We start from the raw sequence: 72,089 nt of genomic DNA, 5'->3' as shown, positions 1-72,089 counted from the left end.
ATGTTTTGGGGTTTTTTGTACGTACCCGAATGGAGGGTGTGTACGTCCCTCGGGAGACAGATCTGCAATGCAACACTCGAGCGACCGGATCACCTGCAAAACAACAGACCCCGGGGGGGGGGGGCCGGAGGTCCGCCTCCGACGATCAAGTCAGTGACCGAAATAATGTATTTTAGAGAAAGTAGAGAGAAGGGAGAGTAAATGTGGGGGGCATTGCCCTTGGAGAGAGAATTGGATCCCCTGAAACTGATGTAATGATCAGTATTTATAGAGTATTGGGATATGTGCCTCTTAGGTTATTTAACCTAAGTAGATTGGCTTCCCACCATTTTACGGTTTCTAGGGTTGTGGGCTTAAAGCCCATTTTCACCCTTCTATCATTGAGTGACACGTGTCATGCTCTAATTGGCTCATTGAGCGTTGAGCTTGCGGACACGTGTCGGGGTGGCATTGGTCCACATATAGGGGGTATTTTTTACCCCCAAACAAACACCAAAACCATATTTTGAATCTCTTGGAAAAACTTGGGTAATCTCGTTTGGGTTTTCCTTTCCAATTTCTCAATAGCGATGAATTGAGTTTGGAGGCAAAGTACAATATCGAATAGCAGAACTTAGGTAGGTGGCTGCGGCGACTGAGCAGCAGGTGAGCCTCTATAGCTAGGGTGAGCCGATTATGAAAGTTTGCGGAGTTGGTTGCAACGACTGAGCAACGTACAACTAGGGTTAACCAATTATAAAGAATTGCAGAGCTGGTTTCAAACTTAAAATTAAAACCTTTAATGGTCGGCTACAATGAAGATGTTGAAGATGAGAATGAACAAATCCCTAGCCTTTGGAGTTATCCATACCCTTTATTTCACCCTTTATTCTTAGGTTTTCGTTAATTTCATTAAATTGCAGACCAAACGGGATTCAAAACAACCGTTAACCCTTCACTAACTATAACATCCAGTTAAATGACACATCACCTACAAAAGAAAAAAAATTAAAATAATACAAACCCCCTCTCATATTTGCCAAAATGTCTCATATTTGCCAAAATGTAACCATATTAACAAACATATTGACCGGGCTTCCGCACCGCTCCAAGATACTTGTACTAATGTATAATATGAAATATGTATGCTGGTTGTAACCGCGCTCATAAACCCGCTAAACCCTAAAGCTTGAGCTGAAGCAACAATGGCGGAAATTCCAACTGAGATTATCGCCGAAATACTCTCACGATTACCAGTCAAATCACTTCTCCGATATCAAATCGTCTGTAAATCCTGGAATTCCTTAATCAAATCCCCCAATTTTATCCAAATTCACCTCAATCAAACCCTAATTTCCAAATTCGATCGTCATCTCCTCCTCTCCTACAAGACTCTTCAATGGTCCGAGCTTGACCTCAACCTCCGCCATAACCACCTCTCTTTCTCGGAGCTCAATCACCCCTTCAAACCCCACAAAGGGCTCCAATCGATTGATTCTTGCAACGACGTCGTTTGCATCTCCATTATCTCTAAAACCGAGGTCTTCTTGTACAATCCTCTTACAAATTCTCATCGTAAGCTTCCCTCCAATCCAATTCCAGTTCCTGATCTTACTACAATGGTGTTAGGGTTTGGATACGATAGTAAGAACAACAATTATAAGGTTTTGAGAATTAATCAGGGGCTTAGATTACTTGATTCCAAAAATAAAGCTCAAGTCTATAGTTTCAATGATAATTCTTGGAGATGTATTGAAGGAATGCCATACTATCTTTTCTATGGGCATTATAATGGTGTTCTTGTTAATGAGGCTTTACATTATGTAGTTACTCAGGAGTCGCATTCTCAGTGTCTGTTTATTGCTAGATTTGATCTTCCCACTGAGAGTTTCTCGCTTATGGAATGCCCTAATTATGATAAGCTTAAGAGTATGTTTAGTTCGACGTTTTTATTGATAGAGTTAGGTGGGTGTTTATGTATGTTAATTAATTCATATCCATCTACTACCTCCGTTAATTGTTTTGTGCAGCTTTGATTGAGTTTACGGTTGCCAATGCAAAAAATGGAGAGCATTGATTAAGGTGTAGTTAGATGGAATTAATTAAATTTGGAGGAGAGAGAAAAAATGGTCCCCCCATGTGCTTTAGTGGGAAAATCTGATTCCCTTGGTAGGAAATCAGATTCCCTCTCTTTTTTTGTCAAAATTTAGAACATTTTGAAATTTTGGGAGGGTTTAAAATTCCCTCCACCTTTTAAAAAAAACAAGCATTCAATTCTTGACATCAACATAAATAGAGCATCAATCAGCATTTAAGAGGCTTATAAAAGGAAGCCCCCATTGTCATCCAAGCTTTGATAATTCAAAGCATTAAATACAGCCATCATCAATTTTTAAACATTACAACCAAATGTTTATCCCAAAAGTTAGACCCTAAATTCAGAAATTAGCCCCCCATTAACCCAAAAAATTACAGCATAGGCTACATTAGTACTGCACAGAGGAATCCACCATAATCAAGAGTGTTGTTGCTCGTTCTCTATGTACACAAAAATGTAGGGCAGCTTCATCTTGCCAAAAAACTTCATCTGCCACCCCTACAACATCATCAACAACCTGAAAAAGGAAGGGACCCAAAAAAAAAATGGCAGATTTCGATGAATCTCAGCAGTTTGATATCGATGAATTACTGACAGAGCAACTCATGGCAGAAATTTATTTTGAAGAGGAAGAACAAATTCAAGATGAAGACATAGAGTTCTATGATTCTGACAATGAAAACATGCAACATGAAGAAGAGTCTACAGAAGGGACTCAGGAAACAAATGAGCAAGGTCAGCAAGAGACCATCCATCAAGATCAAGATCAACAACAAGGACAGAATCATGCAGCAACTACAAGCAACAGAAAACAACTCACCATGTATCAGAGAAGAGAGATTGTTGATGCAATGTTGGTGAAGATGCAAGATGGAGCTTTGCCAAGAGGATACAAAATGCAACTTTCCACACAATTCAGAGTGCATAAATCAACAATCACAAGAATATTCACAGACATAAAAAAAACAGATGGCAGAAGGGAATATGATTGATGTCAAGACAAAAAAAGTATGGCAAAACAGGTCCAAAGCCAAGGGAATTCACAGATGAATTCTTACAATCAGTTCCTCTTTATTTAAGGCAGACAGAGAGGTCATATGCAGCAGCACTCAACATTTCACATGTGACTTTGCACTACTTGAAGAAAAAGGGAAGGTTGAGAACACACACAACAAGTTGCAAACCAGCACTCACAGCAGATCACAAGATAGCTAGAATGAAGTGGGTTTTAAGTCATATAAACCTTGTGGAAGGAAATCAGGACCCCAGTTTTGAAGACATGAGTTATGCCATTCACATAGATGAGAAATGGTTCTACTTGAACCCTGACAAAAGGAGGTTTTACCTACTACCAAGTAAAGAGGATCCATACATGGCACAACAGTCAAGAAGATTCAAGTTAAAGGCAATGTTCATGGCCATTATTGGTAAGCCATTGTATGGCATAAATGGTGAACTACTACATGATGGAAAGTATGGGATATTCCCATTCACAATCCAAGATAGAGCAAAGAAATCAAGCAAGAACAGAGCAGCAGGAACAATGGTGACAAGGGCCCTTCAGAATGTAAACAGGGAGGTCATAAGGGACATGTTACTCAACAAAGTAATTCCAGCAATCAAGGAAAAATGGCCTGAAAGTCTGCCCAAGAATATTGTCATACAATGGGACAATGTAAGGCCACATCAAATACCAAGAGATGAGGAGTTTGTTGCAGCAACAACATCCAATGGGTTTAATATTCAATTTGTGTTCCAACCAGCTCAATCCCCTGATCTAAATGTGTTGGATTTAGGTCTTTTCAGGTCTATCCAGTCCTTATAATATCAATCTTTCCCTAAAAATGTTGATGAGCTAGTTGAGAAGGTGATTGAGTCATACAACACATTCAAGCCAGAAGTCAGTAAGTACATATGGGTCACTCTACAGAGATGCATGATCAAAATACTCAAGGCAGAAGGAGGGAATAGATACAAAATTCCACACATGAACAAAAAAAAAACTTGAAAATCTAGGTATTCTGCCAAATCAAGTGTTTGTTCACAAAGAGATAGTGCTAGAGGCTGTAGAGTACTTGAACACAATGTTCAGACCAGCACCAGAAGAGACTCATGCAACAGCACAGGAAATGGAGGTGGATGCAGATTAGACAAGGGTACTCATCAAATCAGGACAACAGCATATACTGCCACACATAACCATCAGAAGTTTGTTTTTTTTTATTTATTGTTTTGCAATCTAAATGAATAGGTGGTTAGGTGTATTTTGTGTGTTAGAGTGTCATATACCACTAAGGTAGTGATGTGAAAGTCCAAGTACTCATGTAATAGGCTTTTTGAAGCCACATTTTGAATGGAATGAAAATGGTTATAATGTGAAGTCAAAAAAACCATCATAAGTTCATAAGTTTGATGAATACAACAACTCAAACAAGGTTACCTCAACATCACTCACAAAATTGTGAATGATGGAGCTATATACTTGTTCAAATTGAAATTCAATGGAGTCCCTTCATCATTTGGATTACACAATAACAACATACTTATAATAAGAAAGGGACTCCACACTGAGTACTACAAAAGCAACAATGAGGGACTCAAATACAGGGTGTTCTCTTCCACAAAAGGTCATTGAGAACATTATATGCAACAAACAAGCCAAAATAACCTCATCATTCATCAACCATATTCCCTTATAGGCCAACACTACTTCTAACATGGTGTTCACAAAAAAAAAAAAAAAAAAAAATACAATTAGGGCCAGTAACACATATCAGAGGCAACATTCTGTCCATAACCCATCAGACACCAACAATCAATAATCAACCAGAAACCACAACAACAATAAATCCAACAATTACACAACAAATTAACCAACAATACTCCATCAAGGATTATTCAGTCACCCATCAACACCCACAACCAGATCCAAGGCCAAAAATAACCATATTCAACAAATAATCCACACTCCATCAACAAACAACAAACAGCAACATTTAACACCATAAATCAATCATTAATTTGGGACTTCATCAACCACAATATAACCAGCACACAATCAAACAGATCCATCAATAAATAGGGACTCAAATAAATTAAAGAATAAATTAGGGTTAAGAATCGTTACGAGAGCAGTCACTCAGAGGGTTGAACCCTAGGGTTCATCCGCCTCACGAAGCATTGCACAACAGGGACAGAGGAAGAGGCAGCCTCAGGTTTCTTGGATGGTGGTTCCTCATCAGCCTCCTCATTAGATGACAAAATGATGTACTCGTTGTCAGGGAGCCCACGCATCCTACGCAAAGCCACACGCGTCGCCTTCCTCGAAGAACGTACCTTTGGTGGTGGCCGTTCCCTCTTAGATCTGGGCTTAGTTGGGGCCACAGCACTCCCCTCTGCACTCTCAGCCACCAGATCTAGAGGAGCCTCAGAGAAATCAATAGATTTCCGACGGGACTCACCCTGTCCTTCCTCCCTCTTCTGCCTTTCTTCCTCATCTATGCTTTTAAGGACTTGACCTAGAGCTCTGTAGGTATATAAGGTACAGTAGGGACCCATTTCACTTGACTCATAGAACTCACGAGGGAAGGAAGATCCAGTCTCGAAGCAGTGGATGAGATGGAGGATCAGATTCTCCTCTCCTTTGTCGTTGGTTGCCATGTGCGCATCCTTCAAAGGATCCAGGTTGGGCATTTTTGAGGAGGGAGTAGTGTTTCAGAAAGATCGAAGGAGAGAGGAAGTGGGAAATCAAAGAAAAGAGGAGAGAGGAAGTGCAGATCTGGAGAGAGGAAGTGGGAAATCGAAGAACACAGGAGAGAGAAAACCCCAGATGATGAACTAGGGTTCATCTGGAGAAATCTCCAGAAGAAATAGAGAAGCTCAACAATCATCATTAATTGAAGGTGGTTGGGAATGTGAGTAAATGAGAGAGTTGGGGGGAATTGGGGGTAATAAATGGAGGGAGTCATTAGATTTAGGTGATCTGATTAGATTAGGTGAATATGATTAGATTAGAGTAAAGGCAAAGATTAAAAAAAAATGTGAGTTAAGTAAGGGTAAAAAGGTCATTTCACAACTTTTTCCTTACTTAAAATAGGAATAAATTTGAAAGTTGCACATAATAGAAAACATCCCGAAATGGCAAAAGTTGCACATAACATTTAACGGAGGTAGTATTTTATTTTTATAAGTGTGGGCAATCCCGATCATGCGGTCTATCACTCACTTGGCATTTATGTTTCTCAGGCACGGTACCGAGCACTCGATAAAAGACGCAATCTGAGACGTGTTCATATCAAAGACATGTTCATGTCAATGACATTGGAACACTTGCCCTTTTGTACCCTTTTATTTATTTTTTCTATTGCTTTTTATTTATTTTGATCTTTTGAAGTCACTCAAGATTTTTTAAAATTGCATAAGTGGTACACCATCCCATCCCAAAGTTAGGTAGATATAGATTGAAAAATGAAAGGTCTATTGTTAGACGAGGCTCAAAGTGGTTTATGAAGAAAGGATTGTAAATTAGAAAGGTGAAAGGCAATATGATGTGGCTACAAGGGGTGCCTCAAATCATTGGTATACCTTGTGCTTAGCTTGACAATGATTTTTTTTTATTTTGTTTTTATTTTTTTTAATTATTTTTTTAATGCAATGTAATGAAATGATCATATGCAAGGAAATAAATACTCATTTTATTAAAAGGGAAAAAGAAAGATTCTACAAAATTCATCTAAGGGAAAAGAAAGGTGCCTATGCTAGACTTATTTGGGGAAATGGTGAATAAAAAAAGAAATAGAAAAAAAAGAGGTCATGAAATCTCGTAGTTGAAGCTCGCCTCTATCTTGTGTCGTTTGCTTCATCATCACCCAGTCTTCTCGTTAGCTAGAGGCAATGGGATCTTATTTGCTTCTATGAGATCTTGAATGAGATTTGAAACCTGTAGCATTAATCAGTAGTATGACCGCGTCCTCGATGGTACTTGCAGTAAGAGTTGGGATTCCATCTCAAAGATCGATTTTCTAGCGTTGGATCCTCGGTAGGGCCAATATGTTTGATTAACCCTCGATCATAGAGACGGTCGAAAGCAGCATCGTAGGTCATTCCAATGGGTGTGAACTCTCTCCTAGGTTTCCTTTTAGATCCTTGATTGTCCATGGCTAAGACACCATTATGGTCAAAGGTACTAACATTATTACTAGAGTGGGCGTTTTCGGAAGAAGAAGGATTGTCGTTCTTCTTTCCTTTCCAGCCACTGTGGTTACTATTGTTAGTAGCTTTTTGTTTTGCGAGGTCATCTTCGATTTCAATTCCGATGTCATAAACGGCCTTGAAAGTATTCAGATTGTGTTGATATTTTAAATGCTTCGAATACTTCTCTTGAAGATTCTTGATAAACATCCTTACAGATTCTTTTTCGGTGGGCACCTCAATCATCTTAGCGGAAGTTTCCCTCCACTTATTGAAGAAAGGAGTAAAGCCTTCATTCTCTTTTTGTCTTAACATTTCAAGTTGTCTATAATCGATTTCGACTTGAATATTACACTTGTATCTATCAATGAAAGCGTTTACTATCGATTCCCAGGTAGAGGTTTTCTCTTTGTCAAGGGAGAAGAACCATTGTTGAAAAATGGTTTCAAGAGATAGAGAAAATATAGAGGGAAACACTTTCTTATCTATACCCTTAATACTTATTATTGTTTCAAAAGCTCTTAGATGAAAATAAGGGTTGTCAGTTGCCTTGAATTTCGGGATGTCGTTGGCATTGAACTTCTGCGGAAGAAGATCCTTGTCCACCGAGACCCCTTGTGAACTAATGCCTTGGAAAGATAATTTCAAGATCTATCCAACCATATAAAGTTTGGATAAATATTATGAGGCACGTAAATAATATCTGACTGTCTTTGAACATCTTTAAATTCGAATAGAATTAGGATTTAAGAAAAAGGAAAGTTTTAAAAAAGGAAAGTTTTTATTTAACTCAAATTCTTTGATCTTATCTTTTCAAAAAGGATAATTAAGATCTTTTAGAAACTTATAGAAGCTTCTAATTAATCCTAATTATTTTAGGAATATGATTAAACTTTTGGACCCTCCACATGATCATTGGGTCGTAGGTAAAATCCGGTTTGGGCCTAGTTTAGTATTTTGGCCATAACTTCCTCATTATTCATCGGAATTGGGCTTGTAATATATCGTTGAAAAGGTGCTTTCAAGCCCCATCTAACTACACCATTATTGGACACATATCATGGACCAAACTAAACTGGAATGCACGTTTTTCAAAAATAGGGTAAGAAAAGAAATGTTTTCAAAAACAGAAAGAAGAGATATTTTAATAAAAACATCCTCATCACTAGACTTTTCACACTTTCGCTTTGTTCGATAATCAAATTACATGAAAGGTATTCATCACTGGGTTTGGTTTTGGGGAGACACATTTAGGTGTCTACAACGGTATAACAGAATAACCCCTGATCAGTGATGATTGCCGTCTTTTCTTAATTTTTTTTTCCACATGGGGATCTGGTGGAAGCCTGAATAGGCGTCCATAAAACTCATCAGGGCATGTCCGGCTGTTGAATCGACCAGATTGTTGATCTTTGGCAGTGGATAACTATCCTTTGGACATGCTCTGTTTAGGTCAGTGTAATCAACACACATGCGCCAAGTTCCATTCGGCTTTCTTACTAACACAACGTTAGCCACCCACTCAGGGAAATTGCATGGCCGAATGAACTTGGCGTCTAACAGCTTTTTTACTTCGGCGGCTACCGCCTGACTTCTTTCCTCGCCGTGGTTTCTTTTCTTTTGCCGAATGGGCTTCCGTTTGGGATCCACGACGAGTTTGTGGACAGCGAGATCTGGGCTGATGCCTGACATCTCCTCCACTTCAAAGGCAAAGATGTCTTTGAATTCTTTCAGCAGCTGGTGCAGGCTCTCACCCAGCTTAGCAAATGCAACCGTCCAGAGGGATATCAATGTGTTCGCCAGCAGGTTAGGGACGGAGATCATCTGACCGTTCTCCGGTCAGTGATTGCTATTGCTTTTCTTTTTTGACCACCACCAGCTGATCAATTTTTCTTTTCTTACCAGCTGGTGGGGCCGAATGATCTTCCTTGATATCATCAAGGTCGATTGTCTGCTTGCCCCGGCCGGCTGCTGCGGCCGCGGGCTTGACATCCGAGAGGTAGCACTCCCGAGCCGTCTTCTGGTCCCCGTTGAGGGAACCGACTGTTCCATCATCCTTCTCATACTTGAGCAACATGAGAGCAGGAATGATGATGGCCTTGCACTCGTTTAGAGTGGGTCGACAAAAGATGAGGTTGTAGATAGTGAGCTCTTCAACCACTAGGAAACGGATGGTCATGTGCCGACCACTTCCCTTATTTCCCAGGCGGACGGGCTAATCAATTCGTCCGAATGGGTGCACAAGTCCTCCCCCAAACCCAACAAGGGTGTGAGAGACCTCCATCATGCTATCCGGTTTGTACTTGAGGTTGGATAAGCATTTAAGGCTGATGAGGTCAGAGGAGCTGCCTATGTCAATCAAAATTCGACCAACCAGTGTGTTGGCCACTTTGCATTTAATGACCACATGGTCATCATGCGGTCGACAGACTTTGCCTCTGTCCCTTTCGGTGATGATGACTTCAGGGAAGGCGGATGTGCTTGCCGCCTCTCCCTCTTCAACAGAATTGACCATCTTTCTCAGATGGTCCTTGGTGCCCCGAATGGTCGGGCCACCCCCGGCGAATCCGCCTGCTATTGTATATATCGAATCTTTATCTGTTTTGGCACTAATAGCAGGATGGGGAGTCTTCTTCTTGGACTTCCCCCGGATTCGCCTTGGAAGTCACTTTGGACTTCACATAAGACTTTAGCTGTCCTTTGTCGGCCAGACGGTCGCTTGAGACTAAAGCAGTCGTTCGTGGCATGGCCGACATCTTCATGGAAGTGGCAGTGTTTGTTTTTGTTCCGATTTTCAGCAGAACCTTTTATAGGAGTCGGATTCTAAAGAGTCAGTCGATCCTTGATCTCCAAGAGAATGGAGCAGCAGTCCTTGTGGAACTCGTACCTTGGAACGTACGGCTTCCACTCTTTCTTCTTCTTCTTCTGGGCCGGCTGATCGGAGTTATCAACGGCCCAGATCTGTTTTTTCTTTTTTCTCTCTTCTAGCTTTGGAGCCGGTTGAGCAGGCCGACTCTCCTTTTGTCGGTCGGACTTCTTTGAGTCCGACTGTTTGCTGGAGGATCAGAGTTCGGTCGCCTGTATATAGGCTTCCGCCTCTCGCAGTGCTCCTCGCAGAGTGAAGATTTGTTTGTAGACGAGTTCATACTTGAAAGTAGACCCGTCCTTCAGACCCTTGAAGAAGTCTGTATAGGAGACCTCGTCAGACATCCCATGGATCTGGATTCTCACCAAATTGAACCGCCTGACATAGGAACGTATCCCTTCTCTATTTCCCTGTTGTACATTGCCTAAATCAAGGCTTGTCTTTTTGGCAGGGATGTTCATAGAGAAGTTAGAAGCAAACAAGAACGCAAGCGTCTTGAAGCTGTTGATGCAACCAGTCGGCAGATTGCCAAACCACTGAAGGGATATGCCCTTCAGGGTGGCTGGAAAGCAGTGACACCATGCGGCATCATCCAACCCCTGTAAATACATGAGGTGGGTGTATGCTAGCAGGTGGTCTTCAGGGTTGGAGGTCCCATCATAGGTTCCAACCAACACATTTTTAACCTTGGCCGGCTGTTCCGCTTCGGATATTTCCCTGGAGAACGCAGAGGGTTGATCTCCAAGGTGCTGCAGCCTAAGCTGCCAGTCCATGGGCTAATAGCCACATGCCGCCTGGCCTCCAAAGAAGGCAGGTTGAATGTTTGGTAAAGCAGGCGACTGGTACAATGGCGGAGCCATGTACTGGGCCGACTGTATCACATGAGGGCCAGCTGAACCCGAGGGCTGCTTGCTGGGGTCTCATGTACAGATTGGGAATACCTCATGGACGTATTCTGAAAGCTATCATGGTAAGTCGACGTAGAGGTCGACTCTAATAGCTGGGTTCTCTTCTGCTCGATGTAATGTCGAGCATCAGAGAATGTTTTTTTACTACCATCCGGCTGTATTTGCCGAATGGCTTTTCTTGTACCCGTTTTTGGGAAATGGAGTCTGGAGAGGTCAAATTGAGGCCGAGCCTTCTCCTTAGGGGCAGGATGAGGAGTCGGCTGGTGGTCCCTGACCGACTTTTGTTTGCCAGGCTGAGCTGGCTTCTTGGCCGACTACTCCTTTCTATGAGTAGACGACTTCTTGGTGGCAAGCTGCTTGATTTCACCCCTGAGACTGCTCAGGAGTTTCATGAGTTCGTCTTGGGTGATTAGGGTTGATCCTGCCGCCTCGGAAGGATCAACCGGCTGCCCTGAGGGCTTTCTTGGTTGTCCAGCAATCTTTCTTGGACCCGCCTGATCATGGTGACGCTCCCGCTTTTCTTTACTGCGGATGCGTCTAGAGATGAGGGACCCATCACGGCCCAGGTAGGTTTCGACATCAGCGTCGTCCCCTGAATCATGGTCCGTCTGTACCACTATGTCTTCCGAAGGCCGATTGGTCTCAGGAGTCGGTACAGGTTCTTGTGAAGCCATCTTTGAGGTACTCTCCCCACAGACGGCGCCAAATGTTTCGGGGTTTTTTGTCCCTCGGTAGAGTTACAACACTAAGACTAGATCCAGCAAGGGGCGTCTGTACCTGCAAAACAAACAGACCGCCGGATGGTCGGTGGTCCGCCTCTGAAGATTAAGTTAGTATATGTTCGGAGTGAAAACGTGCGGAAAAGAGGTTATTTGCTTGGATTCCAAGCTCAGGTGTACTGTTTCTTGAGAGTAACAGTTCAGACAATGATTGGTATTCAATCAAGGTTATGTTATAAAAGTTGTCCAAAAGATCAGATCCCCATAAAATGAGGGGAATGTTCCCTATTTATAGGGTCCTAGGAATGTGTGCCCTTTCTAGGGTTTCGTGCCCTAGGAAAGGGCACGCCATTTTTTGCAGGGGCCCCTTGGGATTTGGGCCTTGAAAGCCGCCATTCCTAGGGGGCTAAATCTGCCTACCATGTGTCACCATCTGGAAGGTCCAAGGTGGCGCCCCTTCCAGTGACATGTGGCTGGCTCGGATTGGGCCAGTTGGTAGGGTAAAAATACCCAAATCAGGGGTCTTCTTGCGTTGGTCTTGACGACTAGTTAGGGTGTTTAGTTTTGCCGGTGAGGTCCTTTTTTTGGTGTTCTTTGCTCTTTAAGGATTCACGTGTTCTTGTGAGTTTTGCACTTTTTCTTTGCTCTGGTTGTTTTAGCTTTTGTTCTTGGTTTGTCTAGTTTTAATTATGTTATTATTGCTTATTTTGCTTGTGGTGTTGTTCTTTTCCTAGCTTTTAATAATTCTCTTACTCTGTTTGTTTATGAGTTGGAGTTTAAAGGGATAGTTCTTGGTATGGAGGATTTCGAAGTGTTGTTGTTTATGCAGTCTGGTTGGTCGGATATCCCCTTATTTTTAAGGGTAGTATGGTTCATTGGTACCTGGGATGTCAAGTTGGTGATTCTTTTGGTTGCCTTTTCGGGATGGGATTGTGGTAGGGGGAGTTTTCACTTTGGATATGTGGATCTCTCTACTGGTAGTTTAGGTGGCTTCCTCTGTGTTGTGTTCCAGAGGCTTGCTTCATTTGTGCAAGCTTTTCCCTGCATTCAAAGTTTGTGGGGAGTACGTGTTTATGAGGGGAGTGGTTTGATTGCTTTTCCTGTTGCTTCTTGGTTGTGGGATGATTTGGGTATCCATTCAGTTATAATCATCCCATTGTTAGTTTTAGTGTTAGTGATGACAAAGTCATTCATCGCCGTTAATTTCTATCTTGAAGGAGGCTCCCCATCTTTAATGTTTGGGGTAAGCAAAGTCCTCCATTTCCCTGTATTCTCAATATGTAGAATTACAGGAAAGCAACCTGCATTTTGGTGGTGCAAGTTTTCTCATGGCAGAGTCGTTGAAACATTCGGCTCTCTTAGTTTGGCTCCCGGACTCTTAGGAGGTCATTATGTTTTTCGAACCCTAGGAGTGGAGTCGTGTTACGGGTTCTATTTTCAGCTACAGGGTGCTTTCAGCTTTCGGGTTTTGTGTGTCTACACAATTTCCTCCGCAATTTTGCTTAGGCGTCTATGCATGTTTCGGTTCCCTTCATTAGTATCATATAGCACTCTCTGTCCGTCTTGGTGGGTTTGGTTTAGTTGGCAACGTATGGTCCAAGATAAGGTTTTGGTAAGAATCCTTTTGGTGTCCAGGCTACGTGGTATGTGGTATGTTGCAAGGCTTCTCTGCTTTAACTCTATACTTCGAGTTCCCTGTTCTGGTAAAGGGCGTACCTCGCTTGTGGGTTTGTTTGGGTGTATCGGCTCAGTCACGGTCTACAAGGTTTTTATTTTGATGTTTGTATGTTTAGCTAGGTATGGTTGGTTGTTTTTCATTTCTCTTTGTAGCTCTCTTAGGTTGTAATTTGTTCTTTATTTATGAAGTTCTCATTGTCAAAAAAAAAAAAAAAAAAAAAAAAAACAGTAACATCAGCTCTATTTTACAGAGAGAACTCCCTACTGTATAAAAAGAGTAAATATAAAAACTAGGTACTGAACTTTGCTCAATGTTGCAGATTGGGTACTCAAGTTTGGTTTGTGGCAAATTGGGTACTAAACTTGGGTACTGCCTGAATTTTGACCTTTAACAACAAGTTAACAGGTTACCAAGCATTAATAACTTTAAAAAAAAATTAAAAAAAAAAAAAAAAAAAAAAACTTCAATTGAATTGATTAACCAAAAAATTCATCTTTCCCTAATTTTCTCTCTCCTATTCAACCTCTTTTAGCTCAACTTTCTTTCTCTCCAACCTTAAAGAAACTAATTTAAGGTGGGTTTCGTCGAATTTGTAGGGTTTTCATAGTGGTTTCCGTTGAATTTGTGGGGGATTTCTTGAGTGCGTTTCGTGGCTTGGGTCGTTTTTGTGAGGTTGGTTGGAGTTATGAGGGCGTTTTCTCGAGGGTGTTAGCCCAGGTTTCGTGAGGGTGGTGGCCTGGCCTGGGTTCGTGAAGGTGGTCGGATTTTTGAGGGATTTTGTGGGGGCGGTTGAATTTGTGGGTTTTTCGTGAGGGTGGGCGGATTTGTGGGCGTGGGTTTCATGGAGGTGGAAATTTCGTGGGGGTGTGGATGCAGTGGTGCTGTGGTGGTAGTCCAAAAAAAAATTGTTGATTTTTTCTACATAAATGGCAATTCAAATTCTCCCATATACTAAAAACATTAACCAAAAATAAAATACTTTTCAATTCAATTCATTATCCCAGACAATCTACCTACTAAAATTCAAAACCTTAGTAACCATTTTAATCAATTTTGCATCTTCAATGATTAAAATAGAGAAACAAAGAAATTTACCTCCACCAAAAATTGTGCCAGTTGTAATCCGATCATAAGCAAAAAATTCCCGAAAATTTGCGATATTAAATACTCCCTCCGTCCCCGAATGATAGTCACTTTTGGGTGAAAATCACGGGAATTAAGGAGAAATAAATGAAGTACTTGGGAACTAAAACCCAATCATTTGCAAAACAAAAGGTAGAGAGAGAGAAAGTTGCTGTCATTAAAAAGGGGCGGATTACAAAGAGAAACCTTTGGGTTTTTTTTGTCTTTATTACACAGCCAATGAAAATAAAGCAATGCATTTGTAATCCATGTGATTGATTTTTAACCAATCAAATTAGCTGAAAAATTACATCATCCAATAGAATAAAAGTACACGGATTCATGACTAATGTTAAAACCAAAATCCTTATAAAAACCACTCCTTCTCAAATTTTCAAATCATTTGAGAGGGAATTTTACAGAGAACAATTCAAGAACAGAAAATTGACACTTTAAAAAAAAAAAACACATTCAAAGACACCCAAATCACATCATTGCCTCCAACTCCAAATGGCTTCAGACTTCAATTTGAATGATGACATGGATGAAGATGTTGCTGCTAATGATGCTGAAATGTTTCAGTATGATCTCAACTTTGCCTACAATGATGGGATTGACTCAGAAAATAACCATGACAACATTGGGTTTGACTTAAACCAAACTCCTTCCCCTGATGCAACAGATGCATCTGAACCAGCAAGCAACCATATAGAGACAGCAGGTAACAACAGCAATCAGCAAGCAACATCAGATCACCAAGACACAGCAAGCAACAACAACAATCAGCAAACACCAATCAACCCAGAAAACTCTGAAGGTCATCATTAGCCAACAAGGAGGAGGCTCGGTAGTGGGGCCAAGTTAGACATTTTGATATGGCTATTAACAAGGTCAACAAATGGAAACCTGAAATATGGATCCATTCAACAGGCAGCCAATCATTTCAATATGTGCTCAAGAACTATTCTCAGAATATGGAAAAAGAGGAAGGAACAAAGGGATGCACAATTATAGTACAACATGTCAACAGGCTTCCACAATTGTGGAAGAAAGAGAATAACTATTCCAAATGATGCCATAAGGGCAGTGGCAATGGGGAACAGATCATGCCAAAGGGACTTGGCAGTAATGCTAAATGTTGGTAAAAGCACAATCCAGAGACTGATTGAGAGAGGGGAAGTCAGACCTCACACAAATGCATTAAAGCCAAAGCTTACACCAGCAAACAGATTAGATAGGCTGAGATTCATACTCAACAGCATTGTAGGAGATTCACCAGGCACAAAAAGAGTGTACCAGTCAATGTACAATACTGTACATATTGATGAAAAATGGTTTACACTGACTAAAAAAACACGTAGGTCATATTTAGCAAAAGGAGAAAAAGGTCCACATAGAGTAATGCAATCGGCCAAGTTCATTCCAAAATTCATGTTCCAAGGAGCAGTTGCAAAACCTTGGTACAATGCAGAAAAAGAAGTAATTTTTGATGGGAAAATAGGCATTTTTCCATTTGCAAAAAAGGAACCAGCACTTAGGTCCTCAAAATACAGGTAAAAGGGAGAAATGGTCACAAAGGTAATTGATCCAATCAACAGGGATGTCTCAAGGTGGATGTTGATTGAAAAAGTCATTCCAGCAATTATGGAAAAATGGCCTCACACAGGTCAACACAACATAATCTACATTCAGCAAGATAATGCAAAGGCACATATTACTCAAGATGATGCAGTTTGGCAAGAACATTGTGAACAGCCAGGGTTCACTTTTATATTAACTCAGCAACCACCAAACAGTCCAGACATGAATGTTCTGGATTTGGGCTTTTTCAGAAGCATCCAATCACTTCAACACAAGAAAATGGCTAAGACACCAGACTAGTTGATAAAGGCTGTTGAAGATGCATTTAGTGAGCTACCTCCTAATAGGTTGTTCAAGGTGTGGGTAACTTTGTGCCACACAATGAACCAAATTCTGAAAAGTAAAGGTTCTAACAGATTTGAACCTCCACATGTTAACAAAGATAAGCTGGAAAGAGAGGGAAGGCTACAAGATCCTATAGAAGCTCCTATGTGGGCTGTGATTGATGCATGGGAGAGAGTGTACATGGACAAGCCAGACTCAGATGATGAGCAAGACACTGAAGAGGTCAACATTGACAACACACAAGCAATTGAAGAGCACAACACACAAGAAAGACCAAACACAGAGGCATATAGGCCTGTTATGGCCAATGATCATGAGGCATCTACTTCAAATGCCAATGCAGAGTAGTGAATATGGGTCAAGTGTAAAAAAATTTGGCATGTTTATTTTTATTTTTTGTTCTTATCTTTTGCTTAAGACATTAGGTCTCTTAAAATATGTAATCAAATCCTTTATTATGGAATGAAACATGCATTTTATTTTGGAAAACAAAGTGCTCTAAAAATGTCATTGCACTCTTTTTTGTTAACTCAGATTGTCCCCAAGCATCATTGACACACCAACCAAACATCCACACACAATCCATAGTCAGCAAAGAAAATATTTCAAGAGTAGTCTGAGTTATTCTCTAAGGACAGCAGAATGATAGGGCATTTAAAGTTGGGCATCTCAACAAAAAAGACTCATCATTGTCAAGTAAAACCAACACCTTATGTTGTTTCAACAGACGGAGTGTATAAATAGGTAAATACCATTGTTTAAACTACTTACACACCCCACCTGTTGAACAACATAAGTATCATAAGTTAAATTACAACATACACAAGGTCTCAGGCCATTTAGTGCATATCATTGAAGACTTATATTGTGGAATACAAGCTCACACAAAGGACACACAAGCAATCTCATCTAACCAAACAAGAAACCAAAACACAATGCATGTTATATGGCAAAAACAAAATGCCTCCTAACATCATACTCCCATCATTCATCATTGACCTTATCAAATCACATAACTCACATAATGTGTTATTACCAAATGGGATAATTGTGAAGTGGTCAATAATTTGAACATCTAAACATATATCACATTGGTCATAACACACTAAGTGTAAGGACATGTTATGACAAAAGGTCTCAGATTTTAAAGTTTTTATCATAATAGGCAAAGTGAGCAGCCAAATAAAACTTATATCATGCTTTATAAATTCCTTGAGGAAGATGGTACCTTGTGGTCTAAATGACATGAACAAGATCCTATATGCCTTCTAAATGCACAAACAAAATATCATCACAGACCTCATCCTAGGCATATACTCAAGACAGCCACACATCAAACCAACATGAGTATACAAGTACTCAAAACAGCCACACATCAAATCAACATGAGTATACAAGTACTCAAAACAACCACACATCAAACCAACATGAGTATACAAGTACAATTTTAGGCAACCAACAAGGCATATCCAAACAAGGCATATCCAACCAACATAGGCAACCAACAAGGCATATCCAACCAACATATCATGATAATAGGCAACAAAATTAAAACCCAACCCAAAAGAGCATATCAACAAGACTACCAAAGATCATCATAATCAACAACAACAAAAAAACCAAAACAAAACCAACAAGATAATCCTCATGTTCTAAATACAACCAACCATCACATTCAATTATCCCCAATCTTAGAAAACAAAAGAAACCACATCACATTCACACCAAGGCATTATGAGACTTAGCTATGAGATTAATTATCAGAATCCTTTCTCTGGGACATAGGCAGCTTAGAAGGGGAGCAACCACCATCATCATCATTGGAGTCTGCGAAGTCTGAGTCAACATTGTCATAAGGTCTTGGCAAACCCTTCTTCCTGCATTGCCTTCTGTACCAATTATGAGGCCAATAGTCAGAGTCTGCAGGAGGCATTCCTGTTGGGACAATTCCAAATCTAATTCTCAAAGTCTCATTGTTGTAACTGTGCTCCCCATCACAGCCACTGCCTAATTCATAGTCATGGTCAGTGCATTGGTAGGACTCAGATGTGTAGTGTGATCTGGAATCAGCAAATATCTTGTCAGCAAGTGAACTAGTTTGTTGGTCCAAAGGAATGGGAACACGGGGTTTGACAGGAGAGTTGGCAAAAGCTTTCATATTAGAGGTAGATGGGAGTTTTGGTGGAGATTTTGGTGGTTTGGCTGGAGAATTAGATGGTTTATCAACCTCTTCTCTGCTTGCCTTCTGCTTTCTATACATTTCATAGCTGTGAGTGTGATGAAAGTGTGATTCTTTTGAACCAGGGGACTGACTCATGGTCACAGGCAACCTGAAAAGCAACCAGGGGACTCACTCAATCATGACTTAATCAACATGTAACCAATTAAGACAGCCAACCATCAAAAAAGCAAGTGTAAATGAGTATACATTGACCCAACATGTTTAAATGAGTGCACAATCACTCAAGACAGCCACACATCAAACCAATATCATTATATGAGTATAAAAGTACTCAAGACAGCCACACATCAAACCAATATCATTATATGAGTATACAAGTACTCAAGACAGCCACACATCAAACCAATATCATTATATGAGTATACAATCACTCAACACAGCCACACATCAAACCAGTATCATTATATGAGTATACAAGTACTCAAGACAGCCACACATCAAACCGATATCATTATATGAGTATACAAGTACTCAAGACAGCCACACATCAAACCAATATCATTATATGAGTATACAATCACTCAAGACAGCCACACATCAAACCAATATCATTATATGAGTATACAATCACTCAACATAGCCACACATCAAACCAATATCATTATATGAGTATACAAGTACTCAAGACAACCACACATCAAACCAATATCATTATATGAGTATATAAGTACTCAAGACAGCCACACATCAAACCAATCAATATCATTATATGAGTATACAAGTACTCAAGACAGCCACACATCAAACCAATATCATTATATGAGTATACAAGTACTCAAGACAGCCACACATCAAACCAATATCATTATATGAGTACACAAGTACTAAAGACAGCCACACATCAAACCAACATGAGTATACAATCACTCAAGATGCATAACAATGGGTCCTTTGTTCCTGTTTCAACCATGAAGCATTCAAACAAAAGGACTCATGTTATAACAATGTCAACAATACATAACTAAACCTCTAACATTGTTTCATAAGTCATAGCTCTCATATATTGAATAGTGAAGTATGCATGCAATTGAATAGATAAATATACATGCAATTGAACAGTGACCCCTAAATCATGTGAATAGTGAAACCCTAATTCAAGTGAACAGTGAAACCTAATTCACAAAATTGAACAGATAACCTTACTCTAGGGCAAATATATAAAATCGCAAACAAAAATATTCACAATATAATCATGATTTAGGGGAAGATATTTTAAATCCAAATCATACTCCATAGCATTGAACGAAATCAAGATCCATGGCAAAGAAGTAAACATCGGCAAAAATAATCCGAAAAATGTAATTATTTCAGTTAAACATCATAAAGAATCAAGAAATACCCCATATAATCAAATTACTCAGAACAGAAAATTGCAAAAATTAAATATACAGGAAATCGAAAAAAAAACCGATACCTATCACCTTTAAAAAGGGCGGATTCACAAAATTAGTTGAGGGCTTTGATTCGTTCGAACACGTACAACAATAATCAACTATTTTTCCGGCGCTTTTGAACCCCAACTTGCTCAATTTGAAGAGAGAGAATGAAGAAAATGAGTCGTTCTTCAATGGAAGAACCCAGAAAACCAAAGAAATGAAGAGAGAGAAAAGAAGAGAGAGAAATTAAGAGAGAGAAAGCAACGTTACAAAAATATTCAGAACACCAAAAAACAAGGGAGACAATTCATTCATTATGGCACAAGTACAAATACAATTTTAAGGGTATTTTGGGTATCACAGATAATAAAGCCAAAAAAATTGAGGGCATATAAGTAATTTTGTGTTATTGTATGAGAACAAAAATTGTGAAATGTGACTAACATTTTGGGTGTCCAAAAATGGAAAAAGTTACTATCATTCGGGGACGAAGGGAGTATAAATATAAAAAAAAAACTTCGAATTGCACCAATAATAATGTGCAAAGAGCAAATTAAAAGTAGAAATATTGAAAATATTACTGCAGAATTGAAAAATAAATTGAGGTTTGTTAATGAAGGAAAAGACAAAAGAGGAGAGAGAAAGAGGTTAAGTTTTTTTTTTTTCTTTTTTAGAATGCAACTAGGTTAATTCCCGTGCAATGCACGGTCATAATTAAATTTTACAATAAATAAATATGGTGTTAATTCAACAATAATTTATCCAAAAAATTTATTTGTAACAAAATAACTTAATTTAAATGTAAAGATTATTGAATTGGATTGTATAAAAAAATATATAGTACTAGAAACTTAGAAGATTTAACGTTTGTATAAGAAAATTAAATTATTAGCTTAGGTAATTAGGTTAGTACCCATATACGAACTCATATACATTCGTCCTTTAATTTTTGACACACTTTGATCGGCATAATATGAAAATTTATTTGAGTTCATTTTACTTTAGGATAATTAGTATTCGATCTGTAATCAACTTTTTAAATATATTTTAGTTTACGGATAATTAAAACAATTATATTTAATTTTCCAATATATGTTATGTACGAAGTATACTATAACAAAATTATTTTGTTCTTATAAACGTTATGTATAGTTTTAAGATTAATAATCCGTAAAAAGTATGCTACCCAAATGATTTTTCTTTAAAATTGATATTGATAATATTATAATAATAATCTTGGAAAACAATATATTCCAATACCTTATTTTTTTAAAGCTATGTTAGTATTTTTGTAATTAAAAGTTTCCTAGTATATATAGATATATGTAAAAATTTTAATTGAGTAATATTGGATTAAATATGTTGTCAAAATAGAAATGACTATTATTATAGGTTATAAAATATATAGATGTCATTAAAATATGGCAAAAAAATTAAAAAGGAAAGGGAAAAAAAAAAAGGCGGGAAAATTTTTAACCAGGAAATGACAAGTGTCATTCCTGGTTTTGTCTTTAGTATAAGTTATTGATATGGTTTTTTTTGATGCAGATTGATATGGTAACCTGATAGTGTAGGTTATTTGCCGGAAAAGAAGATTCGCATGTCATAGTACCCAATTTGCCAATATTGAAAGTTGAGTACACAATTTGCAACAAAGCCCAAAGTTGAGTGGCCAATTGACCATATTGGTATAAAAGTTAATACCCTTATGACAGATTGGTATAAAAGTTATTGCCGGCGACATATTGGTATAAAAATTAACATGTGGCGACATATTGGTATATAAGTAGAGCTGTGAGTTTCTGACCCGAACCGTTAAACCCGACTGTTTCGAACCGATCCGAAAAGGAACTGAACTGTTTAAAACCCGTTTTTTGGAAACCGAAAACTGACCCGACCCAATTTTTTCCAAACCGAAACTGAACTAAATCGAATTTGTGCAAACCGTTACTAACCCGACCCGTTATCAAGCCAAACCGTTACAACCCGAAACTGAAAGCAACCCAAACCGATTACGTTTAAACCCGATAGTAACCCGACCCGTTTTAAATCGAAAACCGTTAAAACCCGATAAAAATCCGATAAACCTATATCGTTCCAACCCGTAACCCGTTGTGACCGAACCGTTTACGACCCGTAGCCCGTTATGACCAAACCGTTTAAAACCCGTAACCCGTTATGACTGAGTCATTTACAACCTGTTACCCAATATGTTTATGATCTAATCTGTTTCAACCCACTACTCGATAAACCCAACTTATTTATGACTTGACTTGATTATAACATGACTCGTTCCTACCCATTATATGACTAATTCGACTCGATAATCATCCGACTCAATTTTAACCCGATATGATTTGATTAGAAACCCGTTTCAAATTGGGTAAACTCGTTTTCAAACCAACCAAGTTCAATCTAAACCGATTATAACCGAAACGATAATGGTTGGACCCGATTTCACACGATCTATTTTGAACCGAAACCCATTTTCGAACCGACCTAGTTAAACCCAAACTGATTATGACCCGAACCAATTACGACCCGTCCTGATTAAGACCCGAACTGTTTTTAACCGAAACCCACATTAAATGGGCTAAACCCGTTTTCAAACCGACCCAGTTCAACCCAAATTGATTATGACCCGAACCGACTAGAACCCGACCCGATAAGGACCCGATCCGAGTAGAAACTGCAATTAAAAAAACAAACCGAACTGACCCGATAATTTTCAAAACCGACCCAAACCGACCCGTTTATTATTTCAATCCGTTATAAACCGACCCGTTATAACCCGAAACTGATAAACCCAACCCAAACCCGAACTGTTTAACCGAATTGACACCCCTATATATAAGTCAACAAATTGCGACATTTACCCCTATTTTCTCGTCGGAGGATATGCGTATGATACACGCGCTTAATTTTAGTGCTAATAACTTTTATTTGACTTTTTTTTTTTTTTTTTTGTAATTTTCTCTACTTTTTATATTAATTTTAAAAAATTATGAAGTAAAAATCCAAAAAAAAAAAAAAGTTGAAAGCCCAAAAGTGATGAAAAAGAAGCTAGGGGAAAACGAATAGGAAAGCTTGAGCAAAGGGATATAAGCTTGAATGTATTGAGGGCGTTGGTCATTGAAGCATCACAAGGGTAGATTCTTTTTTTTTTTTTTTTTTTTTATAAAAAAAACACTCATATATATATATTTTCTTATTATATTGTTGTTACAAAGTTGTGGGTATAATACAAATGAAGTAATAATGAAAGTTAGCGTCTACTAGTAATTGGTTTTGAAATTAAATAACTAATATTGAGATTTTGTCTATTGTTTATTAGTTCTTTGGTGTTTTATCGTTTGATTGATTTATCAAAGTTATTGTATTGGAAGGGAAGAGGAAAAATTATTATTTGGTGTAAGTATATTATGATAATAAATAAGATTGCAAAAGTAATTAAAACAAAATTTTGAAGTATACAACATGTTCTTTCATCCGAAGAAAAAATAGGGTAAATGTCACAATTTGTTAATTTATATACCAATATATCGCCACATGTTAATTTTTATAACAATATATCGCCGGCAATAATTTATATACCAATATATCATTAGGGTGTTAACTTATATACCAATACGGTCAATTGGCCAAAGTTGAGTGTATTAACTAAAATTGTTTTGTCCCTCCGACCAAGCGCAATATCCAATATAAATTGTTTTCCCCACATTTGACGCGCCATTTAACCCCGTCAACCCCACTTCTTCCCCAAAGTCAAAAAGTCAACCCCCCGTACTTTCCACCCACCACCTCACATCTCCCCCTTCTTTTTCTCCCCAACATTTCCCCAATTTTACCGACGCATATATAGCCCAATCCCAATTAAAAAAAAAAAAAAAAAAAACCAAAATTCAAACCTCCGTTTTCTCCCTCTCTTTCTCTCTCCTCATCTTTCCGATCACCGGAAAATGGATTCTCCGGGGGCGGTTAGGTTTCCTCTCGGCCGCCAATCTTCTTACGCCGCCCTCGACAAACTCGCCACCACCACCACCACCACCACCGCAACTTCCGACGACACCAACGACGATCTCCGACTGCCGTTGATTGAGTTGACGGATGGATCTTCCGACGGTGCGGCAGAGCCTGAGGAGGAAGACGACGGAGTAGGTGAGATTGAGATTCCGGCGAGTGTTAAGCTGATGTTTGCTGCTCATGAGGGAGATGTGGATGGGATTAAGGAATTGGTTGAAGATTCTGGTGCTGATGTTAATTTTAAGGATATGGATAATCGTACTCCTTTACATGTTGCTGCTTGTCAAGGTTATGTGGATGTTGTTGATTTGTTGATTAATATGAATGCTGAGGTTGATCCTAAAGATCGTTGGGGTAGTACGGTAATTCATCTTAACTTATTGTTTATTTCAATTTTAATTTTTGAAGTATTTTGTTTGATCTGTTTGTTTGAATTTAGGGTATCTTATGATTAATTTGGTGTTGGTTGATTTATTACTTCGATAATCTTGGTTTACGCAGCCTACCACAATATAATTTGAAGTTTTTTGATTGGTTGGTTTAGATTTAAGGTTCTTTGATGTTTGATTTGGTGTCGTGTATAATCTTGGTTCATGTGGCCGACCCCATTATGTTGGTATCAGGGTTTAGGATTGGTTGTTGAAAATTGTCTTATAATGTTGTTTGAATGTGTTTTTTAGCATATTTCTGGTTTGGTGGTTTGTAATTTCTTATGGTAGTTTTGCCCTGTTAGCATAATATTGGATTTAAATAATAGGTGGAAGAATAATTTATGGATGTGGTGCTTCTTGATGTTGGGAGTGATAATTAACTGGCATTTTTTTAAGGAATTGTTAAGATATACAGTGAGAGGTAATTGGTGAATTAGTTTGTGGTGATCGGGAGTATCGAGGAAATTTCAGATATCCGCACTATTATGGTGATGTGTGACTAGTGCGAGGTTTTTTTTATTTTATATTTTTTTTAAGGAGACTAGTGTGAGGGTTGAGTACTTGAGTTTGAGATTAATGATGGTACTAAGATTGTATAAGAACATTCAGAAACTGTCATGCTTGTGCCAGATCAATGAAGCTTAAATATGTGGGAAGTTGCAAAATATTATAAAATTTAACCCTTCAAAAAGCCATTTTATTGCTTCAATATTCTCTTTGTATTTAGTTATGATAATACGAAGTATTTTGCTACCTGGAAATGTTTTTTGGAAAATACGGATTGGCAACGGACCAATTTATACCAGAAACATGTGGGATTGGGAGTCTGTAAAGTGTAAAGTAGTTTGTTCAGTATACTCCTGGGGCATTTCCTAGGATTTTATTTTATCCATTGAGGGTACCTTCTTTTAAGAAACTAAATAATCGTTGAAGTGTACAAGCTTATTTGTGACATGGCTACAAGTTACAAATTTAAAGATTTTTCACGCTGTGAAAGATGGGTTTGATTTCAACTAAGTTGGGTTTAATGTTAGGACCTAGGTTATATTGACCATAATTAATGTGCTAGATTTCTTGCTGAAGGTTTTGTACTGCAGCCTACTGGGTTAGCAATTTAATTTTAATTTTCTTTCTTGAATAACTTAGTTATGAAGCCTTGAGTCATGTTAGGGGTCAGTTCATTAGTATGTTGTGATATTATATTGGTTTCAAAAGATATCTGAGGTTCATTTGCTATCATAGTACACGTAGGTTTGACAAGGTTTGACAATGTCATATACTCATATGTTAGCTTGTCTGTTAGCAGCAACTTCTCATGAAAGTTCTATCTTCGTTTTGGAGTTGTTTCTTCATTGATTTTTACAAAACTTTAGTTTTATACGACGTGTGTACATGCATTTTGTCATTTGTTATAATCTTTGATTGGGCCAACAGCCACTTGCAGATGCTATATATTACAAGAATCATGAGGTGGTGAAGGCTCTGGAGGACCATGGTGCCAAACCTCCGGTATGTCATGTAATTAAACACTAATGCAGTCTTTTATGTTGTTGACTGCACACTACTTTTGGCTTAACATATCTTCCTTTTCTTCTCCTTTTTTGCGTGTCTTGTAAAATAGATGGCTCCTATGCATGTCAAAAATGCCCGTGATGTCCCAGAATATGAGATTGATCCTCAAGAAATTGATTTTAGCGAAAGTGTAAACATCAACAAGGTAAACTTATATTTTATTTCACTTTCTGCTTGAATTTACATTGCTTATTAGTTTGCATTTTACCGGAATTGCTTCTGGCAATGTAGGTTCTTCCTATCTGAATGAAACGTAGGGCTGACTATAAGTATGGCAATCAATATTATTGCAGTTAAAAATGATTTGAAAAATGTGCTTAATTTCTTTTCTGGTTGGGCTTTAGGGAACTTTTCTTAGAGCATCATGGAGAGGGATACAAGTTGCTGTCAAAAAACTTGGGGATGAAGTATTCACTGATGAAGAAAAGTTGTGAGTGTTCTAAATTGTGTATTATTTTTATTTTGTGCCTCTTATGTTTATACTTAATTTGATATTTTTGACTGCTGATAAAATGCAGACGAGCATTTAGGGATGAGCTTTCTTTGCTTCAGAGAATCCGGCACCCAAACGTAGTTCAGTTCTTGGGTGCAGTGACTCAACACACGCCGATGATGATCGTTACTGAGTTCTTACCCAAGGCTAGTCTCGTACTCTGCATTAGTTCTATTCACTTTATCTCTTAATGTTTTTGTTTCATTTCTGTAACTTGAGATTCGTTTCTGAACCTTTTCACTCTCTAATTTCATCTTGGCAGTTCTCGATTGTTTTATGGGAAACATTTATTGCTGGCTGACTCATCTTTCTGTTTCAGCTCTAATCCCTCCTTACCAAATTTTTTCCCATTTGACTTTGTACACAGTTTCAAGCACATGTTTGATTATGAATATCTTCAACTTGGTTATTAAAATTATATAACTATGTAATAATTGTGGTAAAAGTTTTTCTCTCTTCTAGTAAAATATTCTACATGGAACAGACAAAACAGAACAAAGGGAGTATTTACGGGAAACTCTTCTGTTGTCACTTCGTTAGAATTTTTTTGATGTGGAATCACTGGAATGCCGAATACTTCTTTATTTTAATTATCTATGAAGATGGTAATTTCCAGACACATAGTATCACCTAGCTTTGTTTAATGCGGCCTTTTGTTAGATGTAAGATTGCGGTGATGTTCATTAAAATTTTACTTCATGCATTTACCTTCCAGAAAAGCTAAATCCTTTAGAATACTCTTAAGACAGCTCCACTGACCTACACCTTTACACCTTAATCTGTTTATATCTCCTTCATCCCAAAATACAGTGCCTGTATTGCATTTTGGGTGTCCTAAGATGTTCGTGTTGCTTATCTTTTGATTTTTACTTTACATATTTTTATCATAATTCTCAACTTATTTACATTTCCCTTATAAAATACCCCAACATATCCCTAACTTTTTGTGCCATAATCTATTTCTTTACCTTTCCTCATATAAAATACCCATGTATTTTTATTTTTACTTTCCCATACAAAATACCTCTACTTTTAGGAATAATATTACACACTATGTCCACTACCCTTAATACCCATGATAAAATAGAAACAAGCACTATATTATGGGACGAAGGGAGTGGTTTATAGAATTGGTCCCTTATGGTCCTTTTCTTTGATTGATAATTGTACACCTAATTGCTTTAGTAGAGTATATATGCACCTATTTGTGTAAAGATGATGGACTGTATATGGAAATTACCGATTTTGTGCTATTCTAACGAGTAATTGACGTTTACTTGTTGCTTTGTTGTGTATCCTACAGGGAGACCTTTGTGAGTTCCTGAAAGACAATGGTGCGCTAAAACCAAAAACAGCAGTGAGATTTGCCCTTGACATTGCAAGGTCTAACTTCTCTAATTCATCCTCAATGGATATTGATTTTTCATGTAGCATTTAGTAATTGTTTCTGGCTCGTTAGTTGTTGAGACGTAGATGTTAAAACTTGTTGGTTGAATGTGGGATATTTCTTCTGTCAACATCCACAAGCTGTCAAAAGTTGCTTTAAAGATGGATGAAAAAGTAGTTTTTTTTTTCGTTTATGTGCAAAATATTGTTGCTAGAAGAAACATAATGTAAAAATATTAGTGAGTTACTCGTGCTATACATCACGTAATCCAGCTAGAAAATAATCCACCAGAAAAGCACCATAACAAAGGAAAGAAACAACACTATCTATCAAGGATTACCAACTAGATGTCCTGCTCCTCGAATATCCAGTTTATCCACCACGGGACAGCCAGGCAAGCTGCCCCCCATAAAGTTTTTCCCCCTATGCTGGGAACTTTGCAGAATGTTGTACTTTAGTGAGTCCGGTCCTGTGCTCTCTCTGTCTTTTGAAGTAGTAACTGAATCTGAAGGGTAACTGAATAAAGTAAAAAAATTTCACCTGAATCCCCTAAGGTTTCTTTTGGTTGATTAGGTACCCTTCAGTTTTTTTTTTTTTTTTTTTTTTTTTTTTTTTTTTTTTTTGTTAAAGAGATTTTGTCTTTTGAAATAGTATCTGAATCTGAAAGGTATCCAACTATCCACTGAACCAATTGAAGTCTCCAGTTTGCCTTTTGAAATTTTTATACCCCTTGCAAGCGCAGGTAGTGAGCTGATGTCCATTACTTTCGTCTCAACTTGGAAGTTATAGTGTATATTAGGTGCTTTGTATCTTTTACAGTAGGGTACCAGGCAAAATTGTCAAAAACTATAGAGCACATGGTGAAGATAACTAATTTAAAATTTTTAAACCATGTTATTCCATATTAGATTTCGTGGTACAATTTTACCTAACTGGCTTTGCATGTAACGAATTTATCATTGTGAATTTCTTGGGGGATGGAGGGAATATTAAAGTCATATAAACAAACCAGCATGTAGCATGGGTTAAAAACAAGTATGTCATTCTGATTATATCTATTGATTAGTGTCTGTTAATTAATCGTCCTATGCACTAATGTCATATTTTTCAAATGAATCTTGAACCATCCTGGAGTATTTTGGCAGTAGTCTAGTCCTTCAATCTGAGATGACTTGCTAAGAGAACATCAGCTAATTTCAACAAATAGTATTTGTTGCCTTTCCTTTTAAAGTAGCCTCGGTATGTGATGCTCCAGGGTTAAGGGTGACTGATTGTTAATGATTCTTGTTTTGCAGGGGGATGAGTTATTTGCATGAGATCAAACCACATCCAATAATCCATTGTGACCTTGAACCTTCGTGAGTTTTCCTCCACCTCAAATGTTCTTTCAAATTTGATCTCATGTTGGATTGGTGTTTTCACATCTGCTCTGACAGATCTTTGTTCATATTAAAATTTCCAAACTTTCTAACTTTGGCTATTAACAAGATGACAGCAACATATTGCGTGACGATTCTGGGCATCTTAAAGTTGCTGATTTTGGAGTGAGCAAACTGCTTAAAGTCTCCAAGGGAGTTGAAAGGAACCGACCCATATCTTGTGAAGAATATTCATGTGAGTACTATTTGTAATTCTGATTGTTAATATATATGTATGAAATATATCCATCATTGTTAGAGTTTTTTGTTGTGCTTACATAGAGATATTGTTATTACACTTGCATTGGAAAACTGTGTTAGATTCCCAATAAGACTCTAAAAAAGAAACAAAGTATATATCCTCTCATGCACATGATCAGTAATGTCATATTTCTTTCATTTCCCTAATAGGCCGGTATATGGCACCTGAGCTTTTCAGAAATGAAGATTATGACACCAAAGTTGATGTATTTTCATTTGCTTTAATTCTTCAAGAGGTAATTTTTTTTTAGTTAGTTTGTTTATCTATTTATTGTTATTAATGTTTGCAAGTAGAAGTCGTGCATACAAAATACAACTACAAAAGTGCCGAAGCTTTAAGTATCAAATCTTTAATCCCTAAGGATGGGAAACCACATTTTAATGATAAAACTTGATACCCCAAAGATTAATTTTCTCTTTGTATTAGTCAAAATTTCATTTGAGATATCTTGTTACCAACTTACCATATACCTTGGTATCCTGGAAAGGTTTTTCTGTTCCAAGGACCAAGGGGCTGTAGCTGCCTCTGCTGTTTATTAATAATCTACCATTTTCTTATATTGGAGTTGAATACAATACTTCAATTTATAGGTATCATTTGTGCATAAAGCAGTATTGTAAGAAATACAATCCAGTCATCATAAGGACACATAAATCTGATCCATCTATTTTTTCTCTCTCATTTTTGCATTATTTTCTTACTGAGTTTGATTTTGATGAGTCATTTTCTTCAACATTGTAAAGGTCATGATTCTTGGGTTGTAGTATGCAGAATAATAATGACTTGTGTTGCTCTTGTTCATGTGTTTGGGTTACTAGATATTATTTCTGAGTAAACTGAAACATTGTGGGCATTTGCAGTATAATTTTTACTCATGCCTTAATGCTCTTGTTAATGTGTATGTGTTACTAAATATAGATTAGTGTGTTAGCAGTTGTTTGAAACCTTCATTCATGCTCACGCTCTATGAAGATCTGCCTTTATTCCTTTACTGATTAGGGCCATTAAGTTGTGAGCATTCTCTTTAGTTTTCCAACTGAGGCACTAAACTTTTGCTATGTAGAAATCAAAGCTTTGTTACTGAAGTGTTGAAGTGATTCATGAAGACTCCTTTGGAATTCTAATTGGAAACCATTTGGTCTGTCAGTACTTGTCATGCAAACATGTGGTTCTATGACAAAAATGCTTTCTTTTTCAGTAATTGATTAGGCAGTGAGTTGATTCTTAATTGATATTCCCTGTTTACAAATAAATGTCATGTATATTTATTTTGGTAATGTCATCTATAAATTGCTTTCCCACTCACACACACTTCCTCTCTCTCTCTCTAGCCAGGAGTCACCCTCACTCTCTCTCACCCATGTTTATAGCAACTTCATCAATTTAATGAGAAAATTATGAGCATGCTTTATAAGCTTTAGGGTGTGATGTCTAGTATAATGAGAAGCATTGTGCACATGGTATATTCAATTGCATATGTAATCTTTTGATCGGTTTTTCCATATATTTATTGGGGCTCTGATATGTGTAACGGGGTTGTTGGTGATTTAATAGATGATTGAAGGCTGTCCACCATTTGCTTCAAAGGAAGACAAAAATGCTCAAGAGGCATATGCTGCAAATGAGCGTCCACCTTTTAAAGCTTCAGGAAAATCATATCCACATCGATTGAAAGAGTAAGTGTACATTTTCCTCATGTATTAACCCTATTATTTTACATTCTATCCTATCTTCCTCATAGCAAAAACTCATGCCCCGAACTTATATGATAAGAAAAAGACATGGATGTTTTTAATGGGGCTTTTAGCATGGTTCTACCTACTACATAATTTCAAAATATGTAGTAATCTTTAAGGAAAATGCTTTTAAGTGGTCATTTTTTGTATGTACTCATCAACATAGTTTGCATGTAAATCTTGTCTCATCCTCTCCCCCCCCCCCCAAGCCTACTAATCCTCTTATACAGTGTATAAAACCATGAATTCACTAAAGATTTTCGTATCATACTCCTCTTATGTGACTATTGGAATACTTTGGTTCCTACAAAAGCTGAATTAAGTCATTAAGAAAGGTATGTGTTAGAAATGTCCTTTGGTGAATTATCTAGCTGACGGATTCTATTTGCAAAACTATGATAAGAAATTTTGTTGTACAATCTTAGTGATTCCTAAAACATAAAGTTTTCAGTCAGTCCAAGTACCCGCTGTCTACACTTGTCGTCATATACTCCGTATTTGCTTTGTATGACTTCGTTATTTTAAAATCAACTAGGTTGGATGTTGTTTACATGCTTACAGAATCAACATCTAGAAAGCTCCATGGGAGGAGAGATTCTAGTACCCATTCCTCTCAATAATTGACTTGCCGACTTGGCTGAGGAACCTGATCACATTCTATTGAAAATTGGTGTCTTGATCACAAATTTTCAATCCAATGCCTGAAACAACCCGAAAAATATATGTAATTTGAGGCTTAAGCAGTCTATAACCCAACTGAAATTAGACCTGTACTTAGTCAATGCCAAACTAACCTGTCCCAACTCAACCCTTTTGATAGGTCTGCTGCTTGTTACTACTAAAATAAGCTTAGCAAGACCTGAAGTTATCAAAACACTTTTCGTATTGTATATATTAAGGTTTATTTTATCAAAACACTTATCGTATTGTATATATTAAGGTTTATTCTCTAAGCTTTTGGCTAGATGCCATACCTGTGATTGTGGCATGCCTTAGGAGCACTAGAAAGCCTAGTAATATAGAGCTCTGAGCAAATCTAGTAGGGTCATTCTAATGCCATTTGATTTTCATCAGTAACAGTGATATTGGAGAAGGAAAAGAAGGGGAAGGGGAAGGGTGGTGGGAAGGGAAGGGGAGGAAAAATTGATGAGTTTTCCTTCTAAATTTCTCCATTGTTGCCTTGTTTGAGAGATCAATTTCTTACAATTTAATCCCTCCATTTCTCTCTCCTCCAATTTCCTTCCTTCCTCATTTGTTATCCAAATGAAAAATAATATATCCCTCCATTTCTCTTCCCTACCTTTCCCTCCATATCCTTCAATCCAAACAAAGTGTAAATATTTTATGTGTTGTATAAAGTCAAACAATTTTTTTTTTTTTATTCTTTTCTTTGTGAAAGATAATCCTGCATTGTTTGGAGGTGTTTTTATGTGATGAAACTGATTTGGTATTAAGTTCCTATCAATTTTAATCAGTTTTGTCAAGCAAATAAGGTCTGTTGTGCTCTGCAATCAGGTTAATTGAAGTATGCTGGAATGAAGATCCCACAAAAAGGCCAACTTTCAGAGAAATAATTGCGAGGCTTGACCATATATACAGTAACCTTGGTCACAAGAGGCGTTGGATAAAGGTGCCTTCTCTTTTCTTTCTTGCACCTTTTACAGTTTTACTTATATACATTTCATCATTTGGGGAATTGAGCTGAGCAAGGAGAACGGGTTGTGGTGACCAGAGATAGGTGTGAGGCCTTGTGACTGTCCTCATCTTGCAAAGAAGTGTAGCATGTCTTTAGCTTCAAAAGAAAAATGGTATTAATTATTAAATGGAAAAATGGAAAAGAATAATCCCACCTTTAACATTTCTACTCAAAACAATCCCACCCTTGAATAATCTCGCAATAATCCCACCTTTATACCCCATCTTCTCAAAACAAGCCATTTTACCTAAAACCTATTCAACAGGTAAATGTTTTTTTATAATTTTTTTTATTCTCTCTTCACACCTCACCATCTTCTACCATGGCCACCCCATCACGACCATCACCTACCCTCCATGATCACCACCTCATCGCAACCTTACTTGCCTCCACCCCATCGGACCTCCATGGCTCCATCTCGAGATTCCCAATCCACTAGACCAAACTGACCCAGTGACCGCCTCTAAACAAAATCAAATCGGAAACCCAACCCGAATCCCTTACGCAGGCAAGCAACAACCACCTCCACCTTCATCCCTACCCGAAATTCTATCCCTTCCGACCTGATCTGATTCTCACGCCGCCAAACCTAAACCTCACCCCACTAGACCCCGGCGCATCGGACTGTAAACTCCCACCCTAGTTCGAATGCTACCGCATCTGACTAAATTCCACACATATTGAAACACTTGCGCATAGCGGTACAAGACTAAAATCAGTTAGTTATGGATTCCGCCGTCCTAAGATTCAACTCCGACTCGGCGTTTTCAGCCTTCAGTGACTGATTTTAGCCTTCGATTTTGATTTTTTTTGTCTTCAAATCGGGTTTCACCTTCTCCAAAGCTTTGATCCTGTGATTAAGGTCGTTAATGCAGGTGGCAGAATGAACAGGTTCGTTGAGGTCAGCGCTGTCGCCATTGATGCCATTAGAGAGAGCACATTGTCCATTTGTCCGTGTTTGTTGTTTATCGGGGAATGGAGGGGTTGGGGGTAAAGGGATGCTCCGGCAGCCGGCAGAGGAGTTAGGTTGACGTTCAGGTGGGGATCGGGAAGGGGAATGCTTTTTTTTTTTTTTGAAAAAAATGTTTTAATTTTGTTTTTTCAAACTAGTTAAAAAAAAGGACCAATTAAAATATGACATGTGGTGTGTTACCCTTTTCAACTGGCTACCAATTTGACAAACCGGTTAAGGGACTATTTTGAGCAGATGGAGTATAAAGGTGGGATTATTACGAGATTATACAAAGGTGGGATTGTTTTGAGCAGAAATGTTAACGGTGGGATTATTCTTTTCCATTTTTCCTTATTAAATCCATAAAAGCAATTGGTGATCTCATTGATCCCAATGAAGTAGCTGTATCCAATTACACAAAAGTATCATAAATCATAAAGGACTGTATAGCATTGTCAATGGGATTGTTATGAACTGTACAGAATCACAAAAGATCGTAACTACTTTATATTGAATAAGGTCATAATGGTGTACATATTAATAATAATGTACTCTCTCCGCTCAAAACTTATAACACTAAGAGTTTCACGCTTGCCAATGCACAATTTAAACTATTGATGTTTTTTATTGTGTTTGTAAAAAAAATAGTTAGGTTTTAATAAAGTACACATTGAGACAAATCCATAAAGATCCCACACGTTTTTTTTTTAATTTTTGCTTTTGTATAAATCAAAAATTTTCGTAGGGAGAGAGTATGAATAGTGCCAAAGTTCTAATGTTGCAACTGAAGTGGAGGGGGGAGGGGGTTTCTTGCTTTGTTGTAATGGTGCAGCCAGTATGTTATTATGTGTCTGAATTCCTAAATAAATAGTAAAATTAGTCTATAAATTTGTATGAACCCATTGTCCCGTAAAATTTGTCTAACAAGTACATACTTCTAGTGGGGGACATTTTATGTCGACTTAGGTTGGGAATATAAATATACATGTGTTTATACTTCATAGTAATGACAATACTATTATTTTATTACATCATCCAGTCATCAAAGTACATGAAATACGTTTCACCGTCAGTCTATATCAATGGTATTTATCTGGAATTTTGTGTACTAGTATAATTTTCTCTAGTTGAGGTCCTGTTGGATTGTCAATTATTGGGGTCTCTCCTATAGTGTTTTTTTTTTTTGGTATTGACCTGTTTACCTTAGCATGAGGCTGAGTTGTCTTTTGCACTAACAAAATGTTGGAGCATAAATTTTTTTTCCTCATCTCCATCTTACTAGAATAATTTTGCTGACCCACTCTAAAGTCAATTAAAAAAAAAATAAAAAATCAAGTCAGATCCCTGGTGTGTACGGTGTGTGGAAGGAATTAAATGAAAATTTTCTGTTATCCTTTGACAGTACTCTTAAGCGTTTAAGAAGGTAGTTGACATCTGTTTTGTGTCTTGCTGGCACAAAATCAGAAAGGCCTATTTGGTAGATATATCCCATTTGTCAATTAGATTGCTCTCTTTTATAGCATCATATTATTAGTTACTTAGGCCCAAGGAAAAAAATCGCGGTCGCGGTCGCGTTTGCGGTAACGGACGCGTTGTCGCGAAAGCGGCTTGTAATGGTCAAATAAAACGGATCGCGGATTTCGCGGCGTGATTTTTTTCAAAAACTTCACATAAGCCATTTTTTGAGCTTTTAAATTCTTTTTTATTTTTTATAATTCACTATTTTGCCATAAGTACTTCAAATACAGCCCAATATATGAAATATGGCATTTATAAATTATTTGAATATTATTTAGGCTTTATTTTTTGCTACACTTAAATAGAATTAGAGCTACCGTCAGCATAATATAGTACTCCAAAGTCCAAACTAATTTTATTGAAAGAAAAAGCTAATAAAAAATTAAATAAAAAGAAAGAAAGAATTGAAAGAAGGCCACGTGATAACAAAAGTAAAAAGGTAGAAAAGAGAATACAAGCAAGGACCAGCCGCACCAGGGAGGAGAGAGAATATAGGACCTGCAAATAGCCACCATCGGGAAAGAAATCTGGGTGGAGTGAAAACTTCGTTCAGCTCACCTAATTCCCACGACTTAATGCCCCAATCTCTTTCTTCCTTTTATGGCTAGTCTAGTTGTTAATTAACAGATCTAGGGTTTTATTTTCGAACCTTAGATCTGGAAATTAGGTTGAATATGGATCAATTTTGTGGGCATATATGGCTTTCTGTTCTTCGCAAACAGTGTGAAGATTGCTTTTCTATATTTAACGGCCGCTACAATTATAGAACGGTTATATAGCACCGTTCAACCGTTACGTAACGGTCGTCGCGGCGAGTTGGGTGTGATTTTCAATGCGCCGTTATATAACGGCTTTTTACGGAACGGTAAGTCTCAAACCCGTTGCAAAGCGGCCGTTATATAACGGAACGACCGCTTTTTAATTCCATGCTTAGGCCCTGTTCTCATCATATTATTTAGTTCAGTTTAGTTCAGCTCAACTCTAATAAAATAAGTTCAATTCACTTCAGCTCCTAATTTCTTTGTCTCGTAAATATTCCGCTCAGCTTTAATTAGTTCAATTCAACTCACCTCAGTCAATAAGAACAAGCCCTTATTGTGTCTGTAGTAATATTGTATATGTTTGATGTTCTTATACAAAGATTACTGTCATTAGTCTCCATTCATATGGAATCTTTCTGCAACAAACCCATACCCTTATATCTCATCAAGTTTTAACCTTTCCCACTTTTTATCTTATTCAATGTTCTTTCTTATTCTTCCTTCGTGATTAAATAACGTAAAGTAATATTTTTTACTTTAGTTCCATTCCATTCAGCCTCCCCAAATATATGTTCTATTTCCTATCTTGTTGTTAACAACTGTGAAAGTAAATATATGCCACCTTTTCTTGGTATCGACCTGGATCAGCCTCCTTCATCCTTGATGCATCTTATTTGAACCAAGTCCCTTGTTTTTTGCTGAAAGTGCATCTCATAAGTCTAATATGAAAATGTGCTTTTCTCCTGTGTCCAATATAAACTCTAGTTTGATATCTATTTAAACTCTACCCTGAGCTACCCAGCATTGCTTTCGTAGTTTCTTTCTTAGTCAACTTGTGCCGTTCTCTGTTTTTCAACTTTCCTTTTCAGTGCGACTAACCAGGATTTAGTTTGCATCCTCCTTGCTTTTTTACATTGTACTTAGTTACGTGATCTCAGGCTCACATTGTTGATGACCTCACGGAATAATCACTTTTGGTTCATGTAGCCACCCCACTTATGGGATTAAAGCTTTGATTAATTGATTGAATTACACTACTTGTTTGTGATTTTCTCCCGGATTGTGTCACCCTCCTGTATCTAAATCTCTTTCATCACCTTGGAAAGTATTAAGGAATTGGGTAGAGTTATGAATAGATCTTTTAAGTTCACTATTTTTTTATAGTGACCCTATTTGGTAGCTTCCGTTTCTCCAACTTGATCAACACATCCATGGACCGTCACGCCAACAACAACAACAACAAACAAAGCCTTAGTCTCTTAATGATTTTGGGATCGGAACCTGAATCGTCATAAGGAACCATCCGATATAGAAAAAGGGACAAACAAGATAAGCAGATGAAAGAGTGAAAAAAGTTGTGTAAAGCGAGAAAAGGAAAGACCATCCAAGTAAAAATTAAGAGTTTTAAAATTAAATTACTTTATTGGATCATCCCAGTAAAGTATCATAGCTTCTAACCATGAGTGCTTGTACATAGTAAGCTCATCCCAATTGATGTCCCTGTTGCTGCTTTCTTTGGCTCAGTTCACTGGGAGAAAGATTAGTAGAGTTCAGTTAAAAATTTGCCTGATCATTTCTACTATGGTTGTTACAAATTTTATTTTTTTGTGAGAAATTAGACTGAATTCTACTAATCTTTCTATTATTTGATGCATAAATTGGTATGGGTTTGAAGTCAGGAATGAGATACGGGTGTTGGGTTGGAACTTGATACTTAATACCATGTGTTTGGTTTTTTCGAGAATAATAATTTTCTTTTATTTGTTACCTAAAGGTGTGGTATGAGCCATACCTTGTGTGGTATGAGCCAAACCTTGTGGCTTTGAGGTATGTACTTGGAAATTATAATTTTCTCAAACAAACACAAAGTATGGGTTTTTACATATATTTCTTACCTAAATTACTTGAAGCAAACACTCCCTAATCCAATAGGAATAGCTCTGCAGTGAGATAGCTTAGTGGGTTCAAAGCAATAGAGGCTCCCAGTTTCTCAGAGTCGCTGGTTCTTCGCATGGTGTACAAAGTAAAAGTGCCACAGTTTTCAATGGGCAATTCTCCTACTTTGAATTGTAATGATTTGAATCTAATGTCTCGCCAGTGCATTGTTTTTTTATCTTAGAACGAGATGAAAAAGCTACATTACAGTAACGCAATGCAAGGGTTATGGCTAAAGTACCTTTGGTGCTACATAAATATATGAGTAAAACTGCTTGGGTCCATCCCTATTATACCAGGACCAAGGGAGGGATCCTGTGTGACGATCAGAGGAACCAGGGTGATGGTGTGGCACTGTAGTTTGGTATTATGGTATGAAGAAGTTTTTTTCATATCGAAACTGAAATCACTGATGTGTTTTGCATTGAAAACACTTACGTGTTTTATATAAATCACTGACAATGATATGAATTAAATGAGGCAGATCTTGCTGGCCGTCCCCCCCTATATAATGTTTTGACTGATGTATCTTTTTCTGCTAAGTTTATGTTGAATAACTCTTGATCTCTTTTGATTAGGGAATAACTGTTGCTGTTATCATTGTTATGGAACTTGATGTAGTATCTGTTTTGTTATCTTAATTATCGAAATTGTGTGTTTTCCCTCTGTATTTGATGACTTTGTGATTCTGAAACTATACAACTCTATAATTTCTGTCCCTGATGTTTACAGGTCAGACCGCTCAAATGTTTTCAAAGAAATGAATCCAGCCTTGGCAGTTCATCTTATGCTATGTGACTGCCCTGTATTACTTTTGACTAATTCAGTAACAGTCAGGTTCTAGAACATTATTGCCCATCAATTGAAAATTGAAATTAAATAGTTGAAAGTGCAGAAGCCATTTAACAGGTTTTATCTGAAGCCCATGCTTAAGAAACAGGCAGCTGGGTCAAAACCAATCCTATTATTGCTAATTGTTGGAACTTCCACTGTAACAGTAACTCCGGCTGCCCTCATATTATATAAATCATGATTTATAGTTTGATCCTATTGAATATATTTGACATTATTGCTGAAGGGCAGTACAGGAGAATTTTTACACAACCATTTGTATCTACATGTGTAGAATGAATGTTTAGTCTTGCTACTAAAAGTTACTCGATTTTTTGAGGTTGACCTGACCCTCTTCCTGTTTACAGTGTAAAATTTCTCTTCCTTGGAGTTGATAGAAGACCAATTGTGCTGTTATTTTACCTTCCTTGTGAATCTGTTTCCATTTGTTCTGTACTAGGTATATGCAGAACATTCTTTTGGCACCTCTTTGTGAAACGATGTCTAATCTATCTATATTTATATCTATACTTCTATACTTTTAGTATTTAAAAACTCAAACCACAATCATTCATATGCCACATGTCCTTACAACTCAGTCATATGCCACATGTTACTTCCCTTACCTTTTTTAATATTAAAAAAAAAAAATTAAATTAAAAATATTACATAATGTTAAAGTCTTTATGCGTAACTTGACATTTAAGTAAGAAAAAGAAGTGTTTCCATTTCTATGATGATAGAATAAAGTTGAATTAACTATTACATAAACATATGAAGTATAATAAAAAAATAGTCTTTTTATCTCTTAAATTTAAAATATAGCTTAAACTAATACGAAGTATGTCATTTCATATTTAACCGTATTCATTTATATATACTTAACTAAATTCCTTTATATTCTTCCACAACTCCATCCTCACTTTTTTTTTTTTTAATAAGTTTTCACGGCATTCACCTCAAAAGTCATGTAACAAGAAATTCGTAGTTTTAACTATTGAAAAGCATACATTTATATAAAAATAACATAAGTTATTACCCGTGCATTGAACGGGCTAAAATGCTAGTTTATATGACATTGCTTAACCAGTCACCTAACAGAATCTGTACATGTGATGACAAGCTACAAAGTTTGGATTTGACTTGCAGAATTTTTGTTGCAAACATGAGAACAGAACACCGTTTTTGTTTTTGGATACTGCTGTGAAATCTTCTGGGCAGCGATAAGTTGGTAACTGTTGTTATCTTGACATCCTATTGACAAAGGTAACAATATATTGCCCGAAACAGGAAAAGAAAAGGGAAAAATAGAGGAGCAAGAGAATTGAACAATTGTTTACTAAGGGACTGGAATAAATATATCTAAGATTCTAAGAATAAGTTTGAAAAGGGAAAAATGGAGGGAAATGCAAGAGAATTGAACAATTGTTTACTAAGGGACTGGAATAAATATATCTAAGATTCTAAGAATAAGTTTATGCCTCGTTTATTTCAACAGGCACACTTCTGAGTAATGGTTTTGTACCAAAGAATAAGTTTGAAGTAAAGGTGTAGATTTGACTAAGTGCATCAAAATGGGTTGTTTGTAGTCTTTGCACTTTGCATAAGTTGAATTTTTTGCACGGCTTATACCTAACCCAAAATATTACTCCCTCCGTTTCATAATGTTAGTCCCATATAGAATCAATCACATAAAATAAGAAAAGAAATATATCTGGAATCTAACATTAAAGTACAACATAATTCATGATTAGTTTACCTTATTTAATTTTTTTGATTTTTTTATTAAAAAAAACATAAGTCATAATTGCATAATTTAAGGTAAATATTTCCTTACCTAGAGTTATGCCATCAATCCACAACCAATTAATTCTAAAAAAAATCAAGTTATAAATGAAATATATTTAATATGGGTATATCTTTTTGAAACGCCCAAAATAGTATATGAGACTAAAATTATGAAACGAATAGAGTATAAAACAATGTATGTAAAAGAAACATTTGCAGGAACATGGAACATAATTCAAATAAAGTCAAAATGAGGATCATATTTGTTTAGCCAACACTTGTGTTAAATAGATTTTAATCAATAAAAAAGTAATTTAACCTTAATTCAGTTAAATAGGTTAGTCAATAAAAATAAGTTTTATTAGTATAAAATATTAACCATTGATTTAATACAAAAAGGTTTAATTTATATCCATAAAAATAATTAAAGTAATGCTTAAGGTCACTAAAAGTTAATGCTATGATCAAACATACTCCCTCCGTTTCTTTTAACTCGCAACAAACTAGTAGTTTGCGGACTCCTAGGCAAAAGATTGGTAAGTGTAATTAACAAAAAATAAGGGCATGTGTTAGCATTAATCCAACCCCCCCAAAAAAAAAAAAAAAAAAAAAAAAAAAAAATCAAATAAAACCACCTATAACCAGCACCACCACCACCTAACACCATACCACCACCACCTAGCAGCACCACCACCTAACACCATACCACCACCACCTAGCACCATACGACTACCACCACCTATCAGCACCATGATATCGACCCAGCACCACGATTTCGACCCACGACCCCGATTTCACCAACAACCCACACCCCCGATTCGAAGCACCACCACCACCACCATCTATGTCGCCCACAACCTAGCAGTACTACCACGCGCGATTTCCTATTTCGACCTACCACCACCTTTCGCCCACAACCCACCACCGATTTCGACCCACAAAATCCACCACCGATTTTGCCCCACAAAACCCACAACCTAATTCGATCCACCTCCGAATTCGCCCCACAAAACCCACAACCTAATTCGATCCACCTCCGATTTCGCCCACAAAACCCAAACCTAATTCGATCCACCTCCAATTTCGACCCACAAAACCCACTACCGATTTCGCCCCACAAAAGCCATAACCTAATTAATTCAATCCACCACCGATTCCGACCTACAAAACCCACAAATCCCACATCGAGGAAGGCGGCGACAAGGAAGAAAAGAAAAGAGAACGGAGCTGGCGACAAGTGAGGGGAGATCGGTGAAGAAAGCTAGAGAGAGAAATTCTGGGTATGGTGGTGGTGGTGGTAATGGTGGTGGTGGTGGTAATGGTGGTGGTTGGAAATTGAAAGTGATGATGAATTTAATTGGGAGGGGAATGATTTTAGTGGAAATGGTTAAGTTAATTAATGTAGAGTTTAAGCTAATGATATAAAATCAGTAGTTTAATTAGGGTGTTTAAAAACAAAAGTAAGGGTAATTCTGTAAAATCACACAAAAAACATACTATAAAAGGAAAGAAAATAGTTTGTTGCAGGTAATGTGTAACTGCTATTTATGGTATTTGTTGCGAGTAAAAAGAAATGGAGGGATTAATAATAAGAGCATTCACAATAGTTGCATAAAAGGGTCTGCTTGCACTTTCTAAGAGTACTCACATCAGCGAGCAAAAAAAAAAAAAATTGCTTATTCTCTCTTTACCCACTTTCTCTCTCTTCCCACCTTAATTTGCTTATGAGCTAATGAGCATATTTTATCTCTCTAGTGATAATAAAAATGCTCATCATTCTCTCTCCTACTTTTTTTTACATACCCAACCAACATTTCTTTCTCTTACACATCACCATATTATTATTAATTATGTTTTGGTTAATGAATTTTTAGTGCTACTAATTATAATTAATGGCGTCAGTTTTGATGATGAGTGGGGCCCACACTTTTACTGTTCATTGTTAATTTTGCTATTCCTAGAGCATTTTCTAAGTTGCTCATGAAGTCATGAGCATTTTCCACTTTGCTCATTGATGTAGTAACTTTTTACCCATTTTTGCTCATCAATTTTGCTCATGTGTAAAAAAAAATGCTCACTGATGTGAGTGCTTTAAATAATGTAGAGCCACATGCTAGCCACTGTGGAGCTACATAAGTTGTAGTTAAGTCAAAGCTATGTAGTTTTACTCCACCCAACACACATATATTAATTTGTTTATTTTTTTTATTATTTTTTTTTGTTTGTTTATTTGTTTATTATTTTATTTTTTATGATTTATTTATTATAAAAGGATGTAGCTTATTATTGTAGAGGTTGTAGCTTTAATCATGTAGCTTAAGGATTAATAATGTGGCAACCCAAAGCTACATGTACATAAAGCTCACCATTGAGGATGCTCTAATAAGTCTAAGGTATCAGGTAAAATAAGTTTTAATACATTAAAAATAATTTCAATACTTTTAATTCATTATAAGTAATTTTAGGTAACAAAAATTAGGTGAATACAACATGACTTTAGTCAACTGAATAGATGATCCCAATTAAATACTTGACAAGAAAGCTATAAATTAAAGAGTACAATGCCTACAAAAATACAAGTAGTTGTTTAAAGGTATTTTTAGAGGGTCACATCCTTTTATTTGAAGCTTTGTTTAGGACAATGTTAGTTGAGACGAATAATACAAGAGAGGGGGTGAATTGTATGTGAGTTCCTAGTGACTACTTTTCGCAGAATAATAAAATAATGCTTATAGAAACTTGCAAAGACACACAGATTTTATGAGGAAACCTTCCAGGGCTCAATTGGAAGTAAAACCTCGACCCTACCTTAGGGATTTCAATCACAAACAACTTTACTATAATAGGGCAAACACTAAGTTACAACCTACTATAATCAGACCTTTACTCACAAGTTCCAGAACGAACCTGGTACACAATAGGACCTTATCCTACCCAATCTAAGCACCACACTTAGATTCACTCGTACTCCCAAAGTACATAAATTCTCAGCTTCACACTAGAAGCTTACACAAACTGTTTGTAAATATTAAACACACACACACACCCAAATAACCCAACCAATACAAGTAATGAAACCAAGTATATGATAGGCAAGCAATGCACGAAATCCGAAACTAATATGACAAGGTTAGAAGCTTGGTAAACTTACTCAATTAAAGCTCAATGATTTCTCCACGCATAAACTTACAAAAACCTAAAACAATTCGGTCTCTACTATTTATACAAGTACAACTTGTATAGTAAGTATGTTTTCTAAAAGATAAAGAAATTAACTTGCCTTATCTTAAAACACGATTTAAGTAAATCAGTTTTAGAAGAAATCTTTTTCGGAAAAATAAAATAGAAAGATAAATATTAAAAAGAATAAAATCTTTTTAAAACTCGATTTTAAGAAACAAATTTTAAAATAAAATCTTTTCATAAAATCTATCTTTTACCTTTTCCAATTTTATCTTTATTTACCAAGCAACTTGTCATGCTTCTAATAAATCTCGTGCATAACCTACTTAACATATTTAACAATAAATCTAGAAGATAAAATCTTAACTAAATAATATTGCTGCGCCATATTCTGTAAGGTAGATTACTTGGGTGTCACGCAGGCTAAGTTCCTAAAGGAACTTACTGTCTTCACTCAGACACCTCAGGTAGATTACTTGGGTGTCACGCAGACACCTCAGCATGCTGTCTTCAAGTTCCGATCCTGTTAGGGAACGTTCCTGTTAGGGAACTTAGTTTTTGTTAGAGAACTCTTCTTCTACTTGGTTTAACTTTCTGTTTAAAAGCTCCTTTAGTCTTCTTAGCTCAAGTTACTTCTTCCATCACCAAGATCAATTTCACCTAAACTAATCAAACACTTAAAAACCTTTATTAGTTGAGTTTGCTTTAGTTTAAGTTCATCATCATCAAAACCTTTAAGCTTCAACAGACAAGTAATATCTCTTTATAATTCACTTTGAGTTATGTCATGAGTCAATAGGTGCTGCATTGTATGGAATTTCATAGAATTCAATGGTGACAGTTTTGCTTAGTTCATACATTGTTTATTCAAAGACAAATCGATCATGTGTTCCATACCCAAGAGTTTGAACCAATTAATCTATGTATTAACATTAACACCCACAATATGGATTCAACCAGTAATTAATCGGTAAAATTTGCAAAGATAAGTCCTGTCTTATTCAATGTTAGGTGTGGTGTAAGTAGACACATTACCAAGCGTGGGTTTGCCTTCATCATGATCTTTCAGTAACAAATTATCCCAATTCGACCTTGGCTTTGTTGGTTTGAACTTGCACAAAAATGTTTGGGTTATTCAAGATATCTTGAACCATTAAAAGTAGAACTCTAATTAATAATTAAGAATTTTCCTTACCATTCAACAACTTAATAACAAGTATTAAACCATTTTCGCTTTCAAAGTTATGAGAAAAGCACATTTCACACGTACTAATTAGGTTTAACATCTTTGTTAGGTATTTAATCGCGTAATTTAGTTCATAATAAGTAATAATTAGCCTTCCTATATTCCTAATATGTAACCTAAACGCAACTATGTATGCATGCATGCTACCCTATCCTAATCAAAATCAATCACATCCTCATATATTATTGGACTGACCTCTAATTAAAACACGTTGAGTCAATTCAATCCGTTTATTATTTTCATTAAATTCTATAACCTTTAAATTGATCTTTCCTTTCCATTGATTGACAAAGCAAACAATTTGTACTATTTGCACTTGCATAAACTTTGCATAATACAAGACATACATTAGAATACTTGGGCCACACTCTTAACAACTATTTTTGGGAATTTTTGTGCCTTTTTGATGATAAACTAGCAAGATAAATGGTTGGACATGTTTAGCCTTATAATATGTTACAACTCAACAGTTTTAAGATATTTACCTAATTTTACCACCCCAAATTCTGTAGAAATTGTTGAAGCTTCTACTTGTTTATGTCAATAGTCTAAGGTTTGCTTGTAGCTAGCTAGGTTTTATGTAAAAGTGAAAAAAATAACATCCTTCTATGGTTTGGAATAATGAGTAAATTACTTGCTCAATTAGGGAATTGAAGTCATACTATACTTTGCAAACAAATCTACTATGAGGTCTATGACCTTTTTCATATAGATATTGGTGGAATAATGAGTATATCATTGTATGTTACCTATTGATAGATTACTCAAGGCGATTGGACTCTAGATTCCACATATAATGGTAGGTTGAAGTAATCTAGCATAATGCATATACAACTAATGTTTAGATGTTTTTTTACCTTAGGGGATGGGAGAAATACTCCTTGTGAATTTATAGTTGAATCCACTTATTCTGATGGGTTAACATAATTCCTGTAATTTGTAGCTAGATGTTGAGGTCCTCTAGACTTAAATGTTACTCCCTCCGTCCCTGAAAGAACAACCCATTTGGGTTGATTACGCGGGTATTTAGAAATTTAAATAAAAAAATAAAAGTATATTGAAAAGATAAATTTACATGGGGTTTGTAAAAAAATAGAGAGAGAAAGTAATAAAATTACATGGAAAATAAAATTTTTATATGGGGAAGCTAATTTTGCACAAATATTGTTGCAAATTGGTGGATGTTTTAATGCAAATGGGTCATTCTTTTTGGGACTGAAATTAGGCCAAATGGGTCGTTCTTTCGGAGACGGAGGTAGTAGTTATTAGTTAATGTTCCTCTTCATATCTGGGACAATTTATATACGAATTGAAGTACGAGTTTTTTTGAGGGAAATTGAAGTATGAGTTTCGCTAAGTGTAATACCATAATAGGAATTAAAAAGAAACAAAACACTAATGACAATTTTAGAGCTAGCTTTACACGCAACAGATAAGGAATAATAAATAACTTATTAGCACAATTGACGTCGAAGTAAGAGCTTGTTAATGAATCCAAGCAACACTAACACCATAACTACTTTAACTAGATGCAACATTCATGGGTTTTTAGCATAGTACTATTACTCATTCTACTCATAATTTATTGAGTAAAAAGTTTGATAATAATATAGAATTTCTGTATGTTGTATGTTATATATTCAATAAAATAAATATCTATCCGATGAGATTCTACCAAGATCTCCACCCCACCCCTATTTCCAAAAATAGAAAGATAAGGACATATTACGGTGTGTTTGGATTCTAGAATTTCATTTGAAATTCCGGAATTGGGACAATTATAATGTTTGGATGTCCAAGAATTTCAAATGAGGAATTTGCCCAAATTATACAACTACCAAGTAATAACCCATGAAGGTAAGGATTTCAAATGACAAGGTAAACCATGTCATTTGAAATACTCAAATTCCATAATTCAAATGATGCATTTGAAATGAAATCTATTTTCCCAAACACAACCTAAAGGAAATTCGTTGGCATGCTTACATCTTACTAGCTTAGCATTAAGATCAAATTTATGGTCATATTGTGAATCATAAACTTTGGACTTATCATTAAGTGTGAAAGTTATTATATTGGGAACTAATATGAAATTTTCTAAACTGAAGTTGATCGAACCTGTAGTTAAATATAGACACTAAATATTAATATAGATTGGATATTTGAATGACATTGATCAATCATTAAAAACGGTTTTTAAGTAGCTGTTAGTGGTTCCACAACTATATCAAATTTTGCAATTGAAGTCGTCCTTTATGATTTACATTTGGAACTTGATTGTTAATCCCATCATCTGCTCCGATCCTCCATCGAGAAGTTATTGTTGCATTATCTAAAACGTTCATAATATAATATGATACAAAGCAGGGGCGGATCTAGGGGGGTTCATTGAACCCACAGATTTTTTGGAAAAAAATTATAAGTTTTAATTTTTTTTTAAAAGAAAAGAAAAGAAAAAGGTTTAAAAGAAATTTTTGTAGCAGCGCGCCCCTTTAATACCTTAGGTCTTAGGTTCGACTCCTACTACCCTCTTTTTTTGTACTTTTTTTTTGTTTTGTTTTTTTACTCCTTACATTCAGATTTCAATATTTCATATTTCAGAAATCAAACAACAGACATTTTTCCCCAAATTCCCAAACACCAAAACCCTAACCTTGACGGCTTGACACCCTATGACCCTAGCCAGTAGCCACTAGCCGCCGCGGCACCGCACACCGAGACACCGACCGGCGACCACCTCACGTCCACACAGAGTGACGGAGACACGGACGAGTGGACGAGGGACGACTCACAACTGTTCTGTCTTCTACTCTTCTGAGTTCAGATTTCGAGTTCTTCTAGTTCTACAATTGTGAGTCCTCTTAATCTCTTATTCTTCTACTAGTCTACTCCTATTAATTCTTAATCTTGGTTTGCTTCTTTTATTTTTTTTAAATTGGTTTATGGTTTTGATATATTGTTGAATTCTTGAATTGTTGAGAAATTAAATTGTAGAAAGTTAGAAGTTAGAAACTTAGAATTATAAATTTTTACTTGTTCTGTTAATTGAAATTTGATAATTAGAAGAAGTTTATATTGTCAAATTTGTGTTTATTGGGGACTTGTGATTTTAATTGATAATTAATTGTGTATTTTGTGTATTATTGTAGATTGTAGAGCTTTTGTTACTATGATTTTAATTGATGATTAATTAGAAGAAGTTTTTATTTTTATTTTTTTTTATTTTTTTATTGTGTAATCCATCCATTTGTAATAAAAAATTGAATTTATGTATTGAATTTTTAATCAATATATGATCATCGTTTTTTTTTTAAAGATTTCGAACCCATAGTTCGGAATTCCTGGATACGCCACTGATACGAATTGAAGTATGAGACTATAAGTTTACATTAGTCATGCCATCTGAATAATTGAATGTGCCATATACTTCTTTTTTCTACCCATTCCTTACGTAATTTCATACTGTGTATAAGAAAATTCAATCATAAACATGACGCTTTACACTACAAGTAATGTGAGTTTTTTTTTTTCTTCCTTTCATCTTAAAATAATACTACTCCATCCATCCTACTATGTGGTCATATTATAAAATTGCAGAAACCTTATTTTTTATACATACGTAACTGGCATTATAATCAATATAGTGACCCCTAATTTTAATATAGTAACCTTATTTTTTAACACGACCTTTAATGTTATTATGAATTTAAAGTACGACATTATGTTGAATGATACCCTAATTTTAACATAGTGATCATTATTATTCATATTGACCATTATATTAAAATTTTCATTAAGAAATTAACCTCTTATAACTTTTATAATGTCAAACTAACTTTTATTTCAACATATATCACCTTTATTTTAATATAGTAACCTTTTTAACAATCATATTTATTGAGATATATTTTAGGAAACGAGATATTTATGAATATTGTGAAAATATATCCTAGGAGATTTTGTGAGTTACCTTGGAATCCTTGGTAGTTATATATATATATATATATATATATATATATATATATATATATATATATATATATATATATATATATATTGTATATGGCCGTGTTGAATGAATGTGAACTTGATACAGAATTATTCAATCATATTTGTCATGGTATCAAGAGCCTTATTTACGATCCGATTCTAATTTTTTTTCCGCAAATTCCAGTGTGTGTGGGATTCATTCTTCACGTATCACACAAATTAAATTGATTTATCAAGAATTTGATTCTTCCAGGGCTTTTCTTGGTTGCGTGAGATGGCTGGTGATGATGATAAAAACAAGGACGGTTCAAACAAGCCAAAGGTTGATCTGGCTTATCATCTGGGTTCGAGTGACGGACCTGGAAACGTCATAACCCCGATTCAGCTTCGTGGTGATAATTATGACGAGTGGACAAGGGCAGTGAGGGCTGCTTTGAAGGCCAAACGGAAGTTTGGTTTTATTGATGGCACTATTGACACACCAACTGAATCAGAGAAACTTGATGATTGGGTGGCCGTTCATTCGATGTTGGTTTCATGGTTGACAAATACCTTGGATCCTATGGTGCGGTCCACTATCGGTGATTATGATGATGCGAGACTTTTATGGACCAATATCAAGAATCAGTACTGCGTTGTAAGTGGTACCCGTGTGTGTCAATTGAAGAAGACTCTTGGTGATTGCAAACAAGGGTCGAATGAGGCAGTAGCCTTATACTTTGGTCGGTTGGCCAAAGTGCGGGATGAATTGAATGCTTATGTCACAGTTCCTAGGTGCTCTTCTGGGAATTGCAAGTGCAACATTGTGGCACAGATGGAAAAAATTCGAGAGGATGACTATGTTCATCATTTTTTAATTGGACTTGATGATGCTTATGGTGCAATTCGTGGACAACTTCTGGCTCAAGACCCTCTCCCAGGGGTTAATTGAGCATACCAACAGGTTATACAAGCCGAAAGACTTCGTGGGTTGGAACCGTCTCCTCCACGTGATAATGCAGTAGCTTTTAAACTACAATATGATTGGAAAAAGCCGCGACCAAATGACAATGCTGATAAAACTTGCACCCATTGCAATCGTCAAGGCCACGATGAGTCCGACTGTTTTCAGCTTCATGGATATCCGGATTGGTGGGGTGACAGACCTCGAGGTGGACGTGGCTCCGGACGAGGTGGCTCGGCATCAGCCCGAGGAGGAGGGCGTGTAGGGGGACGAGGCAGGGGATCTTCTACTCCCGTACGCGCAAACAAAACTAGTGGTCAAGATGCCTTGCAGCCTAGCAGCAGCACCATGACTACAATTGATGGAGCAGCCCTTGCGGGGGTCTCATCGGCCCAGATACAACAGCTCCTTGACCATTTGAACTCTCTCAAACCCAAACTCCATGGTAAGCAGGATTTGGGATGGATTATTGACACCGGGGCTTCGAATCATGTGACTTGTGATCTTTCTTATTTGACGAATGTGAAAAATGTGACTCATTGTCCGGTGGGATTGCCGGATGGGAACTATGCCAATGCTTCTAAAATGGGCTTGGTGATTTTTTAAGGAGGCTTGATGATTAACAATGTTCTTTTTGTGCCTCAATTAAATTGCAATTTGATTTTGGCATCTCAATTGACTGATGAATTAAATTGTGTTATGCAATTTACTAACAAATTATGTGTTATACAGGACCTATCGACGAGGACGGTGATTGGAGTGGGTGAACGAGTAGATGGACTTTATTATTTCCGCGGCATTCCTGTGGTGAAGACTTTGAAGATAAATGGTGATCACTCAACAAGGTTATGGCATCAACGTATGGGACATCCGTCGGGAAAAGTGCTTGAACAACTTCCTTTTGTGAGTCGTAGTAATTGCAAATTTAAATCTTGTGATGTATGCCCTAGGGCTAAACAACATAGAAGTAGTTTTCCTTTGAGTCAAAATAAAGCTAGTCGGATTTTTGAACTAGTACATTTAGATTTGTGGGGGCCTTACAAGACATCATCGTCTTGTGGAGCTCATTATTTTTTTACTATTGTTGATGATTACTCTAGGGGTGTGTGGACTTATTTGTTAAGGAATAAAACGGAAGTTGAGTTTATGTTTTATAATTTTGTTGCCATTGTGAAACGACAATTTTCCCAAGAAATTAAGATTGTGCGCAGTGATAACGGCACGGAGTTTAATTGCTTGAAAGATTATTTTTTTAAGAGTGGCATACACTTTGAAACCTCTTGTGTTGGTACTCCGCAACAAAATGGACGGGTTGAGCGAAAACATCAACACATCTTAAATGTAGCTAGAGACTTGAGATTTCAAGCTTATTTACCTCTCAAATTTTGGGGTGAGTGCGTGGAAGCGGCTTGTCATTTAATAAATAGAACCCCTTCCCGTTTACTTGATTATAAAACTCCCTTTGATATTTTATTCAACAAACCACCTTCATATGACCACATTCGGGTGTTTGGGTGTTTATGTTATGCATACAACCAACGGAGTAAAGGAGATAAATTTGCAAGTCGAAGCCGGAAATGTGTGTTTCTTGGGTATCCATTTGGGAAAAAGGGGTGGCGAGTTTATGATTTAGAGACCAAGGAAACCTTTGTTTCGAGAGATGTTAAGTTCATTGAACAAGAATTCCCTTTTTTGAACCCCACAAATTCCCCAAACTTGCTGCCCACACACGTCCCTAGTGAGAATGAGGGGGTGAGTGATGATGAGATGGGTGTAGAGGATGAAGTAAGCAATATGGGAGCAGGAGAAGGGAGTGACGAACAACAACCAGCAGGCGGGGCACAAGGGACAGAGGAGTCCGCGGCCTGCCTGCGGCATGAAGCTCCTCCCCGCAGCCAGCACGCGGACTGGACTGCTCGTGCACCTCACCAGCACAGCGAGTCCTCTGCAGCTGCTGGCGTGAGAAGCTCGCAACGCGAGCATGACAGGCCCTCCCCTGCACACTCGCACACAGACCAACAGTTGCACACAGACCAACAGCAACAGTTGCATAGTGAGGGTACAGTTGAGCCTATATGTAACAATGAGGCCTTGGGCAAAGGCATGAGAACGAAAATTCCTTCGGTAAAATTGTGCGACTATGTGATGCATATTATCAGAAATAAAAGTCCATCTACATCATCAAATCATTCATCTGCGACATCACTTGCCTCAGGTACTGTCTATCCTATAACACACTTTGTTGATTCTCACCGGTTTTCTGTCAAACATAAGAAATATATTGCAGCTATCTCTGGCGGAAATGAACCAAAAAGTTTCAAGGAAGCTATGAAACATGAGGGTTGGAGGAAAGCTATGGCAGAAGAGATCCGGGCATTGGAAGAACAGGGCACTTGGGTGCTAGAAAAATTACCTCCCGGAAAAAGAGCACTCGGAAGTAAGTGGGTGTACAAAGAAAAATTTGATGAGCATGGAAACTTGCAGAGACTGAAGGCGAGACTAGCCATCTTTGGAAATCACCAGGTTGAAGGCTTAGACTACAATGAGACATTTGCTCTGGTAGCGAAGATGGTGACAGTTCGAACTTTTCTAGCAGTTGCGGCAGTGAAAATTTGGGATGTTCATCAAATGGATGTCCATAATGCATTCCTCCATGGTGATTTGGAAGAAGAGGTATATATGAAAATTCCCCCTGGTTTTGAGAAAAATAACTCTGACAAAGTTTGCAGAATGAAGAAATCTTTATACGGGCTGAAACAAGCTCCAAGATGCTGGTTTGCAAAGCTAGCTACAGCTTTGAAAAATTATGGCTTTAAACAGTCATATTATGATTATTCTTTATTTACTCTGACAAAGGGTAAAATGCAGCTCAATGTGCTAGTATATATTGATGATTTAATTGTTGTAGGCAACGATAAAACTGCTATGCTCAATTTTAAATCATATCTGGGAAATTGTTTCAAGATGAAAAATCTTGGAGTGTTGAAATATTTTTTAGGGTTAGAGGTAGCGCGGAATAAACGGGGAATTTTAATTTGCCAGAGAAAGTACGCGTTGGATATCATTGCCGAGGAAGGTCTATTAGATGCTAAACCTGTAGAGTTTCCTATGGAGCAACATCACAGGTTAGCTTTGGCTCAGGGTGAGTATTTTTTTGATGTGGAGAAATATAGACGTCTCATAGGACGACTGATTTATTTGTCTGTTACGAGACCAGATTTAGCATATTATGTTCATATTCTATCACAGTTTATGCAAAATCCCAGAATTGATCATTGGGAAGCAGCTCTTCGAGTTGTTAGATATTTGAAGAAGAGCCTAGGACAGGGAATTTTATTGAGGTCTGATAGTGCCTTACAGTTGGAAGGTTGGTGTGATTCAGATTGGGCAGGTTGTCCACTCTCCAGACGATCCTTGAGTGGTTGGTTTGTGCTACTTGGTTTGTCTCCAGTGTCATGGAAAACCAAGAAGCAACCTACTGTTGCTCTATCTTCATCGAAAGCAGAATATTGTTGTATGAATGCAACCACTTGTGAATTGAAGTGGTTGAAAATACTTCTTGGTGATTTGGGTGTTAAACATGAGAATGGGATGCATCTTTATTGTGATAGTCAGTCAGCGTTATATATTGCGCAGAATCCAGTGTTTCATGAACGAACGAAACATATTGAATCAGATTGCCATTTTGTTCGGGATGCAATTACAGATAAGACCATTATACCTTCGTATGTTCCTATGACGGTACAGTTGTGTAGACACCTAAAAATGTCTCCCCAAAACCAAACCCGATGATGAACAACCTTTCACCGCCACTATTGGTCAGGTTCAGTATTTAATCCCGAGAGTGCTTAAAAAATCGTATTTTATTAAATTCATATTTTTGAACAGTCCATGGATTAGTCTTGATGTTTGGTAAAAACATAGTTTTAATTTCAGCCCAAACTTATTAATTAATTCTGGCCCAAACCCTTTATTTATTTTACGGGAGAGAGTGAGTTGACCGAGGGTCATTGATGGAACAAGGTAGCCGAAGGGAAACTTTTGGCTGGATCGAATCTGCCCGGTCGAACTGACGAAACGGTAATTTAATTATTTTCTTATTTTAGCCCGAATAATAAAAAGTCAGAAAAGGCCCGAAATTATCAATCGGCACTTAAAATGCCGAAGGAAATTAGGGTTAAAAATGTATTTAGACGGAAAAACAGGCAGGAATTTCCCGCGCCACGGCAGGCACCTACCGTGTCACGGGAATCCTTCCCGTCTGACGGTGGGATTTCCCGTGACACGGGAGGTCTGCCGTGACACGGGACATTCCGTGTCTTTTCCGCGTAAACCCTTGACGCATTTTCTATCCCGTTTTCTGAAAATTTCCCGCGTCACGCCAAAAGTGTACCGTGTCACGGGAAAGTGTACCGTCTGACGGTGGAGCTTCCCGTGTCACGGTACAGTTTGACCGTGTCACGGGATACTTTTTTAGGGTTTTTATCATTTTAGGGTTCCGTGTGCTCCCTCAGCACATTTTCCCTATATATACCCCCTCATTTCTGATGTACGGGGCACCGAGTAATTCTCTTATTTTATTTTCTCTCTTCTATGCTTTAGCCTAAACACTAGCCTACCCTTTTCACTTCAAAATTCCTTCTTCAAGCACTCAAAGGAGTCCATATTTTACTCGAGGTTATGTCCTTAAGCCAAGGCGTGAAAGTTGCAAACAAACAGAATCAAAGTAAGGATCATGCTCCTTTTATTTTTATTATTTTTCTAACGATTTTATGTTGTTGGAATTGTGATTAATTGATCATCTCTCATAGTCTAGCAACAGATGATGACGCCCCAAGAGAACGAACTTATTATCTCCATAATAGTGATCCTTGATATATCTAGTAATTGCACTTATCGAAGACACAACTCCTTCATGTTCATCATCGGGTTTGGTTTGGCTGACATTTTTACAAAGGCTTTGGGAAAAGCTAAGTTCGAGTTTCTACTCCCCAAGTTGGGCATTTGTGACCCGTATGCTCCAACTTGAGGGGGGGTATTGAGATATATTTTAGGAAACGAGATATTTGTGAATATTGTGAAAATATATCCTAGGAGATTTTGTGAGTTATCTTAGGATACTTGGCCTTGCCCTCCAAGTATACCTATATATATATATATATATATATATATATATATATATATATATATATATATATATATATATATATATATATATATATATATATATATTGTATATGGCCGTGTTGAATGAATGTGAACTTGATACAGAATTATTCAATCATATTTGTCAATATTGTCTCTAGTAGAGGTGGTCCACAATTAATTATTGTGAACCAGGTTCATTTAAGAATTTTTATTAAAATTGATCTTTGAAAAGTACACTCATTAATATTATTTCATCTATTTTATTAACATTGTACCACTTGCTCCTTTCTAAGGAACTTTAAGAAATATTAAACCATATCTATTTTAGGAAAACAAATATATTTGTTCACACTACAAATACCTAATATACCCTTACTTTTTAACAAATACTCGTATTTCTTTATTAGTTTAGGCTTATAATTATATGGGCAATTTTGTATTTTTTTTCCTTTATCTCTCTTCCTTTTTTCTCATCACCACAAAAAATTTGCACCCTTCCCTTATGGTCATATGTTGCATTATAGGAGAGATTATTATATATACTCAGGTGTACGGTGTACAAGTTTTTTTTTATTAGTATTATTATTATTGCAGGACAAAAAAATATATAGTTACATTAAATTGCACCGGTTAATCGGTGCCAATTATATTTAATATCAAAAAAAAAAACTCCGGGAATAATATTGGCACCGGTTAATCGGTACCAAAAATAAATATAAGCTTCGGTTAACCGGTGCCAATTTAAGATATTGCCAGCGGTTTTGAACTGGTGGTCTTTATTTGATAAAATGACATCTCTCAAATGCTCAACGGTTCAAACTAGTGCCATAGAGGGTTTTGAACCGGTGTCATTTTACATTTTTCTACTAGTGTTTGTTTGTTCATTTAATGATAAAAGGAGCAGTGATCATCTAAATGAGCAAAAAGTACTCTTTGGTGCACCGTGCAACCGACTTTATAAAACAATTTCTAAGCTAGCATTATGGCTTGTCAAAAAGAAAAATATGTTGCATTATGAAAAGAAAAAAGTAGTCATGTAAGGTATTGTTAGATCAACCTCAATGTGTTGTTATATAATATCAACTGTTTTTCATATAGTTTTCGTCAATACATAATTAAAGATTGATGATCGAAATTATGTTTTGAAGACAGTACAAAATTAAACAGACATTATATTGTGAGACAGTACAGGAGTTATAAGGGAATTCAAACGAATATATTTTTATTTAAATTCTGTTATTTAATTAGATATTGGTGGACCTTGAAACGTAATTTATGGTAGGGAGAAGTTACATGTAATTAATTTATAACAAATAATTAACCTATTGTACGATGAAAGTGAGTGTGACAGGCAAATGGTGCATTAATGGAATTAGGTCTTGGCATTGAAGTTCTGTGTAAAATATCAGCATCATTTGATAGTTGTATCGGGGCTACATTCATACTATTGCATTATTTTGGGTGGTCCCAATTTTAAAATTGGGTTTCCTTTTGAATTACTATGTACTTTCTATTGCATTTGTTTTCTTGAGTAAATTAACGTAACATTCTTTCTCTACATGAAAGTCCATGTTCTTCTTCCTTAGATTCTTTCTTGTTTATGATTAAAGAACCTATTTTTAAGCAACATTATTTGGGAAAAAAAAAATCGTAGAAGAAAAATTAGTGTAAAAGTACCTTTATTCTTCAAAAGAAGTCAAACAATTTTACCCTTTTCGTGTTCCATTGCAATGCAAATTCTTTTGGTGTTGGTTAACAAATTGTAGCCAACTTAAAGAAGCAAACTAAGTTGTAGACAACATGTAAAAGTTTAGTTAAATGTTTGCACATTCTAATTTATTTTCCTGAAAAAGATCAATGGCAATGATATTGTAGATATCAGCATCAATTATACATTTTTTGTATGTACATAATCCGAATTTACACAGTTTATCATCCTTGCGGTAGTAGTGGACAATCCTATAATAAAAAGGAGAGTTTGATTCACTTATTTGATTAATAAAAAGTGATTAAAAATAGATTATGATAAGTGAAATATTTATGATAAGAATTTATTAAATGAAATGAAACTTATTTGGAAATCGATTGGAGAGGTTACAAATTTGTAAGGCTCCATAATTTGACCTTCACAATCCTTTTTATGGAAACACAATTTTCTATTACGTTTCTAAAAAAGGAAAGTGGGAAATCACTTGTGAAAATAATTATCAATTTACCATTTTCCCTCTTTTACCCTTTGGTTTTATAGATACGTATAAACTACATTTAACAACAATCACGACGAACGGTTCAAGAGAATTCATCAGAACCATAATTGAGTGATAATTTAATTTTATTGATTTTAATTTAACTTAGATCTCGAGTCGGGATGGAAAATGGAATTGATATGATTTCTAGCTTACTAGCTATGTTGAAATTTTAGATAGTTGGACTAAGACTTGTTCACTTCACCTTTAAAAAAGTTATTCCGTATAATTTCGGTTCAGTAAAAATAAGTTCAGTTCAATAAAATTAATTTCAGTTCAATAAAAATAATTTCAATTCAGTAAAATTAATTTTTGTTCAGTAAAAATTAGCAATTTTAAAGAAGAAATATAAAAGAGAATCAGTTTAGTTTAGTAAAAATAATGTAAGTTCAGCAAAAATAATTTCAGTTTAAAAAAAATTATTTCAATTCAGCAAAAATAAGGTGAAGGGCCTATTTCATAGAATATATTTTAATACCATATAGACCAACTCAACCAAAAGCTTAAGCTGATGGTTGAGGCCCAGGAATATGTTTTATGAGATTCGAACCCGTGACCTTTATGTCATGCTGGCTTCGATACCATGTTAGTGGACCAACTCAACCAAAAGCTTAAGCTCATGGTTGAGGCCCAGGAATATGTTATATACTCTATCACTCCCCCTCATATGAAAGGCCCTTTGGGCTTGAAATGTGGATGCAGCACAAGCCCTCTCATACCCGGCGCGAATTAATTCCACTTTAAAGGAGGGGTGGATGAGATTCGAACCCGTGACCTTTATGTCACGCTGGCTCCGATACCATGTTAGTGGACCAACTCAACCAAAAGCTTAAGCTCATGGTTGAGGCCCAGGAATATGTTATATACTCTATCAGTATATCTGTTCATTCTATTTTTGACAATTTGTATTTTTCTTTTTTAAAAACAATTCGTATTTTCTAATTAACCTTCATCACAAATTCTTATATATGGTTGGCCACACCGTATTAACAACCGAGGTGACGTCAATAGTGTTATTAGAGTTAGTCCCTTCTTCCTTATAAAGAAAACAGTGGCCTTCTCTTCGGTAAATTGGAAGTTTTTCAAGTAAAAATAGAATAAAAGAGCAAACAAAGGAGGAAATACTTGATTTGGTAGGACAAAAAGCCTAAAATGATTATCACACCCACATAAAATCCTGTTTGGTAAAATTTTTATGCAAAACCTTGAAGTTTGGAGAACAGCCTTTTTTTTTTTTTTTTTTTTTTTATTTGGTTGAAAAACGAAAAAGATAGTTGAAGGAAAGGAACAGTCTATAAGAACGAAGTAGGAAAAAACGATCAAAGAGGACACGGGCCATTTATGATTCCAGTCTAGAAGACTAGTTAAGGGAAGAATCAAGAATTTCATATATTTCAGGAGCTAGATTAGTTGACGATAAACAAGTAAAATCAACAAAAAAGAGGGGGACTCTTCGAGAATTCTTAATCATTGAAGTTAAAAACTCAAATATGAAAATCGCGGCTGACCTTGAGGCTCAGATTTCTACCAAATTCGTATGTAAATCCGTAGTTTTTTCGGAAATGTCCTCTGATTTTGGTGGCTACAGCTACAGGATTGGATTATGGGCGACGGATGCGTCAAAGCATACGTACAAGATTAAAACCCGAGACCTCTTTCCTGGCGTTTCTCCCGAAAACTTCGAGTCCAGCGCAAAAAAAGGATTGGAGGCTGGCCCGTTTCCTATGAGAAAACGAGTTTAAAATTACTCGCAAATTTTAAGATGCACCATGGTGCACCTATTTTTAGGTGCACCACGCCTATACTTTTGAACAATCAGTAAAAAAATCTGAACAATTGCAAATTTTGAACATGTAGTAAAAACATCTGAACATCGCAAATTTTGAACATTTAGTTAAAAAATCTGAACAATTGCAATGCATCATGCCTATACTTTTGAACATTTAGTAAAAGAAATCTGAACAATCAAGAATTTTGAACATTTAGTTAAAAAATCTGAACATTACAATTTTGAACATTTAGTAAAAAAATCTAAACAATCGCAATGCACCACGCCTATAATTTTGAACTTTTAGTAAAAAAATATGAACAATAAAATATTTTTAACATTTAGTAAAAAAATCTGAACAATCGCAACTTTTGAATTATTACGAGTCAGACAAATTTTGAACTGACTCGTAATAATTCAATAGTTTTGTAATATAAACTGAACATTTAATGTATACAAAATGAACATTTTTTGATAAAATATGAACATTAAAATTGCATGTTTATGTTCAATTTTTGTGACGTGTTCATATTCTTTTTACTAAATGTTCATTTTTTGTAAAATGTTCAATTTTTTTTTACTAAATGTTCAAAAGTATAATCGTGGTGCACCTATTTCTAGGTGCACCATGGTGCACATGATACTAATTGAAAATTACTTTATGTTCAGGCGAGCTGCAGGCAGATCAACTCAAAGAACTGGCAAAAAGAAATAGACAAAAGAAAAAAAGTAGAAAAGACGAAGCCCGCCTCTAAAGAGGGCAAGGTGGTTCAAAAGAGACAGAAAAAAAAAAAAAAAAAAAGACGAAGCCTGCCTCCAAAGAGGGCAAGGTGGTTCAAAAGATCAGTGCTACAAAAGTTATTTGTCAGTATTAAAGGGATTACTTGGTCAATGTATGATATATGGTTACTTGATTAGTATAACTGGGCTTACTTTATTAGTGTACTGTTATAGGGGTTATTTTGTTATTTACAAGTGACCACAAGTTGTGATCATCCGCACACAAAACGAGCCAAACCTTCTTACATTATCAGTTCACTTTTCATAGTTTCAATATAATCATTTTTTATGTTCACCCACTTTATATTACAATCTTTTTTCCTTTAATCCAATAACAATTTTGCTAACACTCCACCACATGTTTACACTTTTTCTCTAATTTGCCCTATTCGATCATGTGCAAATATATACTCCTTTTGTCTTTAAATTTTTGCCCCATAGCTAAAATATAGATCAAACTTTTAAAACTTTGAATATTAATTGTGTTTGATTTATAATAGATAATATAGTCATGTGTTATTTTGTTGGATTCGCCTCAACTTATATGAATGTGAGTTAGTACTTATTGTTAATGAGTTAATAGTTACCTTAATCCATTCACAACCCTATAAATATGTTCATGAGAAGGTAATCACATATTATGTGCGGCAGACTTGTCTGATATATTTCATGTGTTAGTTGACTGAAATGTTTCATGTGTTGGCTGATATGTTTCATTTATTGGATGATATGGTTTTAATGTTGGCTAACATATTATTCCTTTTGTTGGCTGATATGATTTTTAAATTTTTTTTTTTTGATATGTCCCTTTTGTTTGCCGATTAGACTTCAGCTGGCCAATATATTTCTTAAGTTGGCTAATATCTTTATTTCGTTGGCTGATATGTATAGTTTAATTATTGGCTTGTATGTTTCATTGTGTAGGCTGATGTTTTTATTTTGTTAGCTTACCCGTTGCTTTTGTTTACTAATTTCATCCTTTTATTGGTTGGTATATTCAATATGTTTGCTGATATGTATCTTTTGTTGGATAATATGTTTTCTTTGTTGGCTGATATGTTTCATTTGTTGGCTGATATGTTTCTTGTGTTGACTAATACATTTTTATTAATATCCGATATGTCCCTAATTTTGACTGATATCAGACATCAATTGACTGATATGTTCATTCTAATGGCTGATATGCATCATTAGTTTTCTTTTCACCACCACTCACTACTCATTTTTACTTCATTTTCTCCTCACCAGGCCACTCACGTAGGCACAACTCCCCTGTTCCCCCAATTCACCAACACCACCGGCTGCTCCCCACATGCCCAACCAACAACAGCACCCCCGCTGATCCCCAACTATCTCCTAACCAACCACCATCAACCGCTTCTCCCCAATCGCTCCCCAACTAGCCACCATCAACCAGCGCACTCCAGCAGTAGAGATCTGCCACCAATCACAACCACCGTCCACAACCTGTAATTGTACCTCCCTTGTGACCTACACCAGCGAATCGCTCCCGGAGTACTCTATGTTGATTGAAGAACGAAGTACTCTCTGTTGATTGAAGAAGCAAAGATTGAAGAACCCTAACAATTCGATAAGTTCAGGATTCTTCATGGCCTTTGTTCAATCGATTAAGATACGTGAGATACGGTTTGATAATCTTGAATATGAGATTTTCTTTATTCAATCTTTGACCGACGATTACTCCTTCGTTGCAATGGATGCGGAGTTTCCCGGAGTACTTTTCCGGCAATCTTTGAAAATCATACAATTAGGGTTAACGTTGCCACACGAACTATTGGGTGCAGACTACCGCACCCAATAGTTTGTGTATGTTCATCATACGATTATTTTCAGTCCAGTTCAGCTCAGCTCCTAATTTCCTTTTCTTATAAAATATTCATTTCAGTTCACTTCAGGTCAGTTCAACTCTAATAAGTTCGGTTCAGTTTAGTTCAGTTTAGCTCAGCTCATTTCAGTGAATGAGAACAAGCCCTATGTTGGATAGGGCATTTTCTTTCTTCTCCTTAAGGTGCATTTGGATTGCCTTGTCTTATCTAGCCCGAATTACTTTTAGATGTTACAACTTACATAAATAGGACACAATTTAAAGTAACAGCTCTCATAATTTTCTTTTGTACTTGAATTGAATTGGTTAGTCTAGCATGCTTATTTCTCGACAAGCTAGCATGGCTTACAAGTATGGGAATGGTGACACAACCAAATGATCGATTGTACTCAATTAGACATGTCCACTTTTCTAGTAGTGTATGTACATTTTGGTGGGTCCATTATTTTAAAGTCTTACCTTTGATTGGTGGAAAAGGATGCCACCAAGTAATTGAATAAAAAGCGCATGGATGCGAGTAGTCAAAGTTGGTTAATTTTGTAACTAGTATTAGGAGTTATGTCACACCAAATAGAAAGAACATTATTGCTGAACTCAATTTAATCAAAGACATATCAATCATAATTAATACATAATATTGAATTAATATGTAACCATGTGATAGTAGTCAGAAGAAAAAAAAAATAATCATGAAGATATAGTACGGGGTGTTGAATTGTGTGTTTTCTAATATTCACCTATACTTGATCATATAATATAATTTAGTATGTATATGACTAGAATATATTACATACATACTTCAAATTTGAAATGATAGGATATACAAAGTATATGGTTAATAGAGGCTTCAAAAAAACAAAAAGTATATGTTTAATAGAAATTTCGATATGCCTTGAGATTTAGTGACTTCATAGACTTATGCAATTTAACAGATTAAGCAAGGAGGATCATTTCAAGCTAATTGTTGAAAATTGTACAACTCAATTTCAAAACAACGTATGAAATTATCACATTTTTCAAAAAAAGAGAGAATTAATCATTTGATAAGACTGCGCTAAGGAGTTTCCCTCAGTCCCACCCCACTTGAAGTAGAATCACCTAGGCTTTATGAAGTGAACTCTCTCCATATTTATTAGGTGGCATGGCTTGATGAAATACCATATGTGAGCCATAGATCCAAAAACAAATACAATTTAGACTAAGGGGTTAAAAATTCCCTATTTCTATTATTACCATATGGCTTTTATGTGCTCGGAATCTCCTGCTTATATCATGTGATGTGCTCTAAATGAAAGGTAGTGAATGATTTAATTTTCTGTAAGTCTTAAATGGTGTTACCTCTATATCATAATATTAACACAGTCAAAATTAACACACTTGTTAATGTTCAAACTTGACCTTAAATAAAATTATTACATGTTAATGAAAAGTATATAAAGATGATACGGAGTATTATAAAACTTTAAATTAATAAACATTTAACAACATTTTACATTATAACATTTGTTTTTAATAAGCTAGTAAGAAACTATAACTAGTGAATATATATTTATATGAGATTTCAAATAAGAAATGTATGCACTCTCAACATACAAATTACAGAGAGTGAGGAATAGCTCAAGTGGTTAGAGCTTCCCTCCCGATTACAGGAGATTCTGGGATCGATTCTCACCCTGCGGCCCTTGTGGCTCTCTAAACACCAAAAAAAATAAAAAATACAACCCTCTTTTAGGGTTTCTCCAAAATCTTGTTCGTTTAGGTCGAAAATAGTCTAATTTCTTCGTTTTTTCGGAAATTAAACTATTTCCGACCTTTTTTCCCCTTAAGTTTATTTAGTTTTGCAATTTAGGTTTCAATAAATCTACACAAGTAGTGTAGATATTCGCCCATCTACCTATGGTGGACTCGTTAGTTTTTGTTAGTTTATATTTAGGGTTTGTTTGTGTGTTAGAGTTTATAAAAAAAGGTAATCATCTTTTGCCCTATTGTCAGTTCTTTGGTAAAAATATGTTCGAGATCGCAACGGTTGTCATGTTTTCAAATGCGTTCAAGCAAATTAGATGAAAATCATCCTTGAGGCTACAACAAATCAATAGACCATCTCTTCGAAAAGGCTGTATAATATTCCAGCAATGTGTGGGAGAGATGTACCACATTTCAAGATCTTTTCAACGATCGTAGCTTTGATGAAGGAAACCCTAATTTGATTCAATTTTATGTATTTGTTAATATATATATATATTTCATTTTTAGATGGCGAATGACTTTTTATTAATAAATTGACTAATTTGTTTAATAAAAAAAACATACAAATTACAAGATACTACGACTACATTTTATCGGTAAAACATTTTTACAATCATAATTCTTTGATTTTAATGATGTGTTATGATCACCTAATTTTGATTTATAAAAATTTGATATGGAGTAACATACTTGAACTAATAATTTTAACTTACAAACACTTATTTAAACAAACTTATTTTAGTTGTAAATAAAATTTAGATAGTCATTATTCATCCATATTAGATTTGAACTTTTCTTATCAGAATCATAAAATTTTTATCTTTACTTTTTTTTCATTTATCCCTATGCTCTCCACACTTGCATCATTTTATAGGGTAGTTTCTACAAAAATGATTTTGGATTGTGTTTTTTTTTTTCCTTTTACCGTTGACTAATAATTATTTTTAGAGAAGGTATTAGGTGCGGCAAGCCGCACCAAACAATTCATGCATCCAGTATATATGATATGCAATATTTGATCAGATATGTATTATTTGATAGAGGATTTGTACAACTTGTTGGAGGATATGTGTTATTTAATGGAGGATACGTACAGTTTTGTTGTAGGATATGTATTGTTTGTTATAGGATATGTAGTATTTGATAGAGGATATGTACAATTTATATTTGGTAGAGGATACTACAGTTTGATATAGAATATGTAGTATTTGATAGAGGATATGTACAATTTATCTTTGGTAGAGGATACTATAGTTTGTTAGAGGATATTATCATATAGCCAATAGAGGATATCGTCCAACCTATAGATAATATCATAGACACAATTATAAATGATATCATATAACCAATAAAGGATATCGTCCAGCCTATTGATGATATCATTGATGATATCCTAGACACAATTATAAATGATATCATATGGCTAATAGTGGATATCATTCAGCCAATAAAGGATATTATAGACACAATTATAAATGATATCATATAACCAATAGTGGATATCATCTGACCAATAGAGGATATCAAAACCACAATTATAAATGATACTTCGTATCATGTAACCAATAGAGGATATCATCCAGCCTATGGATGATATCATATATAAAATAAATGATATAATCTAGCTTATATCATAGAACCAATAGTGGATATCATCCAATTTATAGCAGATATCATATAAACAATAGAGGATATCATCAATCTCATAGAAGATACCCGTATCATAAAAACAATAGAGAATATTAAAAGAAAAAAAAAACAATAGAGGAGATATCATTCATCATATAGATAATATTGTAGACACAATACATGATATCATCCAGCCTTTAGATGAAATCATGAAGACAATGAATGAATAAAACTATACATATTTTATATTTAGTAATCTTTATTATTTTTAAATTAAACAAATACAATAATTGTCTTCCTACCATTGAAGGTCAACAATGACAGGATCACCGTTGAATGAAGGTCCCGTACTAAGCTTATGGGTATAAGCTAGCATGCTCATTTCTCAACCAAAATACATGCATTTGTTATCAAAACACTTACAATTCAACATACAATCACATAGGATAATCAATTTCAACAATTATACATCACACAAGAAAGCCCCAAATCGATTTTTGTGGGTATTTTTCGAAATATCCAAGAGTCTCAAGCAATTATCAAGTGAAATCAAGCATAAATCATGAACAAATATAATCAACAATCAACGAGTTTTCACTATCTACAATACCACCGCCAATAACAAATGTTGTCGATGAGAGCGACCATTGGGTATAAAGCAAAAACCCGCTAGACTGACGAAACATTTGGTCGATCAGTCCAGACTGACGCAAATACGCAATAGTTTGTGTTAATTTTAAGTGACTTATAACCTTTGTTTTGACTAAGAATTAATTGTAAGTGACTTAATACAATAAACCACTTTCTCATTTGACCAAAATCGCCCAAACTCAATGATTGTACATGTTACCATTTCAAACTCTTTGAAATAGGACTTTGTTTTCCACATTTTAAAACCAACTCCCCAAGAACCATATACTTATTTTATATAGGCGCCATGAATGTCTTAGCCAAATCAAACTTGAAAAATTTAAATTTAATGAGATAATTATAAGCTAAATTAGCTTATGATTGTTTCAAGCAGTGTGCAAGTGTGGGGATTATTTCGTATAAAATAGCCAAAATAAATTATTTATATGACATAAAATCCCTAATTGATTTCGTGGTATCATCATCAACTTTAATAACACTAGCCTAAAAAATGAAAAAAAAATACTTCCTAATAAATTAGTACTTTCATCATAGTGGATCAAAGAGTCAACTTTATCACTTTAATCCATAGATTAATGTTTAAAGGAAGAAAACTAGAGAATAGATCAATGACATACGGAAAAGAAAGCAAAAATAAGTTATGTAAAATAATTCTAAATGTCACTAAACCATCATATTTATTTTGATACCCTATGAAAATGGTAAAAAGAGTTGGGAAAGTTACATAACTTCGCGAGACTTGCCAATCCCCACTTTTCCTTAATTACTAAATTTGAAGCCAAAGCAAGGATATAGAGTTCTGAAACTCACATGGCAGTCGCCCTCACATTTTTGTCATATTGTTTATGTTGCTATGCTACTTTATAATTAATGGAGCACTTTGGCATAATGGTTTTTTTTTTTTTTTTTTTTTTTTTTTTTTTTTTTTTTTTTTTTAATTAGGGTAGTGTTCAGTCTAACTTATTTAAGTAAATATAATTTCATTTAAAAAAATAAATAAAACTAATTTTGAAAAAGCTATTATTATTATTATTATTATTATTATTATTATTATTATTATTATTATTATTATTATTCCTTATTATTATTATTATTATTATTCCTTATTATTATTATTATAAAAATAAAAAAAACCTACAAATAAAGTCAATCAATTTACAAGAAATTGGTGGCGAGTCGAAATACAATTTGGGCCCCCACCTCTCTAGCTATAGCGAACTCAAAATGCGAGTAGCTGCACTAGCACCAATATCGATCCTGAGTCTTAGCGAACGCCTGAACCCGCTTCAACAATGCTATAACATCCTTCTCTAATTCCCCCAACGAAGAAAAGGAGAAAGGTAGAAAACCATAGCCAATAACCCTACAACGTGCCCCAAACTTGTCTCGCATCCGCTAAGCCGCAATCGACACATTCCGACTAGGAACGAAGTAAGACAACCTAGATTGTGTTAAAGGAGAAGAACTCGTCAAATCAACAAATACATCAAGGTCTCTTAATAACTAACACTTAACTTGCACTATAGATTTGTATAGTGAATCATATCATGTTGAATCTTTCAAAACTTGATTTTGTGACCCTGTGATATTATTGGAAAAAAACTACTTATCTTGGGGATAAACTTTTAAATAAATCGGATGTACAATAAAATATTGTACATCCATTATAAAGTTACCCTAAAATGAGCAAAAGTTACCATAATATGAATAAAAGTTATCCTGACATGAATAAAAGTTACCAAACATTTATGCTTTATTGATAAAAGTTACCCAAAAAATTGTAAAAGTGACCCTAAATTTGATAAAAGTGACCCTCGATGTACAATATGTTACTATACATCGGATGTATACACAAGTTACTCTATCTTGGCCTGAGTGTAAGATGATTATAAGATTCACAAATCTTCAAGAATAATATGAAGATACGTATATGACCTAGACATTTCTATTAGTTTCTAAAGTATGTTGCTTAAAATATAATATACCATTCACAATACTAATGTGATTCTATAAACACAATGCTAATGTGATTCTATAAACACAATGTCATATGAAAAATATATTAAATGTTTTTTTTTTTGACATCAGCATAACTTAAAATAAATTACAAGTTTAAAGTAAAGCTAATTAAACTAGTCCAACTATGGTTGGCCAGAAGATGTGCCCGTTGTACCTTGTCCCTGTCAACTTTTAGGATGTTACAACACTGAAATTTCAATCCCAAAATTTTAATATCCTATATGGTCCAGAAAATACTTATATCATTTAAATCTGTCTTACGTAAAAGACTGATCAAATTCATTGAGTCCGAGTAAAGAAGAATTTTAGAGAAACTCTTTGTAGTACCCTATTTTTGAGCTTTAAGATATGCTTGTGCCTCTGGATGCAAGGCTGAGATTGCTAATCCAAAGCCTGCTCCTGCTCCTGCATCCGTGAAATCCTCTCCATTAAGCTTCATAGCCCAACCAAAACCACTTCGTCCACTATCTTTCTCCCAAGAGCCATCTATCTGAAGCGTACAATCTGGCTTTGCTATATTTGAACCAAAGATAAAAATTTCCCGTCCTATATGTACCTAAAAGAATCCCGGTGGTTCATTGGGTTCCATATCAAGATTTTGCTACATACCTGAAATATGGAGATCTGGTTTGTTGAAATCATGAAGAGATTGTATAACCTGTTCTATGTTCCTTTCCAACGTGGTAGTACCACCACTATCTCCTTTGAAAATGCGCTGATTTCTAGTAACCCATAGGCCCCATAAAGTTGCAATAAAGCTGGTTATTGCGGAGCTATGAATTCCCTCCTGACTATAAAGAAGCAGGATATAGGTTTGAATCCAATCCGAAAGATTAATGGTATTGGAATCATTAGTTGTATAGCTGTCAGCTACGTGGGATGTGCATTTTTCCACGCAGCGCAAATTTAGCTAGATCACATAATCTAAGATGTGTTGTGTGTTTTCAACCTAGATTCACTCCACAAAAATCACATAAGACATTCATTTGCATACCACGCTGTGCCAGTTTTTTCCTTTGTTGGGATGGCATCATAGTAAAGTTTCCACATGAACATACTTCATTTTGGCGATATTTTAAGCCTCCAAATGATTTTGAAAAAGTCAGAATTACTTGCGCTTTGCTCCGGTTCCTAATTGTTATCCTTTTATGATAAAAAGGCATACCCAGATTTAACCGTAAATCTCCCTGAAGGATGATTCAACCAATACAGGAAGTTCCATTCCTAGAATTTGATGTGCACAGTGCCACTCAAATCTCTCTCTAGCTCACAAGAGTAGCATTCCGTGAACACGAATCCTGGTTAATAAAATCTTTAACCTTCCACCTCAAACTGTCACGCAGAGTCTGATTTGATTGGACCACTCGAATTGTCCCATGAACCCAGGCCAGTTGCTACTACAAGCAGGAATATTATTACCATTCCCAATCTTCCAAGCAAATCCTGGTTGGAAACGATTAACAACTTGCTGGAATCCTCTCCGGGCTTACGAAATGGAACATAACACCTGATTTCTTAGAGACCATGACATATAACACATTTCAATTCTGAATTGAAAACCTTTGCCGTTAAAAGTTGTGGATTTTTGTGCATCCTAAGCACACCGATGAATAAGAGGGTATCATTCATCATACTAGTAGCTCTAATTCCCAAACCACCCATTCCTTTCGGTAACTGAATAATTTTCTTCTTCGTCCAATGAATACCCTTTTCCCCATTTGTAGCCCACAAGAACCTTGTTATAATTGAATCTAATTTGTTAGCTATTGCTAACGGTAATTTAAAAGACTTCATAACATTTGAAGTGATTCCCATTAATACCAAGTTAATAAGTACCAATTTTGCAGATTGTGATAGTCTACAAGTAGACCATGCTAGGACTTTTGTTTGTACTTTAGAAATTGAAGCTCTTTGATTTTTTTTCCCAAAATATCAATCGGGTTCCCCAAGTGCGTTCCATAATCTGAACACTAGGAATCCTTAGAACTTCTTTATATTCGGTAATAAGGTTTTGAGGGACAGAAGGACTAAATTTGATGTAATATAAGAATTTTAGAAATTTATCCTCTGTCCCGTCCCAAATCTTGTTGAAATATCCCGGATGTTTTCACAAGAGAAACAATCAATTTTAAAGAAAAATATGGCATCATCCGCAAAAAATAAATGTGATATTTTTGGAGCTCTTCTAGCAATTTTAATTCCACTAAATAGCTTAATTTCTTCGGCTAAGAGTAGCATTCTAGACAAAACATCCATACAGAAAAGGAATAAATATGGGGATAGAGGATCACCTTGTCGCAGACCGCAGTGTGGCTTGAAGCTCACTGTCATTTTCCCATTCACAATGGCCTTTAAACTGACCGTTGAGACACATTGAGAAATCCACTGAATCCACCGGGAAGAGAAGCCATAGGATTTTTTAGGATTTTAAATAAAAAAAATCCAATCTACCCGATCATACGTTTTCGACATGGTAACTTTAGATGAGTTGAATGTTTTTTCATGTTAATGAAATGAATAAGTTCCTGCAGTAAGTATACATTGTCTTCCATGTGTCGAACTGGGATGAACGCATGTTGAAAATCCGAAATTAAAAAAGGTAAAGTTAATTTCATGCGTTTCACCAGACACTTTGCAATACACTTATATACTTGTGTTGCAAAGACTAATTGGCCGAAATTGCGTGACCATTTCTGGAGAATCGGTCTTTGGCAGTAAAACCAATAGAGAAGCATTTAGCTCAGTTAACAGAAACCCTGTGTCAAAGAAATGTTGCACACTTTTAATTACTGTTTCACCTACGGACTCCCAATGAATTTTAAAGAATTCCGCTATAAATCCATCCAGTCCGGGAGACTTTGAAGAGTGAATATCAAACATTGCGTCTTTGATTTAACTTGAGGTAAAATGTTTGTCTAAACCCTCCAAAATATTTTGCGGGAGACTTGGGAAATGAATTCCCCGAAGGTCTATATTCTCGTCATGACTTTGGTCGACCTCAGGCTGAAAGGCATTCTTGAAGTTATTGAAAAATAAATCTGCAATTTTCTCCTGCCTTCGACCCATTCCCCATCGTCATTACATAGGGTTTAACCTTGTTAAAATTTCTTTCCTCTTCTTCTTTGGTTTAACCTTGTTAAATAAACGTCTAGTAGGAGTATCCCCTTGTTTTAGCCATTTTTCTTTAATACGTTGTTGCCAATAGTCATACTGTAGCTGGCATTCCGGAATAAGAATATTGAGCTGTTGAACCAACTGATTACCATCACTCAAACTGTTAATATTCGTACTAGCACAAAGAAGCTCCCTGTTCAGATTTTGCCAGTTTATTCCTAGCATTCGTCTATTATCAAGACACCATTTTTGAAGAAGATGTCGTATGCTACGTGTAGACACCCATTTGTGTCTCCCCAAAACCAAACCCAGTGATGAGTAACTTTCACGTCGAATCATAATCGAATGAAACGAAAGTGTGGAAAAGTCTAGCGTTGCGGAAAGTTTTTATTTTCTTTTCTCTCCTCTCTGTTTTTGAAAACTTTATTTTGAGAAAACAGCCAATCCAGTTTGGTTGGTCCATGGTATGGGTCCAATAGTAGTGTAGTTGGATGGGGTTTGCAAAGACCTTTCCAACGATATATTATAAGCCCAATTCCGATGAATATTGAGGAAGTTATAGCCAATTTATCAAACTGGGCCCGGTTTGAGCTTTATGTACGGCCCAATGATCTAGGGGAGGACCTAATATGATTTATCATTCCTAATTCAATTAGCATTGATAAGTTGACTTTGTTGACTTTTCAGAGTTTTAATCAAAATCAAATAGCATTTTCGAAGAAATTATATTATTTTATCCTCTAGTACGGGAAATTTATCAGATTTTCGAAAACGCGTTGAAATCCAGTTTGGCGTCCAACCCCAGGCCTTGGCGCCTGGAACCAGGCTTGGCGCCAGACGCTAGCCATTAGCGCCTGCGCTAGCCACTGGTGC

General features: G+C 36.0%; 4 protein-coding genes across 4 annotated transcripts; all 4 read left to right on the top strand.

Moving 5' to 3' along the window:
* Nucleotides 1-1,184: 1,184 nt before the first annotated feature.
* Nucleotides 1,185-2,056, top strand: LOC145637076 (F-box protein CPR1-like). The gene is made up of 2 exons (XM_081688588.1): nt 1,185-1,908; nt 2,010-2,056. Exons 1-2 carry the CDS (start codon nt 1,185-1,187, stop codon nt 2,054-2,056), a joined length of 771 nt encoding a protein of 256 aa, XP_081544714.1.
* A 1,012-nt stretch (nt 2,057-3,068) lies between these two features.
* Nucleotides 3,069-3,902, top strand: LOC145637075 (uncharacterized). The gene has a single exon (XM_081688587.1). The coding sequence runs from the start codon at nt 3,069-3,071 to the stop codon at nt 3,900-3,902; it is 834 nt and encodes a 277-aa protein (XP_081544713.1).
* An 11,678-nt stretch (nt 3,903-15,580) lies between these two features.
* Nucleotides 15,581-16,117, top strand: LOC145637074 (uncharacterized). The gene has a single exon (XM_081688586.1). It carries the CDS (start codon nt 15,581-15,583, stop codon nt 16,115-16,117), a length of 537 nt encoding a protein of 178 aa, XP_081544712.1.
* Nucleotides 16,118-23,970: 7,853 nt separating this feature from the next.
* On the top strand, nt 23,971-39,541 carry LOC145636174 (serine/threonine-protein kinase 12-like). The gene is made up of 12 exons (XM_081687651.1): nt 23,971-24,489; nt 25,993-26,067; nt 26,180-26,275; nt 26,475-26,560; nt 26,649-26,769; nt 27,927-28,006; nt 29,306-29,368; nt 29,506-29,624; nt 29,840-29,925; nt 31,245-31,366; nt 32,942-33,056; nt 39,021-39,541. The coding sequence occupies exons 1-12, from the start codon at nt 24,064-24,066 to the stop codon at nt 39,084-39,086; spliced, it is 1,455 nt and encodes a 484-aa protein (XP_081543777.1). The 5' UTR covers nt 23,971-24,063; the 3' UTR covers nt 39,087-39,541.
* Nucleotides 39,542-72,089: the final 32,548 nt, after the last annotated feature.

Source organism: Chenopodium album, chromosome 6 (genome assembly GCF_948465745.1).
Source record: "Chenopodium album chromosome 6, dcCheAlbu1.1, whole genome shotgun sequence".
Lineage (NCBI taxonomy): Eukaryota > Viridiplantae > Streptophyta > Magnoliopsida > Caryophyllales > Amaranthaceae > Chenopodium > Chenopodium album.
This window is presented reverse-complemented; position numbering and strand designations above follow the sequence as displayed.

What these genes read in the sequence shown, in the direction of transcription:
- LOC145637076 (XM_081688588.1), top strand. Translation starts at nt 1,185, where the DNA reads ATGGCGGAAATTCCAACTGAGATTATCGCCGAAATACTCTCACGATTA. An exon ending in TAATTATGATAAGCTTAAGA is followed by an intron (nt 1,909 to 2,009) that starts GTATGTTTAGTT and finishes TGTTTTGTGCAG; the next exon opens with CTTTGATTGAGTTTACGGTT.
- LOC145637075 (XM_081688587.1), top strand. Translation starts at nt 3,069, where the DNA reads ATGTCAAGACAAAAAAAGTATGGCAAAACAGGTCCAAAGCCAAGGGAA.
- LOC145637074 (XM_081688586.1), top strand. Translation starts at nt 15,581, where the DNA reads ATGTCAACAGGCTTCCACAATTGTGGAAGAAAGAGAATAACTATTCCA.
- LOC145636174 (XM_081687651.1), top strand. Translation starts at nt 24,064, where the DNA reads ATGGATTCTCCGGGGGCGGTTAGGTTTCCTCTCGGCCGCCAATCTTCT. An exon ending in AAAGTGTAAACATCAACAAG is followed by an intron (nt 26,276 to 26,474) that starts GTAAACTTATAT and finishes GTTGGGCTTTAG; the next exon opens with GGAACTTTTCTTAGAGCATC. An exon ending in TTGCTTTAATTCTTCAAGAG is followed by an intron (nt 29,926 to 31,244) that starts GTAATTTTTTTT and finishes GTGATTTAATAG; the next exon opens with ATGATTGAAGGCTGTCCACC.